We start from the raw sequence: 72,089 nt of genomic DNA on the forward strand, positions 1-72,089 counted from the left end.
AAAACAACTTGTTCGTCCTGGAAAGCAACCTCTCGGTCATGAGCACCGATCTCTCTGATCAGCATCAAACGCAAACCGATCTCCGTCACAACTTCAGTCACCTCGAACTGAAGTGTAGAACTCTCAACGAAACCAAGGCTAAAATCTGCCAGCTGCTGAGCAGCAGAAAAGGTGAGAGAACATCCGCCATTCTCCCGCTCGTATACTCTGTGGCCGATCTCGGGAATGTGCAACGATTGGAGAGTCACTCCAGTGTGACTCCGGGTGTGTGTGATGAGACGGCGTGGGTGGAACGACACCCATTGTGCGACTCCAGGAGTGTATGGGCAGTGTGGAGGGCGTGCCACCTAGTGGCTTTACCCGGGAGTGCATGATACAGCGCCACAGCGGTAGCTTCTCTCAGCGTCTGGAATTGCGGCATAGGGAGTGTTTGACACCGGGAGTTTCTGTTAGAACCTGCGCTCTCTGTCTGACCACGAGTATGTGTGACTGGACAGTGTCGATAGAAATTCGGTCTGTGGCCGACCCGACAGTCTATAATGGAACCGTGTGGAGGGAGCTTCAGTCTGTGTGACCACGGGACTCTCAGATGGGACGGTGTGCAGAGAGCTTTACTCTGTGTGTCCGCGGGAGGGCGTGATGAGACGGTGACGAGGCAGTTTCACTCTGTCTAACCACGGGAGTGTGAGATGGGACGGTGACAGGGGTGTTGCGCTCTGTGGCTGAAACCGGTGTGTGTGTGATAGGAAGGTATGCAGTAAATGCCTGACCACTTGAGTGTGTCAGGGATAGTATGGTGGGAGATTCACTCTGTTTCGGACCCCAGCGTTGTCTGATAGGACGGTGTGGAGTGATCCTCTTTCTGTATCTGACTCTCAGCCGATTTAATGGACTATACGGAGTGAGATTCACTGTTCCTTGTTCCTGATTTCCAGAGAAAACGTGTTCCAAGTACTGGATCGGAATTGAAAGTCTGTGTTATTTCATTTCCACGTTTGAAAGTTCTTACGAGGGGGCGAAGAAACTCTGTTCTATCGCTGAGTCAAAGCTTCTTGAAATAAATACAAACGAGGAAGAGGTATGTGTCAGTTGGAAGGAAGATTTATCCACATCAGAGTGAAGCTCATTCCACACCGTCCAATCATAAATTCCCGGGGTCAGACATAGAATGAAACTCTCTCCACAACGTCCCATCACACATTTCAACTGTAGACAATGCTAAGTTCCCTCCACATCGCTCAATTACATACTCCGTGGGTCAGGCACAGAGTGAATATCCATCCACACCGTCCCATCACACACTAGCGGGGTCAGACAATGAGGGAATCTCCCTCCACACCGTCCCATCACGCAGTCCCGGGGTCAGGCAGAGGCACTCTCCCTCCACACCGTCCCATTACAGAATCCCGGGGTCAGACACAGAGTGAATCTCCCTCCACACCGTCCCAACACTCTTTACCGTCGTCAGACAAAGAGTGACGGTCCTTAAATTGTGCTCGATTCCAGTCATTAATGATAGCAATTTGATTTCACAGAAGTTTGTTAACAACGCTGTCCTCGGTGAAGAAAGTTCATACTGGATTGGAACATGCAAAGCGGGGTGAGATTTGGGGTCATGTCGGTGTTCCTAGTGAGATTGTGCTGTGGAATTAATTTTGGGGACAGACCCATGTCTGTGGGAGAGGTAGATAACGGAGAGCTTTTGGGGACTATTACAATTCAATGGTGGGTGTTGGGTCTTTGGGGATATTTCGGGGATAGAAACAGGCCTGACGGCAGAGAGGAAGGCAGTGGGAGTATTCTCTGGCCTAGCATCCCCGGAGGAAGAGACTGGGCAGTGCGATTGATTTGTTGATCGACGCTGTCGGTGGGAAGAATGTGGAAAGGGGGAGTATTTCAGGGACTGATGTAGGTCTGTGGGGGGAACATGCGTCGTTGAGAGTATTTGAGGACGGTCGCTGTGGAGAGAGAGTGGGGTAGAGCGTTTAATTTGGGACTAACACGGGTCTGTGGGGTGCAATTAGACAATACGGCTACTTTGGGAATCGTCACGGGCTTCCTGTGAGAAGGCGGACAGTTGGTTTATTCTGTGGGCTGACTTTGACTGTTGGAAGGGAGTGGGAAGTGAGAGTGTTTTGGTGATTGACACAGGTCTTGTCGGGAGAAGGTTTGACAGTGGGATCATATTAGGGACAGGTACGGGTCTGGTGGGTGAAAGTAGGAAGTGTAAGTATTTTCGGGGCAGACACACGTCCATTGGAAAGGGAGTGCGTCACTGGGAGTATTTTTGGAAATGAGTCAGGGCTGTATGCAGAGTGGAGCAGTAGGATTAGTTTGGGGACTGACACGGTTCAGTGGGTAGAGAGTGGGGCTATGGGAGTATCTTCGGGGCGGACCCGGGGTCGTGGGGAGAGGCTGAGTCTCTGGGAGTAATTTGAGGACTGACAGGGTGCGCTGGGGAGAAGTTGTTTTTGTGGGTTTGTTTTGGGGGACTTGCACAGCTCTGTGTGTAGTGCGTTGTACAAGGGATTAATCGGGGACTGACACAGGGTTGCGGAGAATGAGTCAGTTGGAGTATTTTGGAAACTGAAACAGGTGTTTGGGGAGAGACTGGGCCAGTGGGGATCTTTTGTGGACAGACAGCGGTCGGTGAGGCGAAATTGAGTCAGTAGGTGTATTTTCGGGACTATCACAGGACAGCCTGCTAGAGTTGTGTTCTCCCTTTTGAAACTCTTTACCCTTCCTTAATAGGAAAGTGGCCTCTAACGTCGTGTACAAGGTGACCTCTGGAAAGTTCGAATGCAGTGAATGTAAATCCAGTTGGCTTGGCAGTTGCACAAATGATCAGCACCGTTTCATCTGTGAGAAGTCTGCACCTTTGCGTCCGGATATTCCTGAAAAGATCCGGGATCTCTGTCGAAATGCCATGGAGGGGACTTAAATCTAGTGACATCATTCTCTTACCCTATTTCTATCTCTCTCCCAGACTTTGACAAACCCATCCTCTCTTCCCGTCGGCCCTGCCCTGTTACTCTCTCTCTCTCTCCCTGTGGCACTGTTACTCGGCATCTCGCTCTCTCTTTCCACTCTTACATCCAAACTCGCTGTCTCTCATAACTCCACCCCTGCCATCTCCTTCTATTTCATCCCCATTTTGTCTTCCCACACATTCTTGCCTCCCGCTCCCAGTATCAGACTAAAAAGGATGTTTTCCACCTGACTCATTATCTGTGTCGTTTCCGCCCTGAGCTTTGTATCTTTGCATGATCAGTACGTCGCAATAATGCGAAATTAATGTAAGATGCAAAAAGATAATAAATACTGCAAAAATGTCGAGGCGGTGCTCATACATTCAAAAAATATGATACCAGATGGGCAGAAGGTGTTCCTGAATCTTTGAGCTTTATTTTTCCGGTGCCTCTGCCCCAATGGTAGAAATGAACAGGGAGCTTTTCCCTGGGTGAGCGGCCTCAGTGATGGATGCCGCCTTGTCGAGGCATCGCATCTTGACGATGTGCTCGATGCTGCGGAAGGCTGTGACCGTCATGGAGCTGGTTGAGTCACCGCCCCTCTGACGCCTCTGGGGAACTTGTTGCGTTGCAGCCTCGATACCAGGCGGCGGTGTAATAATTCCCAGCGATCACTTGCTGGTCTACAATGAAAGACAGAATCCTCTCAAACTGCTCACGTTGTAGTTCCTTCTGCAACGAGAGATCTATGGTGGTGATGGGAAGTGTAGAGTGTGGTCTGGAATACACTGTAACTCAGACTCGAAATAAACAGGACGACAGTAAAGGCATCTAAAGTTTCTGTTACAAAGAATAGTTCTTGAAATGGATCTCCTACCTTTGAGCACTGAGTGCTCAGCACGCGGACGATAATGACAGACTTTTCATGAAGCAATGTTGAGGGGCAATAATTGTCAGTCTGAGCCTTAAAGGGAAAGTGACATCTCATCTCATTTTGGGGAATGGGCATTCCGGCATTTTGATGCTTGGCGCTGTCCAGTCTTGTACATGACATCTTCTCCGTGTTTGCATGAATATGTTGGTCCCAGGACAGATCCACTGAGACGCTGACACCCGGAAACACTGGAATCTAAAATCAGAACATGAGATATAGGAGCACCGAGTCCGCTGCGACATTTCATCATGTCTGATCCAGGTCCCCCTCAGCCCCAATCTCCTGCCTTTTCACCGTATTCCTTCATGCCCTGTGTAATCAAGAATCTATCAAACTCTCACTTCAATACACCTACTGTCGGCTTCCACAACCGGCTGTGTAATCCATTCCACAGATTTACCAGACATTTCTCCCGTTCTCCGTTCTAAAAGGACGGATCTCCATTGCGATGTGGGTCCACCGGTCTCGCCACGGGGAACCTTCTCTCCACATCTACTCTGTCGAAGCCTTTGATTATTCGATCGATTTTAACAACAACCCTCTCCCCGCCGCCCCCTCATTCTTCTGATTTTCAGCCATCAAACGCTCCAGATCTGATAAGCGTTTCGATCCCGGAATCATTCCCGTGATCTTCCTTTCAACCCTTTGCAATGCAAGCTCATCTGGCCTGTGTAGATAAGGGATCCGGAACCGCTTATAGTATTGCCAAGTCAGACCTCACCAGTGCTTTATAATGTCTCAACGCTACATCTTAATTTTCATAATCTAATCATCTCGACAAGAATGCGAATATTGCATTTGTTTTCCTCGCCAGCGACTCCACCTGGAAATGATCCTTTAGGGAATTCTGGACGATGTCTATCAGATACCTTTGCACATCAGATGTTTGAATTTTTTCACCATTTATTAAACAATCTGTGCCTTTATTCCTTCCACCAAAAGGCATGGTCGTACACATCCCGACACTGTGATCCACCCGCCGCTTCTTTGCCCATTCGCTCAATCTCTTTGAACCCTTCTGTAGCCTCTCTGGTTCCTCGACCCGACCTGTCGATCGGTGACGTCACTGCCGATCTGCGCTGACTGAGGTTTCCCGATGAGGATGTCCATCACCCAGTTACAGAGGGAGGTTCACTGGCCCAGGATCTGAGGGGTTGATGATGCTGCACGCCGAGCTTTTGTCAGTCAACAGCATCCTGACGTTGATGTTGTATTGTGCAGGTGGTCCATTGTCCAGGGGAGAGCAAATGAGATTGTATCCGCAGTAGACCGATAGTGGAGTTCGTCAAAATATAGCGGCCTTGTCCTTGCTGGAGAACGGGTTGACTTTCGGTATGGCCAGCCTCTCTAAACATTCAATCACAGTATCTGTGAGTGTCACTGGGCAATTGTTGTTGAGGCAGATCTCCCTACTCTTCCCGGGCACTGGTGTGATTGTCCCCTTTTGAAGCAGGTGGGAAATTCCTACTGAAGCATAGGGAGATTGACGATTGTCTCGGACTCTCCACCCTCCTCTACAGTCCTCCCTCACCTTGTCCCTTAAATTCACGCCTCCCTGACTCCGCCAGGCCCTGTGTCACCTACAGCCCTGTATTTCTCTGTCACCCACTGCCTTCTAGATCCTCATTCCCCGAAACGCGCCTCTTCCCCTACTGCACCACGGCTTAGTCATGCCGGCTCAAACGCCTCTCTGTCTGTTTTCACAGGGAACTGCAGGTATAATGGCGGAGTGTTAACGTCTGGTGTTATCATGCTCCCCGTCCACCAGGTATCGATCTCTCGGATTTGAGCCTCTCTACCTCTCCGTGAGGGCAGGCCGGACGTATGGTTCCTCATCACTCCCGACCAGTGACTGAAAACTCAACATTCCTTCACTGCCCTCCCCTCTCCTCCTCTACACTCCCTGTCCCTCTGCCCTACAGTTGGTGACACACACACATTATCTCAGAGACAGAGACAGAATTCAAGACCACAGGAAGGCCGAAGCGCTGTTAATTGCTGAGAGGGGAGTGCGAGCAGAGAGGAAGCTTCTCTCTGTTTCTGACCCAACAGTGCGTAATGGGACGGTGTGTAGGGAGACTCACTCTGTGTGTGATCCCGGGAGTGTGTGATGGGTCGGTGCGGAGGGATATTCACTCGGTATGTGACCGCGGGAGTGTGTGTTAGGGCGCTGGGGTGGGAACTTCACTCTGTGTCTGACCCCGGGTATGTTTGATGGGACGGTGTGTAGGGAGATTCACTCTGTGTCTGACCTCGGGAGTGTGTGATGTGACGGTGTATAGGGAGATTCACTCTGTGTCTGACCCCCGGAATGTGTGTATGGGCATTGATGAGGTTCTCCGTGTCACTCTTTCTGTCTCCCTCTCTCTCTCTCTCTGCGCCGGTCCGGACAATCCCCATCTGCTCCCTCTCTACAAGTCCATCATTTCCAAAGATACGTTCTCCTATCCCCGCGCACCTGACTTACAATGGAGAGTGTGACCGATCCCGATTGCGGTGAGAAAAATGGTGACGAGGACGTACCTGTACAGCGGGGGCGCCTTTCCAGAAAACGGAACAGTGGTCCGCTTTGTTATCGGATATCCGACAGTGGCGTGTTCAGTGCGGGCGAAACAGATTTGGGAAGACAGAAAGTATGAGAGCGAGGATGCTGGAGAAAGGGAGAATGGAGAGTGAAAGAGAGGGCTGAGTGAAGAGCACAGTGAGAAAGATAGGGATGGGGAGAGAGTGGGTAGAGTGCGGGAGCGATCTGGACAGAAGAGCGAAATTGAAGCAGATTTGGGATATTCATGGAGGATAAAGAGGGGGTTAGTGACGGGGATGCAGAGACGGAATCGCATAATATGTTTAGACCGAGAGAAACTGTCTCCGATTGAGAGGGAAGGCAGGGAACTTGAGAAAGAGAGTGGGAGAGGGAGGAGAGGGGTGAAAGGAAGGAGGTTGGGGGGAGGAAGAGTGTGGGAAAGAGACAGGGAGTGGGGAAGGGCACGGGCAGTGTTAAGAGCGGGGTAGCGGCGTATAAGAGAGTCGGGAGAGAGTAAGGAACGTGGGGAGCGAGATGACGAAGGGTGTAACATGGAGGGGTAAGAGAAAGTTAGAGACGGTTGTAGAGGGAGGGTGTGTGACAGATGCAGATGTACCTGTGGGGGAGAGAGAGGTTGAAAAGGATAGAGAATCCTTCCATTCCTTTAGTCTCTCCCCATTCGACTACTCTCTCCCTCATCGTCCACATTCCTTCTCCCTCATCCCTCCCTATCCCGCTCTCCTCTTTCTTCTCTGTACCTCGCTCTCTTCTTTCTATTCTACTCACCGCTCCTATCATTCTGTCTTTCTCTCTTTTCGTCACTTTAAACGCGCCGACATTTCTCCCTCTCTCTGCCAATCTCCTCCCCCTCAATTTATCTACACATCTTCCTCATCACCTCCCGTTTTCGCCATCTCCGTCACTCTTACCTTCCTTTCACTCCTACCTCTCACCCATCACCTCTCTATTCCACTATTCACTCAGTCCACTATCCATACTTCTCTCTCAGCCCACACTCTATATCCCCCTCTCTCACTCCTCCTCTTTCTCCTCACTATCACTACTCTTCCCTGCTCCACTCTTACCTCTGTGGGTCACCCTATCGCAGACTCTCAATCCTTCTACACGGCACCTTCCCCAGCCCCTCCTCTCGGTTCCTCTTTATGAGCTGCTGATCTCGTGTTTGTTGATGTCGGTCTGAACACTTGTCAAAACAGGCTTCCTCTGACAACGGTTACTTCTCCTTTCTGAGCTCAGAGACGCAGAGGATCCTCGACGGAATGGACGACAGCGAGACTTACATGAATAAGAAACCCACAGAAACTGACATACAGGCTCCTTCCCGAGGTGAGAGGGGCAGAAAGACGGGAGGGAGGGAAGGGGATTCAATCTGAGTCAGACTCCGAGAGCGTGTGGTGGACAGTCTGCATGGAAACTAGCTCTGCGTTTGACCCCGGTGGTTTGTAATTGCACAGCAGGGAGGGAGCTTCATTCTGTGTCTGAGCACAGGCCTGTGAGACGCTGCAGTGGGAGATTAACTCTGTGTTGGATCCCGGCAGATTGTGATGGGACGGTGTGGAAGGAGATTCACTCTGTGTCTGACCCCGGGAGTGAATAAACGGACGGTGTGGAAGGAGATTCACTCTGTGTGACCACGTGAGTGTGTAATGGGACGGTGTGGAGGGAGATTCACTCTGTGTCTGACCCCGGGAGTGTGTGATGGGACGGTGTGGAGGGAGATTCAGTCTGTGTCTGACCCCGGGAGTGTGTGATGGGACGGTGTGGAGGGAGATTCAGTCTGTGTCTGACCCCGGGAGTGTGTGATGGGACGGTGTGGAGGGAGATTCAGTCTGTGTCTGACCCCGGGAGTGTGTGATGGGACGGGGTGGAGGGAGATTCAGTCTGTGTCTGACACCGGGATTGTGTGATGGGACGGGGTGGAGGGAGATTCAGTCTGTGTTTGACCCCGGGATTGTGTGATGGGACGGGGTGGAGGGAGATTCAGTCTGTGTTTGACCCCGGGAGTGTGTAATGGGACGGGGTGGAGGGAGATTCAGTCTGTGTCTGACACCGGGATTGTGTGATGGAACGGTGTGGAGGGAGATTCAGTCTGTGTTTGACCACGGGAGTGTGTAATGGGACGGGGTGGAGGGAGATTCAGTCTGTGTCTGACACCGGGATTGTGTGATGGAACGGTGTGGAGGGAGATTCAGTCTGTGTCTCTCCCCGGGAGTGTGTGATGGGACGGTGTGGAGGGAGATTCACTCTGTGTCTGACCCCGGGAGTGTGTGATGGGACAGTGTGGAGGGAGATTCAGTCTGTGTCTGACCCCAGGAGTGTGTGATGGGACGGTGTGGAGGGAGATTCAGTCTGTGTCTGACCCCGGGAGTGTGTGATGGGACGGAGTGGAGGGAGATTCACTCTGTGTTTGATTTCGTGTGTGGGTGCTGGGTCGATGATGAGGTTCCCTCAGCCCATTTCCGAACCTCCCTGTATCGCTCCCAGCTAAACCTGATGTCCAGTACGTGGAGCCCCAGGTCCGTAGAGGTGAAAGTCTGTTTAATCTTTTTTGCCTTGACCGTGGTCATGTAATATGTCCATTCCTGTCGTGAAACCTCAGGGCAAACTGACAGCTGACCCTAATGATTCGCTGTTTGACTATGTCGGAGGGAGCGCACAGGAGAGGCGACGAGGAGAAAGCAACGACACGGTGTGGGGGCGTGACCATGGCACACTTTAGGAAGGGAGGCGTGGAGCGACCGGCATAGGAGGGCGGTATAGAAGCAGCATCGTGGAACGGTGGGGAGAGAGCGGTGTGGGAGGACGGAATGTCATGGGAGGTGCATTGTTGTGGGAGTGTCGTGGTCGGGGCGGTCGGTTGGAAGGGTGACTGAGGGGGGAGCGCTGACAGGGCGAAAGGAGGGAGCGCTGTGGGATGGCAGCTGAATAAGGCAGCTGTAGGGTTGTGTTTAGAGAGGGCAGGAAGAGATGCGGTGATGAGGGCGGACTATAAAATTTATTTTAATGCCCTCTTTCCCCTTCGCTCTCCTCTCCCTTCTCTCTCTCTGCACAAGCCTTATCCCTCCCCCCTTCTCTCTCCCTTTCCCTCACGCTCATTCTGCTGTTTCCCCTCCCTACTCCCCACAATCCCTCTTTACCCACCTCATCCACTCTCCCCTCTCTTGTTCTCACTCTGCTTCCTTTTCCCTCTTCACACCTTCATTCTGCTCGCTCTCTAACTATCTCCCAGCATTTCTCTACTCCTTCTTCCCCATTAACTCTTCCCCTCTCTTTGCTCACTTTCTTAATCCTCTTCCCTCTGTCAACGTCTCCCGGTCTCCCACTCTCTCTCCCTTCTGTACTCTTTCCCTCACTCGCTCACTCCGTTTATCTCTTCCACCCTCTCTCTCCCACCTTTCACCCCTTTGTCTCACCTCTCAATCCTACTCTCCGCGCTCACTATCTCACTACCTTCACCTCACTTTATCCCCTATTTTATACATATAACCATATAACAATTTTAACACGGAAACAGGCCATCTCGACCCTTCTAGCCCGTGCCGAACGCTTACTGTCACCTAGTCCCACTGACCTGCACTCAGCTCATAATGCTCCCCTCCTGTTACCTTAAACATTTGCCCCTTATCTCTCAACTCATGTCCTCTTGTTTGAATCTCCCTACTCTCAATGGAAAAACCTATCCACATCATCTCTATCTGTACCCATCATAACGCTAAGTACCTCTATCAAGTCCCCACTTCAACCTTCTACGCTGCAAGGTATAAAGACCTAACTTGTTCACCTGTAACTTAGGTGCTGAAACCCAGGTAACATTCTAACATTCCCTGTCTCTCCTTATTCTGTGTCCCCCATTCTCTTCCATTTTCCCGCCCATCGCCCCTCTTCGATCACCCCTTTCTCAACCACTCCATCCATTCATTTCACCCTCTCTGTTTTTGCAATCCCTGTCTCGCTTCCCCCTCTTGCCTCCCTCCCGACAGCCCTCTCTCCTCCTCTCTCGATATCTCATCCCTTCCCTCTGCACCTCACTGCCCCCAATTTTCTATCGCTCTCACGCTTCCTTGTCTATCTCTCTCTCGCAGACTATCTGAACTCCACCTACACCGAGCTGAACATTCGGAAAGTCGAACACCTCCCCAATACACAAACAGGTCAGTGATGCAACAAAGACGTCATTCTGGAGGGCTCACATGTCATACTCCCAAATGCTCAAGTGTGTAATGCAGTCGTCTCCACCAATTCCCTGGCAGCTCGTTCCGCAGACTGACCACCATCAGGGTAACAAAGGCTTGTCAATCGGCTCACCAGTTAAATCTGTTTCCCCTCTGTCCTTATACCTGTGCGCTCTGGTCCTCCATTGTCCAGGTTCAGGGGAACTAATACCGCCCATTCTCTCTGTCTGTGCTCCTCGTGGCTTTATATACCCCTGAAAGGTCAGCCCTGCGCTACAAGGAAGAACTTCGCAATCAACCCAACCTCTTTCCTTAACTCAGTCCCTGCAGTCCCGGCAACATACTCGTAAATCTCTTCGTGCACTCATTTCCAGTTTGATGGCGTCTTTTCCAGAACGGATCCGCAAAGCAAATAGCATTATGAAGAACCCCATTCACCCCTCATGCAATCTCTTCTCCCTCCTGCCGTCAGGGAAAAGGCCCCGAAGCATTTCCGGCTTTCACGAATGGATTATGTAGCAGTTTCTTCCCCCAATCTATCAGGCTCCTCAATACCCGAAGCCTGGATTGACACCTTACTGCCCTGTTGTCCTGTTTATTACTTATTGTGAAGCCTGCAATGTTTTTGTGCACTGTATGCAGTCCTGCGTAGTTCTGTAATCTAGTATAGCTATCCCTGTGTTGTTTTTTTTTAAGTAGTTCAGTTCAGTTTTTGTACTGTGTCATGCAACACCACGATCCTGAAAAACGTTCTCTCATTTTTACTATGCACTGTGCCAGCAGTAATGGTCGAAATGGCAATATAAATGACTTGACCTGACATGACATGAGAGGACACCGTACTCCACGTGTGACCTCACCGACGTACTGTACAACTGCAACATGTTCACCTGATTCCTGTACTCAGTGACATTCTGATGAAGGTCTGCGTTCATTCGCATTCATCACCCTGCCTATCTGTGACTTCACATTCTGGGAACCGTGTTCCTGGACCGCGGGTCCTTCTGTTCTCCAATACACCTCAGTGTTCCTCCGGAACGCTGTGAGTGTCCAACTCAGGGCTATCTGACAGACATACGATAGCGCACACTTATCCGATTTAAATTGCATTTGCTTCTGCTACTGATGGGTCTGCTCGTGACTGCTCGGAAATGCAACATTAAACGTTTGCTTCTGGCACTGAGACAATCCCTCTCTCTACTGCTCTGTCTCCACGACTTTCTCTACTCACTTCCTAACCTCCCTCATATTTTCTCCCTGTCTCTCACCCCCCTCCCATTCTCTACCTGTCCCTTGCCCTTTTATTTATCCCTCTCTCACATTCTCTTCCATTCGCTCCCTGATGGACTGGACCCCACCTACTCTCAGCTGAACCTTCTTCACAATGATCTTCTCATCGCGAAGGAAGAAGATCCTCCTATTGCTTCGAGACCAGGAGAAATGCCAATGACTGCTCAGGCAGGTCAGAGTTCACGTTTGGAAGGGGTCACGTGATATAAGCACAAGTGTACAAGTGCTAATGTATCTGCATCGACCTTTTCCCTGGCAGTTCCTTCCAAAGACGGAGCACCGTCCGCTTAAAAAAATTGTCACTCTGGTCCGCTGTTAAATCTCTTTCTGCTGTCACTTCAGAGTTGTGCACACTGATCCTCGATTCTCCAAGTCTATAGAAAATGACTCTGCGTGTTCACCTTGTTTGTGCCCCACGTGGTTTTATAAACCTCTGTAAGGTCACCCATAAACTCCAAGGTATAAAATCCTAACCTGCCTGAATTATCTGAATAACTCAGCCCCTCGAGTATGCCCGTAAAGCTCCCTCTGCAATATTTGCTGCCCAGTGGCATTTCACCTGCAGCAGGTGGACAAAAAATGAACGCTATACTCCAACGTCGGCGTACCCTACATCCTGTACAACTGCAAAGTGACCTCTCGACTCTTGTACTGATTCATAAAGATGCAATCTTTTCTGCCCTATCTATCCTTGACCTCAATTTCTGGGAACCGTTTTCCCGTAGCCCTGGGTCCGTCTGTATTATAACACTTCCCAGGGCTCCTACATTGACTGTCACACCCTGGCTTGTCTTCCTGAAATTCGACAGCTGCAGCTACCCGAAATAAATTGAATTTGCTTCTGCTCGGCCTTATTTCCCTACTAATCGAGATCCCACTGGAAGCGGAAACTGTCTTCACTGTTTATCATATCAAGAACATAGAATAGTACAGCACATTACAGGCCCCTCGGTCCTCAATGTTGCGCCGAACCTCAAACCCTGCCTCACATATAGCTCCCACCACCACCTTAAATTCCTCCATATACCTGTCTAGTAGTCTCTTAAGCATCAGTAGTGATTCTGCCTCCACCATTGACTCGGGCAGTGCGTTCCACGCAACAACCACTCTCTGAGTCAAAAAACTTCCTCTAATAACCCCCTTGAGCTTCACTCCCCTTACCTCTTTAAACCCCTGGGTCGCCTCAGGCTCGCTCAGCTCGTTCTCCTCTAGGGGGAGCAGCATTCGGCCCCGCCAATCTGGGTAATCAGCTGGTGTGGATGCTGTGTGATGTCCCCGACTCGCCCAAAAAGAAAACAAACAGTACACAATATGCGATTAAATGAGTACAATTTATAAAGGTTACTATAACTAAGTGATTAATAACGATACGGTACTTCTGAAGGAAAAAAAAATAAAGAAAAGGTGTCAAACTTATCAAAGCCCAAACCACTTCGTGCACAACCGTTGGAGCTCAATTACTGAAGTCTTCTGGCCACCATTCGATCCCCTCCGAACTCCTCGACTCACAGATCAGGATCACCCGGAGTGGTCAATCAAGCACATCTATCTTCGTCTTGGTGTCTGTTCCTCGTCCAGTTTACAGCATCGCGTCCTATCTCTCTCACCCCCTCGCGCCAATCACCCCAACAATAGCTTACAGACTCAGAAGAAAGAACAACATTAATCCCAATTGCTTTACAAAGGAATACAATTCTACTTATCAGTAAATTTTAACCCAAACATGCTTGCTGCACTCTCTCGCAACAAAGCAGCATTCCTACTTTTAACAAACAAAACCATTTTGATGAACATACTCAGTAACAAAGATAATGAAGAAACCCCCTTTACACCTTAAAGCCATGTCCTCTTGTACTGAGCAGTGATGCCCTGGGGACGAGACAATGGCTATCCACTCTATCGCTCTTAATATCTTGTACTCCCCTATCATATCTCCTCTCATCCTCCTTCTCTCTAAAGAGTAAAGCCCTAACTCCCTTAATCTCTTATCGTAATCCATAGTATCCACACCAGGCAGCACCCTGATAAGTCTCCTCTGTACCCTTCCCAATGCTTCCACATCCTTCCTATACAGAGGCAACCAGAAATGGACACAGTGCTCCAAGTGTGGCCTGTTTAGAGTTTTATTGAGCTGCATCAATACATCGCGTCTTTTAAACTCTATCCCTCGACTTTTGAAAGCTAACACCCAATAAGCTTTCTTAACTACCCTATCTACATGTGAGGCAACTTTCAGGGATCTGTGGACTAACACTGAGATCCCTCTGCTCCTCCACACCACCACGTATCCGGCCATTAACTTTGTACTCTGCCTTGGAGTTTGAACTTCCAAAGTGTACCACCTCACACTTCTCCGGGTTGAAATCCATCTTCCACTTCTCAGCCCACTTCTGCATCCTATCAATGTCTCTCTGCAATCTTCGACAATCCTCTACACTATCAACCACACCACCAATCTTTGTGCCCATTGAAAACTTGCCAAACCACTCTTCTACCACCACATACAGGTCATTAATAAAAATCACGAAAATTAGAGGTCCCAGAACAGATCCTTGTGGAACACCACTAGTCGAACCCTCCAATCTGAATGTACTCCCTCCACCACGACTCTCTGCCTTCTACAGGCAAGCGGATTCTGAATCTACATGGCCAACATTCCCTTCATCCCATGCCTTCTGACTTTCTGAATAAGCCTATCGTGCGGAACCTTCTCAAATGCCTTACTGAAATCCATGTCGATCACATCCACTGCACTACCCCCATCTATATACCTCCTCAAAGTACTATATCAGGCTAGTTAGAGATGATCTGCCCTCACAAAGCCATACCGTCTGTCCCTGATCAGACCATAAATCTCTAAATGCCCATAGATCTTATCTCTAAGAATCTTTTCCAACAGCTTTCCCACCACAGACGTAAGACTCACTTGTCTATAATTACCCGGGCTATCCCTACTACCTTTTTTGTACAAGGGGACAACATTCGCCTCCCTCCAAAATCTCCAGTACCATTCCTTCGGACAAAGAGGACACAATGAACCTAGCCAGAGTCTCAGCAATCTCTTCCCTCGCCTTGTGGAGCAGCCTGGGGAATATTCCGTCAGGTCCTGAGGACCTATCCGTACTAATGTATTTTAACAACTCCAACACCTCTTCTCCCTTAATAGCAACGTGCTCCAGGACATCAGCCTCACTCATATTGTCCTCTCCGTCATCAAGTTACCTCTCTTTGGTGAATACCAAAAGGAAGTATTCATTGAGGACCTCGTTCACTTCCACAGCCTCCAGCCACCTCTTCCCACTTTTATCTCTAATGGGTCCTACCTTCACTCCTGTCATCCTTTTGTTCTTCACATATTGAAAAATGCCTGGAGGTTTCCTTTACCCTACTCGCCAGGGCCTTCTCATGCCCCCTTCTTGCTCTTCTCAGCCCTTTCTTAAACTGCTATCTTGCTACCCTATATTCATCAATAGACCCATCTCAACCTTGCTTCCTAAGCCTCATGACTAGATTTTCTACCTCACTTGCCACCCATGGTTTCTTCACCCTACCATTCTTTATCTTCCTCACCTGGACAAATTTATCCCTAACATCCTGGACGAGATCCTTTAGCAAAGACCACATGTCCATAGTATATTTTCCTGCGAAAACATCATGACAATTCACACCCACAAGTTCTAGCCTTATAGCCTCATTATTTGTCCTTTCCCAATTAAATATTTCCCTGTTCTCTTTGATTCTTTCCTTTTCCATGATAATGCTAAAGGTCAGGGAGCAGTGATCACTGTCCCCCAGATGCTCACCCACTGACAGATCTATGACTTGAACCAGTTTGTTACCTAATACTAAATCTAGTATGGCATTCCTCCTAGTTGGCCTGTCAACACACAGTGACAGGAATCCTTCCTGGACACACTTAACAAACTCTGCCCCATCTAAACCCTTGGAACTAATCAATTGCCAATCAATATTAGGGAAATTAAAGTCAACCATGACAATAACCATGTTATTTTTGCACCTTTCCAAAATCTGCCTCCCAATCTGCTCCTCGGTATCTCTGCTGCCACCAGGGTGCCTATAGAATACCCCCAGTAGAGTAACTGCTCCCTTCCTGTTCCTGACATCCACCCATACTGACTCAAAAGAGGATCCTGCTATACTACACACCCTTTTCTGTAGCAGTAATAGTATCCCTGACCAGTAATACCACGCCTCCTCCTCATCCCCCATCCTTTTTAAGGAAATGAAATCTCGGAATATGGAGAATGCATTCCTGCCCTGGTGCCAGCCAGGTCTCCGGAATGGCCACTACATCAAAATTCCATGTATGTATCCCAGCTATCAGGTCATCATCTTTGTTCCTGATGCTTCTTGCATTCTTACACACACTATAACCCTTCTACCTTACTACCCTTACACCCTTTATTCTGCTCCTCGTTCCTCAAAGCATCTCTATATGTTGAATCCGGCTTTACCCCATGCACTTCTTTCACTGCTCTATCGCTCTGGGTTCCATCCCCCTTGCAAATTAGTTCAAACCATCCTGAACCATTCTAGCAATCTGCAAGCTTGTCAACTGCTTATTGTGTAATCTATTGCAAATGGTCTATATAATTGACTAAGATCCTTGGTCCCACTAGCGACATTCTGGCAAACATGTCTAGTGACCAGCTTCCAGTCTGAGAAACTAAGTTCAACACTCAAAACTTTGCTACGACCGCCTAGCCAATGTTATATCCTGTCAGCCATCCCTCCGTTTGTGGTACACCAACTTTCATCTGGGACCTTGTTAAATCTGTGAATATTACGTCTACCAAGCTGACTGGAGCAGTCCTCCGCAGTCAAATTAATGAGACCAATCTCCTTTGGTTCCACATCATCCTCAAGAGCAGTCTACTGTCTGAATACTTGTCGATCGCCCTTTTCAACTCTACGTACGATATACCTACTACCCGTGCTTGTTCTGTCCTCCCTGTCAAATTATCCGACAACTCTCACTAGGTCTCACGCAATCTAATATCTCCATTCCCCCACTATCTTCCACACTCCATATCTTCCCCTCGCCCTCCCTGTCTAACTGCTCCATTGCTTCTCCGTCCCTACCGATGTCCCTTCCTTCCACCATCCAGTGGGATAAACAATCTGGGGACTTGTCAGCCAGCGTACATTATGTCTGCCAATGCGCACAAATCAGTCAGACAAATTTCGCTGTGCCTCCCACCATTTTACAGAGTAGCCCACCGACTAGAAATGTTAAATCCGTTATAGAGTTCCCTATTCATCAAGTCTACTTCCCTGTTCTCATGAACCGCCCTGGTTCCTCACTAAAAATATAAAAACAGTTTCACTCGTGACCGAAAGAAAATGCTGAGCGTTGTGGAAAGAGCTGAGCCTTTCTCGGAAACCAGCGTCCCTTCCATGAACTCTTTCCACAGATGCCGACGCCTCGATGAAGCAGCCAGCAGCATTACAGAATCACCTCCAGTCACGCCGGTCATTCTGTCTTCTGCACCTTACTGTCGGTAGGAAGATGCGAAGGCCTGCCTCATTGGGCTCAAGGACAGCTTCCACCCCAGAGTTATCTGACTATTGAACCGTCCTCTACCATGCAAAGTGTACTCTTGACCTCGCAATCTGCTTCCCTTTTGCCGTTTCAGCTTATTCTCTGCCTGCACCGCACGTTCTCTGTAACTGTGACGCTTTATTCTGCATTCTGTGATTGATTTACGTTGCTCCACAACATGAAGTGATCGGTATCTCTGGATGTAACTGGCACCTCTCCTCTCTGTGATGTGTGGCAATGACCCGGATGACATTTTAGATGAGTGGTTTGGTACGTTTGCAGATGATACGGTGGTGTTGTGGATCGTGTTGAGGACCAGAAGAGAATCTGTATAACCGTATAACCATGCAGCAATTACAGCACGGAAACAAGCCATCTCGGCCCTTACGTCCGCGCAGACCGCTTACTCTCACCTATTGTCACCGACCTGCACTCAGCCCGTGGCGCTCCATTCCTTTCCTGTCCATATGCCTATCCAATTTTACTTCAAATGACAATACCGAACCTGCCTCTACCACTTCAACTGGAAGCTCGTTACACACGATCTGGCACCTGTGAGGCAAGCTCCCATCCGCGTTTCTTTCCAGCGTCCACAGAGTCGCCTGTCTGAACCCCCTCACTATAGAGTCCCCTATTACTGCTGTCGTCCTCTTCCCTTCCCTACCCTTCTGAACCACAGGGCCAGACGCTATGCCAGAGAAGCGGCCATAGTTGTATCCCATAGGAATACCGTCACCCAACACTCCCTCCCTAACAGTACTCAAACAGGAGTACTTATTCTTAAGAGGGACAGCCACTGGGGTACTCTCTAGTGTGTGACTCCTGCTCTTCCCTCTCCTGACTGTTGCCCATTTATCTGGCTCCCAAGCCCTGGTGTGTCTACTTGCCTATAGCTCCTCTCTATTACCTCCGCACATTCCATGACCATTAGAAGGTCATCGAGCTTCATCTCCAGTTCCTTACCCGGTCCCCAAGGAGCTGCAGCCAAAGCCCGACCGCTCTGTGTCAGATGACTCCATTGAAAACCGCTCCTTTATGACCGCTCCGCTAGGCAGTGTCTCCCTTTTATGCCTGAACCTTCCTTGCTGTCCAACTCACAACTGGTGCTCCGGTTAGAGCCACAGACAGACCACGTACAATGGACTAACACTCTCAGAGCTCCCTTTGGAAATAACTGCCGCCGATAGACAACGTATATTCTCTGCCGGCCTCTCCTCCTTCTATTTCTCTCTCTCAATCTCTCAGACGGTCTGAACTCCATCTACTCAGTGGTGAAACGACCGGAAGACGAACTTCACATCGATGATTATGACGTTCCTCCCATTGCCTCCGGACCCGCCGAAATGTCACAGACAGGTCAGAGTTTACAATAATGACATCACTGCGAAGGGGTCACGTGCTTTATGCACACCTGTTCAAGTTATAATGCATCTGCTTCAACCATTTCTTCTGGCAGCCCGACCCGTAGACGGACCACTGTCTGAGTAAAAAAAAAACGTGGTTACTCTTCTCCCCAGTTGCATCATCTACTGCTATCACCTTATCCATGAGCGCTTTGGTCCTCGATTCTCAATGCATAGAGAAAAAATGACTCTGTGCATTCACCTAGTCTATTCCCCATGTGGTTTTATACAGCTCTGTAAGGTCACCTCTGCGCTCCCAGGTATATAGGCTCAATCTGCCTGACTTATTTCCATAACTCTTTCTTTTTACTATATTTTTATTCAGAAGGAAAAAAAAGAAAAAAACATTTACAGAGTGCAACACAGATTCATCTCAACATAAGTTGTGTACATTCATATACTGTAATAAAATTTATCAAAATGTTATAGCATAACACATAAAGGTATGCCACTCTGTAATCAAAAATGTAAAGATATGTCACACATCATCAAATAATTTTTTTATATAAAAAATTCGACTCCCTACTAACTACCAAAGAAAAAAACTAATGGATGATAATAGATAATTAGATAAAAAAAACATATTCGCTTAAGAAGGGAAGATAGAAATATACATAAAAGTCTGTGCACTGTTAAACTTTGTAAGTTGGAAAAGTAATTTAGGCAAGCTCCCCAGATCTCATAAAAAGATTGTTTCGAATTTTGTCTGAGCAGCGGATCTTCTCTAAATTTAAATAAGGCATAATATCACGTAGCCATTGAAGATGTGTAGGAGGGGTAGACTCCTTCCATTTAAGCAAGATTGCTCTCCTTGCTAAAAGAGAGGTAAAAACTAAAACCTGTAGGTTCGGAGTATTTAAAGTCATATCTTCTTTTGCAATAATACCAAACAAGGCAGTAAAGGGATTTGGGTCAAATTGGACCCTAAAAATTTGTGAGAAGGTATAGAATACTGCCCACCAAAACTTTTCAATTTTAGGGCAAAAGCAAAACATATGAATTAAAGAGGCATCAGCAGAGTTTAATTCATCATAAAGTGGAGAAACCTTTGGATAAAAACTGGACAGATTTTGTTCAGAAATGTAAGTTCTATGATCCACTTAAAATTCTAGAAGAAAATGACGGGCACAGAAAGATGATTTATTAACCCGCTTAGAATTTTAATCCATCTTTCATCAGAAATCTGACAATTTAGGTCATCCTCCCAAGCTTTTTTTTTATTTCTCTCTATTGTCTCGTTTCTTGGATAATAGTCTTCTTTTTCAGCAAATAAAGCAACAGATAACATAATTGTTAAGCAAAGTTTAAAGATCTCGTCTCAATTTGGATTTTTTTTTTCGTTTAGCGAATATTTCATTATCTTCTCCCATTCTCCTTAATTATTTTTTTATCCCTTCCATGACTGACAAAGTCGTTAAGGGTTGGGATGAGCAAGGCAATAAATGTTTTTGGGACCTGTTTAACGCAGGATCTCTTGCTTCATTTGACCAATTGTCGACTAACATGGCACTGCCAAAAACACATTTTTACAGATACCTTCAAATTAGAGATTTCTTACGTTCCCAATTTCTTACTTTTCCAACAGGTCCTGAAAAAAAAAATTGGATGATCTTTTAAATTTAAAACCTTTTTGTTAATGGCTCTATTACCGGTATCTATAACTTGTTGATTGATTCTAGACAATACTTTTAGATAAAATAATAAAGCTTGAGAGGATGAGCTAAATTATTTCCATAACTCAATCACTCGAGTACCTGAATGTCGTCGTACATCTCCTCTGCACTGTCTGCAGCTCAGTGCCATCTTATCCAGAGGAGGACGAGGGAAACGGAACACTCTCCTCAAAGTGTGACTTCACTGACGTCTTGTACAATTCCAACTTGACCACCCTATTCCTGGACTCATTGCCCTGACGGATGAAGGGCGGCGAGACGGGCGCTTTCTTCACCACCGTCCACCTGTGACTCCACTTTCTGAGAACCGTATATTCGATAACATTTGCATATACCTCCTGTCTATCACTTCCTTACTTTCCATAACGAGATGAAGGTCATCGGGCTGCATCTCCAGTTCCCTAACCCGGTCCCCAAGTAGCTCCAGCCAAAGCCCGACTGCTCTGTCTTAGATCACTCCTTTGATGACCGCTCCTCTAGGCAGTGTCTCCCTTTTATGCCTGAACCTTCCCCGCTGTCCAGCTCACGACTGGTGCTCCGGTTACAGCCACTGACAGGCCATGCACAATGGACTAACACTCTCAGAGCTCCCTTTGGAAATAACTGCCGCCGATCGGCAAAGTACATTCTCTACCGGACTCTCCTCCTTCTATTGCTCTTTCTCTCTCTCATTCTCTCTCAGACGGTCTGAACTCCACCTACTCAGTGCTAAAACTACCGGAAGACGAACTTCACATCGATGATAACCAAGAACATCCCATTGCCTCGGGACATGCCGAAGTGTCAGTGGCTGCAGAGACAGGTCAGAGTTCACAATAATGACATCACTCTGAAGGGATCACGTGCTTTAGACAAAAGTGTTCAAGTTCTGATGCATTTGCATCGACGACTTCCTCTGGCAGCTCTTCCCACAGAGGGACCACTGTCTGGGTAAAAAAAAAAATGTTGTCTTTCTTCTCCCCAGTTACATCACCTACAGCTATCACCATATCCCGGAGCGTTTTGGTCCTTGAGTCTCCAAGCCAAGAGAAAAATGACTCTGCGTTCACCTTGTCTATGCCCCGTGTGGTTTTATACAACCCTGTCCGGTCACCTCTGCGCTCCGAGGCATATGATCACAAACTGCCTGAATTATTTCCTTAACTCAGTCTCTGAAGTCCCTGAATGTTCGTAAATCTCCTCTGTACTATATAACCATATAACAATCACAGCACGGAAACAGGCCATCCCGGCCCTCCTCGTCCGTACCGTACTCTTAATCTCACTGTCACTGTCTCCAGCTCAGTGGCATCTTATCCAGGGGAGAACGAGGGAAACGGAACACTCTACCCCAAGTGTGGCTTCGCTGAAGTCTGTCCATTTCCAACGTGACCTCCCATCCCCTGTACTCATTGTCCTGACGGATGAAGGGCGGCGCGACAGAAGCTTTCTTCAACTGGGTACCTGAAGCGCCCTCGGTCCCTCTGTTCTCCAACACTCCCCACGGTCCAGGTCTGCCCGTGACTCCATCTTCAGAGAACCGTGTCCCTGTAACCTTTGGTCCCTCTGTTCTACAACACTCCTCAGGGTCCCTGTCTACCCGTGACTCCATCTTCAGGGTATCGTGTCCCTGCACTCCTGGGTCCCACTGTTCTACAACATTTCCCAGGGTTCCTGACTAGCCGTGATCCCAATTGCAGGAAACAATGTCCCTTTGCCTCTGGGACACTCTGTTCTACAACACTCTCCACGGCCCTGCCTACCGGCGACGTCAGTTTCACGTAACCATGCATTTGTAGCCCTCCGTTCTTTAACATCTCCCAAGTTTCCTCCCGTTAATCGTGGAAGTCCCACCCTGTTGTTTGTCTACCTGAAATGAAATAGCTCAAAATAAAATGTATGTGCTCCTGCTCGGCCAACTTCTCCGGCTGATCGAGGTCCCACTGTAAGAGATAAATGTCTCCACTGCCTAAAACGCCGTCGGCGTTAATGTAATCTGCAAGCTCACCTACCGCGTATTGTGTAATCTGCCGTAGTTGACAAACCACCACCGACCCCCCAGTTGACGTCGCTACTGACAGGCTTCCTGCCTGAGAAATGAACTGCAACCCTTAAGCGTGTCCGCTATCGCCGAGCTAATTGTATACCTAATCAGCCATTCCTCCCTGCGTCGCACACCGTCTCCCAGAGCGGTATGCGGTTTTGGGACTTTTTAAAATCTGTGTACATTACATCCAGCACCTCGACCTGATCAGTCCTCCGCAATCAAATTGGTCAGACAGATCTTTCACCCCATCTCCAGACCAGTCTGAGCTCTTGTTAATAGCCTTGTTCAAGCCACAATATGGTACATCTGCTATCAATTCCTGTTCTGTCCTTCACAGTCAGATCCGCCCGGCAATTCCCCCTGGGTTTCTCGCCACCTGTCATCTCCTTCATCCTTCTCTCCTATACTCTCCTTATCTTTCCCTCTCCCGCCCATTCTCACGGCTCCATTCCTTCTCGGTCTCCCGGTACATTCCTGTTTCCCATCTCCCAGAGTGATCTACCATCTGGGGTCTTGATACGGGACTTGTCAAGCGGCCGTTATAGCGACCAGTTTGGACGTATCAGCGAGTCAAATTCTCCTGGGTGTCACGGTCCGTTCCGAGGTCCGCATTCCAGTTCATGGTCCGGTCTGCAGCCTCCGGACTCGGGTCCTCGGACTGTCCCTTATTTCGATTGAAATTAATCATAGCACTTGATCCTCATCTTGTAGCTGGGAATATAAGTGGCCCTGGGATTGAGTGTGGTTGGGGGGTGGTCATCTTGTCAATCTTCCCTGGGATCTTGTCCTCGCCTCCGTGGGCTAAATCAGGCCGTTCTGCTGATGCCTTGCGGGGAAATCTGTCTTGTATTGTCTTTGCCTCCGTCGGGTAATTCAGTCCGTTCTGCCATTACCCGATGGATGGTCTTGCCAAACCTTGATGTGGAGTAACAGTTGAGTCCCGGCTTGTTGAAGGATAACTCCCGGCTGCATGTCTACGTGCTGTCCATGTGAGTGTCTTGTTAAAGAGGAGTCCCGACTTGTCGAAGGATAAGTCCCGGCTCTGTGTTGAGGTACAGTTCCTAGTCTACATCCAAGCTCCCGCCTCCGAGTTATTCAAGCGCCAAGCTCTTCAAGAACCAAAGCCCAAAGCTCGATCTCCAAGAACCGCAGCCTCAAGCCTCGAGAACCAAGAACCCCAACCTCAAGCCTCGAGAACCAAGAACCCCAGCCTCAATCTTCGATCTCCAAGAACTCCAGCCTGAAGCCTCGATAAACAAGAATCCCAGCCTCAAGCCTCGAGCTCCAAGAACTCCAGCCTCAAGCCTCGAGCTCCAAGAACCCCAGCCTCAAGCCTCGAGAACCAAGAATCCCGATCTCAAGCCTCGAGAACCAAGAATCCCAATCTCAAGCCTCGAGAACCAAGAATCCCAATCTCAAGCCCCGAGAAACAAGAACTCCAGCCTCAAGCCTCGAGCTCCAAGAATCCCAGCCTCAAGCCTCGAGCTCCAAGAACTCCAGCCTCAAGCCTCGAGCTCTAAGAACCCCATCCTCAAACCTCGAGAACCAAGAATCCCAATCTCAAGCCTCGAGAACCAAGAATCCCAATCTCAAGCCTCGAGAACCAAGAATCCCAATCTCAAGCCTCGAGAACCAAGAATCCCAATCTCAAGCCTCGAGAACCAAGAATCCCAATCTCAAGCCATGAACTCCACGAATCCCAATCTCAAGCTCCAAGAACCCAGGCCTCGTCACGTCTACGCCTGGTTTGGGGTCCGAACCCAAGTCAAGACTCGGTCCTTGTCCAGTCACGGGCTCGGGGTCCATGCCCAGGCTCCTTGCCCACAGTCCCTCGTCCTGGTCCTGCTCTCCTAGCCTAGTCTGCGACCTGTCCCGTCCGTTAGTTCTGTCCCGTCTTGTTCTTAGTGCTTTAGTGTCCGTGTCCTGCATCAACGCCCACCCAACCTTATGACACTGAGATCCACAAAATTCTGCAGAGTCGTCTACAAAGTGAAAAACAAAATATTGTCTTCCCTGTTCACCATGTCTACTACACTGTTCTCATGAAACGTCCTGGTTCCTCACTAAAAATATAATCACTGCTCCGCCCATGACCGCAAGAAACTGCAGAGCGTTGTGGAAAGAGCTGAGCCCAGCTCCGCAACCAGCTTCCCCTCCATGAACTCTGACTGCACTTCCTGCTGCCTCGGGAATACAGTCAGCATCATCAAATAAATGGTTCCACCCACCCCGAACAGTCTCTCCTCTGCACCCTCCCATCGGAGTGAAAATGGGAAATCATGTATAAGGTGGTTCAAGGACAGTTTGTACACGACAGTAATCAGACTACTGAACGGACACCTAATGCGATAAGATGTACTCTTGACCTCAAATCCTCCTCTTCGTGGCTCTTCAACCTTATAGACTGCCTGGACTGCAATTTCTCAGTAACGTTGATACTTTATTCTGCATTCTGAGATCGAGTAACCTTGTTCTCCTCCAATGAGGTGACCTGTAACTATGGACGTGGGTGGGATCTCCCCTGTCTGTGATGTATATAAACGATCTGAATGAAAGTATAGGTGGGTGGTTTGTTCTGTTTCTAGATGATAGGCTGATGGTTCTTGTGGATCGCTTAGAGGACCTGTAAAGAATTCCGGAGGACATGGACCAGTTTCTGATTTGTGATGGAGAAATGTTAAATGCTGTTTGTCCCGGACAAACTTAAAATGTTGCACCTTGGTAGGTCAAATATTCAGAGATAACACACTATTAAATCCAAACCTTTCAAGTGTGTTGTTTAGCAGCGGGGTCCTGTAGACCTATGCATTGGTTCATCCATTCTGATAGGGTGGCGAAGAAGGCTTATATCACTCTTGCCGTTATCGCTTATATCAGTTGGGGCACTGAGTTTAAAACTTCGGCTGTTATAATGCAACTTCATAAAAACAAAAATCACTGGTTAGGCTGAATCAGGCGTATTGTATACAGTTCTGGTCACCCCATTATCGGAAGGATGTCAGGGCGTTGGGGAGCTTCCGGAGAGGTTTAACAGGACTCTGTCGGGATTCGGTGCCACGTGTTACAACGAGAGGTCGGACACCTGGGTCGCTTCCTCTGGAGCCGAGGAGGCTCAGGGGAGATCTGACTGATCTCTGGAATCCGTCAGACACCTGTCAGCCTTTGCCAAGTTAAGTAATTTGGACTGTCGGGGATGACGGCTGAAAGTAGATGGGATTGTGAGAGGGAGGGATGATCGTGATGGTGGGATAGGGCGCGGATGGTGGGTGGAAGGGAGACCCAGTGGGGGATAAGGCTGATTTCACACACACTCTGAATGGGCTCTCTACAGGTGCGCAGAAACAGGAGCCGAAGCAGAACATCGGAAATCGATCCGTCCGTAAGATCTCCCTACTCTGTCTCGTTACGATCGGCCTGGTCGCGATGGTGGCCGGGCTTTCGATCTATGGTGAGTGGAACGGGCTCCGGGTGTAGTCATACCGTAAACAAACAGAGTCAAATGAAATGTTAGCGCAAAAAGCTCACTCTGACACCGACACGTTCCTCACCGTGACAGCGGCAAGACCCCCGCCGTGACACAGACGTTACCCTCAACATAGCATAGAGAAGACCCTTACCATTATTACGATAGTACCCTCACACCGTGCACGACAGTACACTTGCCGTGACACCGACACATCTCTCACCGCTACACTGCCACAGCCTTCACCGTGAGATCTGCACACCCTTCTCTGTGACATCGACACTCCCCTATCCATGTCACGCCCCTTACCATGTCATGGACAGTCCCCCTCACTGTTACATGGACACTCCCTCTCACTATGACACTCCCAGCACAGTGATCCGGACACTCTCCACACCGTGACACCTTTCAGACCCCACTTCGGGACACCGTCACGCCCCTTACCATGTCATGGACTACCCCCTCACTGTGACAAGGACACTCCCTCTCACTATGACACTCCGAGCACAGTGATCCGGACACTCTCCACACCGTGACACCGGCTCTCCCTTTAATGTGACACCGCTACTCCCCTGAACGTGACACCGAGACGGAGAACAGTGACACCGAGACTGCGAACTGTGACACCCTTACACCGACACTCCCTCTCACCGTGACACTTACACTCCCCACACCGCAACATTGACACCCCCCTCACAGTGACACCACCACTCCGCTCACCGTGACACCAACACTCTCCTCACTGTGACACCGGCACAAACTTCTCCGGAACAATGATGCAACCTTCTGCGTGAAAGCAACACACACCACACCGTGACATAGACAGGCTCCTCTCTGTGACACCAACATTCCCCACATTGTGTCACAGAGAGGTCAATCACTGTGACACTCACTGTGACATCGTCACACACCTCACTGTGACACAGACACACTGCTCAGTGTGACACCGACACATCTCTCATTGTGACACCGACAGGCCCCTCACTATGACAGTCACACATCCCTCACTGTGACATAGACACACTGCTCAGTGTGACAACGACACATTTCTCATTGTGACACAGACAGGCCCCTCACTATGACAGTCACACATCCCACACTGTGACATAGACACGCACCTCAGTGCGACACCGTCACTCCCCACACAGTGACATCGACACTCCTCAGACCTCGTCACATAGAGACTTCTCACTGTGACACAGACACTCCCCTCATCTGACACCGACACAACTCACACCTCACACTGACACCCTTTACTATCGCTGTCAGTATCACAGACTCGACAGTCTCTGATCACCTCCGACCGAAACTACCGGAGACTTTGGGAACAACATCAGGAGATGAACAGGACCCAGCATCAATATCAACAGCAAGTCCATGCATTGAACTCAACGCTTGAATCGAGGACATCCGAGAACTCTCTCCTGGTTCTCTCTCAGAGAACCTGTCTGAATAGTCTTTCCGCTAAGAACAACAACCTGACTATCCTCGAAAACAACATTTCCGTCCTCAACTCGGATCTCTCGGAGCTGAATCGAACGCACTACGATCTCCGTTATCAGTTCAATCAGCTCGAAATGAAGTACAGAAACATCACCGAAAACAAAGCTCAGATTTGCCAATACCTTATCAGGAGAACAGGTGAGACGACATCCTCCGTTTCAACTGCTCCATATAGCAGGGGGTGAGAATGGAAGATGTGGAGAGTTTCACTGCATCACTTACCCCGGGAGTATGCGATGGGACAGTGTGGAGGGAGATTCACTCTGTGTCTGACACCGGGAGTATGCGATGGGACAGTGTGGAGGGAGATTCACTCTGTGTCTGACACCGGGAGTGTGTGAAGGAACGGTGTGGAGGGAGTTTCACTCTGTGTCTGACCCCGGGAGTGTGTGATCGGACGTTGTGGAGGAAGATTCACTCTGTCTCTGACCCGGAGTGTGCGATGGGACAGTGTGGAGGGAGATTCACTCTGAATCTGACACCGGGAGTGTGTGAAGGAACGGTGTGGAGGAAGATTCACTATGTCTCTGACCCGGAGAGTGTGTGATTGGACGGTGTGGGGGGAGATTCAATCTGTGTCTGACCCCGAGAGTGCGTTATGGAACGGTGTGGAGGGGGTTTCACTGTGTGTCTGACCCTGGGAGTGTGTGATGGGATGGTGTGGAGGGGGTTTCTCTGTATGTCTGATACCGGGAGTGTGTGATGGGACTGTGTGGAGGGAGATTCACTCTGTGCCTGACCACGGGATGTGTGATGTGACTTTGAGGACCGAGATTTACTCTGCGTCTGACCCCGGGAGTGTGTGATGGGACGGTGTGGAGGGAGATTCACTCTGTCTGATCTCGTGAGTTTGTGACGGGACGGTGTGGAGGCAGATACATCTAGTATCTGAGCCCGGGAGTGTGTGATGGGGCGGTGTGGAGGGAGATTCACTCTGTGTCTGATCTCGTGAGTTTGTGACGGGACGGTGTGGAGGCAGATACATCTAGTATCTGACTCCGGGAGTGTGTGATGGGGCGGTGTGGAGGGAGAGTCACTCTGTATCTGAGCCCGGGAGTGTGTGACGGGACGGTGTGGAGGCAGATACATCTAGTATCTGAGCCCGGGAGTGTGTGATGGGGCGGTGTGGAGGGAGATTCACTCTGTGTCTGATCTCGTGAGTTTGTGACGGGACGGTGTGGAGGCAGATACATCTAGTATCTGAGCCCGGGAGTGTGTGATGGGACGGTGTGGAGGCAGATACATCTAGTATCTGACCCCGGGAGTGTGTGATGGGATGGTGTGGAGGGAGATTCACTCTGTGTCTGATCTCGTGAGTTTGTGACGGGACGGTGTGGAGGCAGATACATCTAGTATCTGAGCCCGGGAGTGTGTGATGGGGCGGTGTGTAAGAAGCTTAAACACAAAGTACTCTGCAGATGTTGCGGTCAAAGCAACACACACAGCACGATTGATGAATTTAACAGGTCGGGCAGCTTCCGTGGAAAGGAACAGTCAACGTGTTATAGCTGTGACCCTTCATCAGGACTGAGGGGTGGGCCAGGGACTCTATAGAGAACGTGGGGGAAGTTTGGGAAGGTTAAAGATGGTCGGTGCTTGGTGAAAAACAAGTGAGGGTTGAGATCAAGATGAGTGTAATGGGAAGCAGCGAGGGGATAGGCAGGAAAGGTAAAGAAGCTTCCCCTATGGATGTTGCCTGATGTGGAGATCAAGTCGTATGAATCAAGGTTAGCAGAGCTGGGACTTTTCTATTTGGAACGTAGAAGAATGAGAGGGGACGATATGGTCTACAAGATTATGAGAGGCATTGATAGGGTGGATAGTCAGTACCTGTTTTGCAGGGCACCAATAGCAAACACCAGACGGCATATGTAAAACGTCAGGTAGGGAAGTTTAGGAGAGGTATCAGGGGTAAGGTTTTTACACAGACGGTTGTGAGCGCCTGGAATGACTTGCCAAGGATGGTGGTGGAGGCTAAAACTTTAGGGACATTTACGAGCCTCTTGGACAGACACGGGGTTGAAAGAAACATGGAGGGTAATGGAGAAGTGTGGGTTTAGTAATTTTTTTAAAGGATTATATGGGTCGGTAAAACACGGAGGGCTGAAGTGCCTGCATTGTGCACTTGTGTTCTGTTGTTCGAAGGAATGTAAGGGAGAAGCATTATGTGTAGTAGAAGAAGGAAAAACCATGAGGGAGGTGAGAGTGAGCTGGAGGCGGAGGAAGAGTGAAAGTGCGAAGAGGAAGGGAGCTGGAGGGAATTACTGGAAGTTGGAGAATTCAAGGCAGCTTCCATCTGTGTCTGACCCTGGAAAGTGTGTAGGGACGGTGTGCAACCAGCGACACCTACTGTCTAATGCCGGGAATGCGTGATTCGGCAGGACGGGAACTGTATTGCATCACTTTGCGTCTGACCCTGACTGTGTGAAGAGATGATGCATCAGGGCCTTCTCCCTGCGATTGACGGCTCTGTGATAGCTCGGGAGAAGCGGGTTTTGCACTATGTTTGACTGCTAGAATGAGTGACGTGACTGGCGGAGTGAGCTTCGCTCCACGTCTGATCCCAAAGGAATGTGACAGGACGTTGTGGAGGGTGTTTCACATCGACCCCGGGTGTGGGTGATGGGACGGTGTGCAGGAAGTTTCACTCTATGTCTGACCCCGGGAGTGTGTGATGGGACGGTGTGGAGGGAGTTTCACTCTTTGCCTGACCCCGGGAGTTTGTGATGGGACTGTGTGAAGGGAGATTCACTCTGTGTCTGACGTCTGGTGTGTGTGATGGGACGGTGTGGAGGGAGATTCACTCTGTGTCTGACCCGGGGAGTGTGTGATGGGACGGTGTGGGGGGAGATTCACTCTGTGTCTGACCCCGGGAGTCTGTGATGGGACGGTACGGAGGGATATTCACTCTGCGTCTGACCCCGGGAGTGTGTGATGGGACGGAGTGGAGGGAGATTCACTGTGTGTCTGACCCCGGGAGAGTGTGATGGGACGGTGTGGAGGGAGGCTCACACTGTCACTGACCCCGGGAGTGTGTGATGGGATGGTGTGGAGGGAGATTCACTCTGTCACTGACCCCGGGAGTGTGTGATGGGACAGTGTGGAGGGAGATTAACTCTGTGTCTGACCAGGGGAGAGTGTGATGGGACGATGTGGAGGGAGATTCACTCTGTGCCTGACCCCGGGAGTGTGTGAAGGGACGGTGTGGAGGGAGATTAACTCTGTGTCTGACCCCGGGAGTGTGTGATGGGACGGTGTGTAGGGAGATTCACTCTGTGTCTGAACCAAGGAGTGTGCGACGGGACAGTGTGGAGGGAATTTCACTCTGTTTGATCCTGGAGAATGTGATGGGACCATGTGGAATGACCGACATCTGGTTTCCGAGCCCGGGAGTGTGTTATAGGACGAAGTGGAGGGAGCTTAAACACAACATATTCTGCACATGCTGCGGGCAAAGCAACACGCACATCACGATTGATGCACTCAGCAGGTCGGGAGGATTCCGTGGAAAGGAACAGTCAACGTTTTATGGCTGCGACCCTTCGTCAGGACTGAGGGGTGGGAGCAGGGGCTCTATAGAGAACATGGGAGAAAGGTGGGAAGGATAAGTATGGTAGGTGCTGGATGAGAAACCGGTAAGAGGGAAGATCCTGGGTAGCAGGGAATGTATAGGCCGGACGGTAAAGAAACCTCCCCTATGGATGCTGCCGGGTTTGGAGATCAAGTCATATGAAGCAAGGTTAGCAGAGCTGGGACTTTTTTCTTTGGAGCGTAGAAGACTGAGAGGGGACTTGATAGAGCTCTACAAGATTAAGAGAGGCATAGATAGGCTGGAGAGTCAGTACCTGTTTCCCAGACCGCCAATAGGCTAAAAAAATTCAGGGTATTTTAGAGCCTCTTTGACAAGCACATGTATGAAAGAAGAATGGAAGGTTATAGGGTAGTGTGGGTTTAGTACATTTTGCAAAGATTACATTGGTTGGCACAACATGGAGGGCTGAGGTGCCTGCATTGTGCTGTGGTGTTCAATGGTTCTAAGGAATGTAATAGAAAAGCACGATAGATAGTCGAAGGAAGCGGTAACATGAGGGAACTGATAGGGAGCTGGAGGAGGAGGGAACAAAGAAACACAGAAAATAGGTGAAGGAGTAGGCTATTCGGCCCTTCGAGCCTGCACCGCCATTCAGTATGGTCATGGCTGATCAACCAACTCAGATCGCTGAACCTGCTTTCTCTCCATACCCACTGATCCCTTTAGCCAAAAGGGTCATATCTAACTTCCTCATAAATATAGCCAATGAACCGGCCTCAACTGTTTCCTGTGGCAGAGAATTCCACAGATTCACCACTCTCTGTCTGAAGAAGTTTTTCCTCATATCGTTTTTCCTCATATAAGTGTTTCCTTTTCCTAAAAGGCTTCCCCTTTAGACTAGAACTGTGACACCTTGTTCCGGACTTCCCCAACGTCGGACACAACCTTCCAGCATTTAGCCTGTCCAATTCCTTTCGAATTTTATATGTTTCAATATCCCCCCTTATCTTCTAAATTCCAGTGATTAAAACTGGGATGTGGGAAGGTAGGGGGAAGGAATTACTGGAAGCTGGAAAGTTCAAGGGAGCTTCGTTCTGTGTCTGACACTGGAAAGTGAGAAGCGACGATGTGCAAAACAGCGACACCTACTGTCTGATGCCGGGACTGTGTAATGCGGCATGTCGGGTACTGTATTACATTACTTTGCGTCTGACCCTGACTGTGTGAAGAGATGATGGATCAGGACCTACTCTCTGCGTTTGACATCTCTGTGATAGCTCGGAAGAAGCGGCTTTTGCTCTCCGTTTGACTACCTGAATGAGTGACGTCACTGACGGAGTGGGCTTCACTCCACGTCTGATCTCAAAAGAATGTGACAGAGCGATGTGGAGGGAGTTTCACAGCGTCCCCGGCTGTGTGTGAGATGGGACGGTGTAGAGGGTGTTTCACTCTGTGACTGACCCCGGGAGTGTGTGATGGCACGGTGTGGAGGGAGAATTCCACTGTGTCTGAACCAGGGAGTGAGTGATAGGACTTTGTGGAGGGAGAATCACTCTGTGTCTGACCACGGGAGTGTGTGATCGGGCGGTGTGGAGGGAGATTCACTGTGTCTGACCCCGGTAGTGTGTGATGGGACAGTGCGGAGAGATTTTCACTCTGTGTTTGACCCTGGAAAATGTGATTGGCCGTGTGGAATGAGCGACATCTAGTGTCTGAGCCCGGGAGTGTGTTATAGAATGGTGTGGAGGGAACTTAAACACAAAGTACTCTGCACATGATGCGGTCAAGGCAACACAAACAACATGCTTGATGAACTTAGCAGGTCGGGCAGCTTCCGTGGAAAGGAACAGTCAATGTTTTATGATCGTCACCCTTCCTCAGGACTGAGGGGTAGGGCAGGGGCACTATAGAGAACGTGGGGGAAGGGTGGGAAGGTTAAGGATGGTAGGTGCTAGGTGAAAAGTCAGTGAAGGGAAAAATGAAGCTGTGGGTTATGGGTAGCAGCTAGTGCATAGGCAGGAAAGGTAAAGAAGCCTCCCCTATGGATGTTGCCTGATGTGGAGATCAAGTCGTATGAAGCAAGGTTAACAGAACTGGGAATTTTCTGTTTGGAGTGTAGAAGAATGAGACGGGACTTGATAGAGGTGTTCAGAATTATGAGAGGCATAGATAGGGAGGATAGACAGTACCTGTTTTGCAGGGCACCAATAGCAAACAACAGAGGGCATATGTAAACAGTAAGGGAGGGAAGTTTATTGGACAGAGGGTTTGTGAGCGGCTGGAATGACTTGCCAGCGATGGTGGTGGAGGCTAAAACATTAGGGGCATTTAAAAGTCTTTTGGACAGGCACATATTTGAAAGAATAATGGAGTGTTACTGGGTAGTGTGGGTTTAGTACATGTTTTTAAGAATTATATGGGACGGCACAGCATGGAGGGCTGAAGGGCCTGCATTGTGCTGTTGTGGTCTGTGGTTCTAACGAAGGTAAGAGGAAAGCTCCATGGGTAATTGTAGGAGGTGGAAGCATGGTGGAGGTGACAGGGTGCTGGAGGAGGAGGAAGAGTGAAACTGGGATGCTAGTACGGAAGGGGAGGGAATTACTGGAAGGTGGAGAATCCATGGGAGCATCGTTCTGTATCTGACCCCGGAAAGTGTGAAGGGACGTTGTGCAAACAGCGACACCTAGTGTCTGATGCCGGGATTGTGAGATTCGGCTGGTCGGTACTCTATTACATCACTTCGAGTCTGACCCTGACTTTGTGAAGAGATGATGCATCAGGACATTCTCTCTGCGATTGACATTCTGTGATAGCTCGGAAGAAGCAGGTTTTGCTCTATGTTTGACTGCTAGAATGAGTGACGTGACTGGGCGGAGTGAGCTTCGCTCCGCGTCTGATCCAAACAATAATGTGATAGAACGATGTGGAGGGAGATTCACATCGACCCCGGGGGTGTGTGATGAAACGGTGTGGCGGGAGATTCATTCTGTGTCTGACCCAGAGTATGTCTGATAGGACGGTGTGGAGGGAGGTTCACTCTATGCCTGATCCCGTGAGAGTGTGATGGACAGTGTGAAGGGAGCCTGTTTCTGTGTCTGACCCAAGGTTTGTATGATGGGACGGTGTGGAGGGAGATTCATTCTGTGTCTGACCTCGGGAGTGTGTGATGGGACGGTGTGGAGAGAGCTTGACTCTGTGTCTGACCTCGGGAGTGTGTGATGGGTCCGTGTAGAGGGAGATTCTCTCTGTGTCTGACCCAGGGAATTTGTGATCGGACGGTGTGGAGGGAGATTCACACTGTGTCTGACCCAGGGTATGTCTGATAGGACGGTGTGGAGGGAGATTCACTCTGTGTTTGACCCCGGGAGTGTGTGATGGGACGGTGTCGTGGGAGCTTCACTCTGTGACTGAACACGGGAGTGTGTGATGGGACGGTGTGGAGGGAGATCCACTCTGTGTTTGACCCCGGGAGTGTGTGATGGGACGGTGTGGAGGGAGTGAGAGATGGGACGGTGTGGAGGGAGATCCACTCTGTGTTTGACCCCGGGAGTGTGTGATGGGACGGTGTCGTGGGAGCTTCACTCTGTGACTGAACACGGGAGTGTGTGATGGGACGGTGTGGAGGGAGATCCACTCTGTGTTTGACCCCGGGAGTGTGTGATGGGACGGTGTGGAGAGAGCTTGACTCTGTGTCTGACCTCGGGAGTGTGTGATGGGTCCGTGTAGAGGGAGATTCTCTCTGTGTCTGACCCAGGGAATTTGTGATCGGACGGTGTGGAGGGAGATTCACACTGTGTCTGACCCAGGGTATGTCTGATAGGACGGTGTGGAGGGAGATTCACTGTGTGCCTGAACACGGGGTTGTGTGACGGGACGGTGTGGAGGGAGCGTCACACTGTGTCTGAGCCCGTTGGAGTGTGATGGGACGGTGTGGAGGGAGATCCACTCTGTGTTTGACCCCGGGAGTGTGTGATGGGACGGTGTGGAGGGAGATCCACTCTGTGTTTGACCCCGGGAGTGTGTGATGGGACGGTGTCGTGGGAGCTTCACTCTGTGACTGAACACGGGAGTGTGTGATGGGACGGTGTGGAGGGAGTGAGAGATGGGACGGTGTGGAGGGAGATCCACTCTGTGTTTGACCCCGGGAGTGTGTGATGGGACGGTGTCGTGGGAGCTTCACTCTGTGACTGAACACGGGAGTGTGTGATGGGACGGTGTGGAGGGAGATCCACTCTGTGTTTGACCCCGGGAGTGTGTGATGGGACTGTGTCGTGGGAGCTTCACTCTGTGACTGAACACAGGAGTGTGTGATGGGACGGTGTCGTGGGAGCTTCACTCTGTGACTGAACACGGGAGTGTGTGATGGGACGGTGTGGAGGGAGTGAGAGATGGGACGGTGTGGAGGGAGATCCACTCTGTGTTTGACCCCGGGAGTGTGTGATGGGACTGAGTCGTGGGAGCTTCACTCTGTGACTGAACACGGGAGTGTGTGATGGGACGGTGTCGTGGGAGCTTCACTCTGTGACTGAACACGGGAGTGTGTGATGGGACGGTGTGGAGGGAGTGAGAGATGGGACGGTGTGGAGGGAGATCCACTCTGTGTTTGACGCCGGGAGTGTGTGATGGGACGGTGTCGTGGGAGCTTCACTCTGTGACTGAACACGGGAGTGTGTGAAGGGACGGTGTGGAGGGAGATCCACTCTGTGTTTGACCCCGGGAGTGTGTGATGGGACTGTGTCGTGGGAGCTTCACTCTGTGACTGAACACGGGAGTGTGTGATGGGACGGTGTCGTGGGAGCTTCACTCTGTGACTGAACACGGGAGTGTGTGATGGGACGGTGTGGAGGGAGTGAGAGATGGGACGGTGTGGAGGGAGATCCACTCTGTGTTTGACCCCGGGAGTGTGTGATGGGACGGTGTCGTGGGAGCTTCACTCTGTGACTGAACACGGGAGTGTGTGATGGGACGGTGTCGTGGGAGCTTCACTCTGTGACTGAACACGGGAGTGTGTGATGGGACGGTGTGGAGGGAGTGAGAGATGGGACGGTGTGGAGGGAGCGTCACACTGTGTCTGAGCCCGTTGGTGTGTGATGGGACGGTGTGGAGGGAGATCCACTCTGTGTTTGACCCCGGGAGTGTGTGATGGGACTGTGTCGTGGGAGCTTCACTCTTTGACTGAACACGGGAGTGTGTGATGGGACGGTGTCGTGGGAGCTTCACTCTGTGACTGAACACGGGAGTGTGTGATGGGACGGTGTGGAGGGAGTGAGAGATGGGACGGTGTGGAGGGAGATCCACTCTGTGTTTGACCCCGGGAGTGTGTGATGGGACGGTGTCGTGGGAGCTTCACTCTGTGACTGAACACGGGAGTGTGTGATGGGACGGTGTGGAGGGAGATCCAATCTGTGTTTGACCCCGGGAGTGTGTGATGGGACTGTGTCGTGGGAGCTTCACTCTGTGACTGAACACGGGAGTGTGTGATGGGACGGTGTGGAGGGAGTGAGAGATGGGACGGTGTGGAGGGAGATACACTCTGTGTTTGACCCCGGGAGTGTGTGATGGGACGGTGTCGTGGGAGCTTCACTCTGTGACTGAACACGGGAGTGTGTGATGGGACGGTGTCGTGGGAGCTTCACTCTGTGACTGAACACGGGAGTGTGTGATGGGACGGTGTGGAGGGAGTGAGAGATGGGACGGTATGGAGGGAGATCCACTCTGTGTTTGACCCCGGGAGTGTGTGATGGGACGGTGTCGTGGGAGCTTCACTCTGTGACTGAACACGGGAGTGTGTGATGGGACGGTGTGGAGGGAGTGAGAGATGGGACGGTGTCGTGGGAGCTTCACTCTGTGACTGAACACGGGAGTGTGTGATGGGACGGTGTCGTGGGAGCTTCACTCTGTGACTGAACACGGGAGTGTGTGATGGGACGGTGTGGAGGGAGATCCACTCTGTTTTTGACCCCGGGAGTGTGTGATGGGACGGTGTGGAGGGAGATCCACTCTGTGTTTGACCCCTGGAGTGTGTGATGGGACTGTGTCGTGGGAGCTTCACTCTGTGACTGAACACGGGAGTGTGTGATGGGACGGTGTCGTGGGAGCTTCACTCTGTGACTGAACACGGGAGTGTGTGATGGGACGGTGTGGAGGGAGATCCACTCTGTGTTTGACCCCGGGAGTGTGTGATGGGACTGTGTCGTGGGAGCTTCACTCTGTGACTGAACACGGGAGTGTGTGATGGGACGGTGTCGTGGGAGCTTCACTCTGTGACTGAACACGGGAGTGTGTGATGGGACGGTGTGGAGGGAGTGAGAGATGGGACGGTGTGGAGGGAGATCCACTCTGTGTTTGACCCCGGGAGTGTGTGATGGGACGGTGTCGTGGGAGCTTCACTCTGTGACTGAACACGGGAGTGTGTGATGGGACGGTGTGGAGGGAGATCCACTCTGTGTTTGACCCCGGGAGTGTGTGATGGGACTGTGTCGTGGGAGCTTCACTCTGTGACTGAACACGGGAGTGTGTGATGGGACGGTGTGGAGGGAGTGAGAGATGGGACGGTGTGGAGGGAGATCCACTCTGTGTTTGACCCCGGGAGTGTGTGATGGGACGGTGTCGTGGGAGCTTCACTCTGTGACTGAACACGGGAGTGTGTGATGGGACGGTGTCGTGGGAGCTTCACTCTGTGACTGAACACGGGAGTGTGTGATGGGACGGTGTGGAGGGAGTGAGAGATGGGACGGTATGGAGGGAGATCCACTCTGTGTTTGACCCCGGGAGTGTGTGATGGGACGGTGTCGTGGGAGCTTCACTCTGTGACTGAACACGGGAGTGTGTGATGGGACGGTGTGGAGGGAGTGAGAGATGGTACGGTGTGGAGGGAGATCCACTCTGTGTTTGACCCCGGGAGTGTGTGATGGGACGGTGTCGTGGGAGCTTCACTCTGTGACTGAACACGGGAGTGTGTGATGGGACGGTGTGGAGGGAGTGAGAGATGGGACGGTGTGGAGGGAGATCCACTCTGTGTTTGACCCCGGGAGTGTGTGATGGGACGGTGTCGTGGGAGCTTCACTCTGTGACTGAACACGGGAGTGTGTGATGGGACGGTGTCGTGGGAGCTTCACTCTGTGACTGAACACGGGAGTGTGTGATGGGACGGTGTGGAGGGAGTGAGAGATGGGACGGTATGGAGGGAGATCCACTCTGTGTTTGACCCCGGGAGTGTGTGATGGGACGGTGTCGTGGGAGCTTCACTCTGTGACTGAACACGGGAGTGTGTGATGGGACGGTGTGGAGGGAGATCCACTCTGTTTTTGACCCCGGGAGTGTGTGATGGGACGGTGTGGAGGGAGATCCACTCTGTGTTTGACCCCTGGAGTGTGTGATGGGACTGTGTCGTGGGAGCTTCACTCTGTGACTGAACACGGGAGTGTGTGATGGGACGGTGTCGTGGGAGCTTCACTCTGTGACTGAACACGGGAGTGTGTGATGGGACGGTGTGGAGGGAGTGAGAGATGGGACGGTGTGGAGGGAGATCCACTCTGTGTTTGACCCCGGGAGTGTGTGATGGGACTGTGTCGTGGGAGCTTCACTCTGTGACTGAACACGGGAGTGTGTGATGGGACGGTGTCGTGGGAGCTTCACTCTGTGACTGAACACGGGAGTGTGTGATGGGACGGTGTGTAGGGAGTGAGAGATGGGACGGTGTGGAGGGAGATACACTCTGTGTTTGACCCCGGGAGTGTGTGATGGGACGGTGTCGTGGGAGATTCACTCTGTGACTGAACACGGGAGTGTGTGATGGGACGGTGTCGTGGGAGCTTCACTCTGTGACTGAACACGGGAGTGTGTGATGGGACGGTGTGGAGGGAGTGAGAGATGGGACGGTGTGGAGGGAGATCCACTCTGTGTTTGACCCCGGGAGTGTGTGATGGGACGGTGTCGTGGGAGCTTCACTCTGTGACTGAACACGGGAGTGTGTGATGGGACGGTGTCGTGGGAGCTTCACTCTGTGACTGAACACGGGAGTGTGTGATGGGACGGTGTGGAGGGAGTGAGAGATGGGACGGTGTGGAGGGAGATCCACTCTGTGTTTGACCCCTGGAGTGTGTGATGGGACGGTGTCGTGGGAGCTTCACTCTGTGACTGAACACGGGAGTGTGTGATGGGACGGTGTCGTGGGAGCTTCACTCTGTGACTGAACACGGGAGTGTGTGATGGGACGGTGTGGAGGGAGTGAGAGATGGGACGGTGTGGGGGGAGATCCACTCTGTGTTTGACCCCGGGAGTGTGTGATGGGACGGTGTCGTGGGAGCATCACTCTGTGACTGAACACGGGAGTGTGTGATGGGACGGTGTGGAGGGAGATCCACTCTGTGTTTGACCCCGGGAGTGTGTGATGGGACTGTGTCGTGGGAGCTTCACTCTGTGACTGAACACGTGAGTGTGTGATGGGACGGTGTGGAGGGAGCATGACTCTGTGTCTGACCCCGGGAGTGTGTGATGTGACGGTGTGGAGGGAGCTTGACTCTGTGACTGAACACGGGAGTGTGTGATGGGTCGGTGTGGAGGGAGTGAGAGATGGGACGGTGTGGAGGGTGATCCACTCTGTGTTTGACCCCGGGAGTGTGTGATGGGACGGTGTCGTGGGAGCTTCACTCTGTGACTGAACACGGGAGTGTGTGATGGGACGGTGTCGTGGGAGCTTCACTCTGTGACTGAACACGGGAGTGTGTGATGGGTCGGTGTGGAGGGAGTGAGAGATGGGACGGTGTGGAGGGAGATCCACTCTGTGTTTGACCCCGGGAGTGTGTGATGGGACGGTGTCGTGGGAGCTTCACTCTGTGACTGAACACGGGAGTGTGTGATGGGACGGTGTGGAGGGAGATCCACTCTGTGTTTGACCCCGGGAGTGTGTGATGGGACGGTGTGGAGGGAGATCCACTCTGTGTTTGACCCCTGGAGTGTGTGATGGGACGGTGTCGTGGGAGCTTCACTCTGTGACTGAACACGGGCGTGTGTGATGGGACGGTGTCGTGGGAGCTTCACTCTGTGACTGAACACGGGAGTGTGTGATGGGACGGTGTGGAGGGAGTGAGAGATGGGACGGTGTGGAGGGAGATCCACTCTGTGTTTGACCCCGGGAGTGTGTGATGGGACGGTGTCGTGGGAGCTTCACTCTGTGACTGAACACGGGAGTGTGTGATGGGACGGTGTCGTGGGAGCTTCACTCTGTGACTGAACACGGGAGTGTGTGATGGGACGGTGTGGAGGGAGTGAGAGATGGGACGGTGTGGGGGGAGATCCACTCTGTGTTTGACCCCGGGAGTGTGTGATGGGACGGTGTCGTGGGAGCATCACTCTGTGACTGAACACGGGAGTGTGTGATGGGACGGTGTGGAGGGAGATCCACTCTGTGTTTGACCCCGGGAGTGTGTGATGGGACTGTGTCGTGGGAGCTTCACTCTGTGACTGAACACGGGAGTGTGTGATGGGACGGTGTGGAGGGAGCATGACTCTGTGTCTGACCCCGGGAGTGTGTGATGGGACGGTGTGGAGGGAGCTTGACTCTGTGACTGAACACGGGAGTGTGTGATGGGACGGTGTGGAGGGAGTGAGAGATGGGACGGTGTGGAGGGTGATCCACTCTGTGTTTGACCCCGGGAGTGTGTGATGGGACGGTGTCGTGGGAGCTTCACTCTGTGACTGAACACGGGAGTGTGTGATGGGACGGTGTCGTGGGAGCTTCACTCTGTGACTGAACACGGGAGTGTGTGATGGGTCGGTGTGGAGGGAGTGAGAGATGGGACGGTGTGGAGGGAGATCCACTCTGTGTTTGACCCCGGGAGTGTGTGATGGGACGGTGTCGTGGGAGCTTCACTCTGTGACTGAACACGGGAGTGTGTGATGGGACGGTGTGGAGGGAGATCCACTCTGTGTTTGACCCCGGGAGTGTGTGATGGGACGGTGTGGAGGGAGATCCATTCTGTGTTTGACCCCTGGAGTGTGTGATGGGACGGTGTCGTGGGAGCTTCACTCTGTGACTGAACACGGGAGTGTGTGATGGGACGGTGTCGTGGGAGCTTCACTCTGTGACTGAACACGGGAGTGTGTGATGGGACGGTGTGGAGGGAGTGAGAGATGGGACGGTGTGGAGGGAGATCCACTCTGTGTTTGACCCCGGGAGTGTGTGATGGGACGGTGTCGTGGGAGCTTCACTCTGTGACTGAACACGGGAGTGTGTGATGGGACGGTGTCGTGGGAGCTTCACTCTGTGACTGAACACGGGAGTGTGTGATGGGACGGTGTGGAGGGAGTGAGAGATGGGACGGTGTGGAGGGAGATCCACTCTGTGTTTGACCCCGGGAGTGTGTGATGGGACGGTGTCGTGGGAGCTTCACTCTGTGACTGAACACGGGAGTGTGTGATGGGACGGTGTGGAGGGAGTGAGAGATGGGACGGTGTGGAGGGAGATCCACTCTGTGTTTGACCCCGGGAGTGTGTGATGGGACGGTGTCGTGGGAGCTTCACTCTGTGACTGAACACGGGAGTGTGTGATGGGACGGTGTCGTGGGAGCTTCACTCTGTGACTGAACACGGGAGTGTGTGATGGGACGGTGTGGAGGGAGTGAGAGATGGGACGGTATGGAGGGAGATCCACTCTGTGTTTGACCCCGGGAGTGTGTGATGGGACGGTGTCGTGGGAGCTTCACTCTGTGACTGAACACGGGAGTGTGTGATGGGACGGTGTGGAGGGAGATCCACTCTGTTTTTGACCCCGGGAGTGTGTGATGGGACGGTGTGGAGGGAGATCCACTCTGTGTTTGACCCCTGGAGTGTGTGATGGGACTGTGTCGTGGGAGCTTCACTCTGTGACTGAACACGGGAGTGTGTGATGGGACGGTGTCGTGGGAGCTTCACTCTGTGACTGAACACGGGAGTGTGTGATGGGACGGTGTGGAGGGAGTGAGAGATGGGACGGTGTGGAGGGAGATCCACTCTGTGTTTGACCCCGGGAGTGTGTGATGGGACGGTGTCGTGGGAGCTTCACTCTGTGACTGAACACGGGAGTGTGTGATGGGACGGTGTCGTGGGAGCTTCACTCTGTGACTGAACACGGGAGTGTGTGATGGGACGGTGTGGAGGGAGTGAGAGATGGGACGGTGTGGAGGGAGATCCACTCTGTGTTTGACCCCGGGAGTGTGTGATGGGACGGTGTCGTGGGAGCTTCACTCTGTGACTGAACACGGGAGTGTGTGATGGGACGGTGTGGAGGGAGATCCACTCTGTGTTTGACCCCGGGAGTGTGTGATGGGACGGTGTCGTGGGAGCTTCACTCTGTGACTGAACACGGGAGTGTGTGATGGGACGGTGTGGAGGGAGCTTGACTCTGTGTCTGACCCCGGGATTGTGTGATGGGACGGTGTGGAGGGAGCTTGACTCTGTGTCTGACCCCGGGAGTGTGTGATGGGACTGTGTCGTGGGAGATTCATCTGTGACTGAACACGGGATTGTGTGATGGGACGGTGTGGAGGGAGGCTAACTTTTTACTGATCCCAGTTGATGCGACGGGAATTATGGAGGGAGATATATGGTTCCTTTATTCTTAGTTGCAGAGCAAACGTGTCCGCAAATCTGGATCAAAAATGAAGACCGGTGTTATTTCATATCCAAGATCGCAAATACTTATGATGGAGCGAGACAACATTGTTCAGAACTTGATTCAGGGCTCCTCGAAATAAATTCAAACAAGGAAAAGGTATGCCTTGCCCTGAGAAGAGATATCAGTAATCAGGAGATCACGGGATGAGACAAACAGTGATTCTCCCGCCCCCCCCCCCCCCCACACAATCCTAATCCGGCCACCGCCCCACCCCCCACACTCCTGGGAAGATCCTTCCACAATGTCCCGGCGCACACTCCCGGGGTCAGACACAGAGTGAATCTCCCTCCACAGCGTCTCATCACACACTCCCGGGGTCAGATACAGAGTGAATCTCCGTCCACCCCGTCCCATCAAACACTCCCCGGTGTCAGACATAGAGTGAATCTCCCTCCACACCGTCCAATCACACACTCCCGGGGTCAGACACAGAGTGAAACTCCCTCCACACCGTCCCATCACACACTCCCGGGGTCGGACACAGAGTGAATCCCCCTCCACACCGTCCCATCACGCACTCCCGGGGGCAGACACAGAATGAATTTCCCTCCACACCGTCCCATCACACACCACCGGGGTCAGACAGAGTGAATCTCCCTCCGGACCGTCCCATGAAACACTCCCTGGGTCAGACACAGAATGAATGTCCCTCCAGACCGTCCCATCACACACTCCCGAGGTCAGACACAGAGTGAATCTCCCTCCACACGGTCCCATCACACACTCCCGGGGTCAGACACAGAATGAATGTCCCTCCAGACCGTCCCATCACACACTCCCGAGGTCAGACACAGAGTGAATCTCCCTCCACACGGTCCCATCACACACTCCCGGGGTCAGACAGAGAGTGAATCCCCCTCCACACCGTCCCATCACACACTCCCGGGGTCAGACAGAAAGTGAATCTCCCTCCACACCGTCCCATCACACACTCCCGGGTTCAGACAGAAAGTGAATCTCCCTCCACACCGTCCAATCACACACTCCCGGGGTCCGACACAGAGTGAAACTCCCTCCACACCGTCCCATCACACACTCCCGGGTTCAGACACAGAGTGACGCTGACTCCACCCCGTCCCATCACACACTCCCGGGGTCAGACACAGAGTGAATCTCACTCCACACCGTCCGATCACACAATCCCGGGTTCAGACACAGAGTGACGCTGACTCCACCCCGTCCTATCACACACTCCCGTGGTCTGACACAGAGTGAATCTCCCTCCACCCCATCCCATCACACACTCCCGGGGTCAAACACAGAGTGAATCTCCCTCCACACTCCCGAGCTCAATCAATGGGTGTTTCCCTCTCTGTTCCGTCCCTTCAAATGGATATGCAATGAGAGAGTCTTTTTCTAAACATTATCTGAAATGATTTAATTTCACAGAATTTTGTTTCTAATGCTGTCTATCAATCTGTATCATACTGGATCGGAAAATGCGCAGACAGGTGAGGTTTGGACTGTTGCCGGTCTGTGGTGTTGGATTGGGACAGTGGGTTAGTTTGGAGAATGAAACGAGGTCGTGTGGATAGAGTCGGGCAGTGGGATCAGTTTGAGTTCTGACTCAGATCTATGGGAAGAGAGGGTGTCAGTGAGATCAGTTTGGACAAAGGCTCGGTGTTGTTTTGTGAGTGGAACCGCGGGATTAGTTTGTTGACTGACAGAGTGTTGTCCCGAGAGGGTGAGGAAGTGGGATTAATTTGGGAGATTATTCGGGATTTTAGCGGAGCGCGGTATAATGAGATTCGTTCGGCCATGGACCTGGAGCTGTGGGGAGAGCGCGGTATCATGGGATTAGTTCCGAGGCTGACTGTGGGCTGTGGGGAGAGCGCGGTATCATGGGATTAGTTCCGAGGCTGACAGGAGGCTGTGGGGAGAGCGCGGTATCATGGGATTAGTTCGAGGCTGACAGGGGACTGTGGGCAGAGCGCGGTATCAAGGGATTAGTTCCGAGGCTGACAGGGGGCTGTGGGGAGAGCGCGGTATCATGGGATTAGTTCCGAGGCTGACAGGGGGCTGTGGGGAGAATGCAGATCAGAGCTATTAGTTTGGCGACGTCTCCGGTTGTCTACTGTTGTGTCTTTATTGAAATTGTCTAACCCTCTTTGATAGAAATGTGGCCTCTGATCTTCTGTACAAGATATCCTATGGGTCGACCAGCTGCAGTAACTGCGGCTCGTACGGGAGTTATAATTGCAAATGGAAACACAGATTCATCTGCGAGAAGTCGGCACATTTAGACACGGATATTCCTGAAGAGATCCAAGGTTTCTGTCAACAGCCCGTGGGGCCGAGTTCAATCAACTGACTGCACCTCACTTCTCGCCATTCAATCTGCCCCACTCTCAAACCATTTCTACATCTCCCCCTTTCTACTGTTTTTCTCTTTTTACCCTTCATCTCTCTAAATCATTCCCTTTCCACCCCTCCTCTCCCGATCGAACCCCAGTCTCTGCCTCTCCTCTCTCCGTTCTCTATACACACTCTCAACCAAGGGGGAAAAAGACTGCACATTCACCCTATCTGTGCCCCTCCTGGCTTCATACCCACGCTCCAACGAATATAGACACATCCTTCTTGTCTTCTCTCCATATCTCAGACGCTCGAGTCCCGGGAACATCCTCGGAATGCTCCCTCAGACACTCTTTCCAGCTCAGTGACATCTTTCCTCCATGAGGGCGACCGGAACTGAACACTGCTCTCCAAACGCGGCCTCAGTGACGCCTTGTACAACTTCAACGTGAGCTCAGCACGGTGAAAAGTTGTAAAATTAACATAAATTGGGGAAATTAATAAATACTGCATACAGTTGAATACCGATGGAGTGTTTAAGTGTTCAGGGAGCGTTCGCAATCTGATGGCGGAGGGGAAGCAACTGCTCGTAAATGGTTGAGTTTTAAGACGCCTGTAACCTTCCCCGATGGTTTCGATGAACACAGGGTATTTCCCGGCGGGAGTCCGGGGAATTTCACCGGCACTTCCTCGGTGATGAATGTGGTCTTCCCGAGGCATTTCTTCTTGAACATGTTCTCGGTGGAGGGGACGATTGCTGACAGGCAATAATTAGCAGTCTGAACCTTCAAGGGAAAGTGACAGCGAACCACACTCCGGGGAAAGCTGGATGTTCAGTCGGGAACATGGAACCTTCTCCGTGTTTGAATGACTGAGCTATGTGTAACCAGATGGATTCAGCATTCTGCTCTTTGGGTCTTACCATATATTGTCTCTCAGTGTCGGTCTAATCTCGTCCTTAATTACGAACGCCAATCCACCTCCTTGACATTCCTGCTTATCTTTCAATATTGCCTGATATCCTTGGATATTAAATTCCCAATCCTCTCCACCCTGCAACCACGTCTCTATAATGGCCACTATATCATTCCCTTTTGTACTGATTTGTGCCACACCTTCACCGACCTTATTTGGAAAAATACGGGCATTCAGACAAAGTGACTTAACACTCATTGTGCTTTTAAAATCATGTTATCTTTCTCTCGATACACTTGAATTTTCTTCGCTTCACTTCACTCCACTCTTACTTTTTATTTTTACGCTTTTTTATTTTTCTCGCGCAATGGAATGAAGGGAATGACAGACGCATGAGAGAGGAGCTTGTCCAGGGGGATTGGAGGAGGTTACTGGGGGCGACCACGGCATAGCAGAGTTGGGTAGAGTTTCGAGGAACAGTTCACAAGGCGCAGGATAGATATACCCCAGAGATAGAGAAGTTCTCATATGGCATCCGCGGCTGACGAGAGATAATAAGGACTACATTAAAGTCAACGGACTTTAATGTAAGTTAGCAATAGTGAGCAATAGTGAGTGTGAAGTCGGATGATGAAGTAGTTTTAAAAAAAAAAAACAGCCTCAACTGGCTGCCGAAGAATCAGTCTCTGTTCCTCAGGAGAAGGTTGTGGTCCTTTAAGAGGAATCAGAAAATAAGTGAACGTCAGCATGGCGTCTGTGAGTGCGGATCTTCCCGGACAAGCCTGTTAGAGTTCTCAGAGGGAGTAACAAACCGAGTGGACACAGGAGAGACAGTGGATGTAACTGTGAGTGTCTGAGAGTGTGAATCCTGCCGTACAAGCCTGTCAGGGTTCTCAGAGGGAGTAACAAACCGAGTGGACACAGGAGAGACAGTGGATGTAACTGTGAGTGTCTGAGAGTGTGCATCTTCCCGGACAAGCCTGTTAGAGTTCAGAGAGGGAGTAACAAACCGAGTGGGCACAGGAGAGACAGTGGATGTCACTGTGAATGTCTGTGAGTGCGAATCCTGCCGGACAAGCCTGTTAGAGTTCACAGAGGAAGTAACAAACCGAGTGGACACAGGGAGACAGTGGATGTCACTGTGAGTGTCTGTGAGTGCGAATCCTGCCGGACAAGCCTGTTAGAGTTCTCAGAGGGAGTAACAAACCGGGTGGACACAGGGGAGACAGTGGATGTCACTGTGAGTGGCTGTGAGTGTGAATCTTCCCGGACAAGCCTATTAGAGTTCTCAGAGGGAGTAACAAACCGAGTGGACACAGGAGAGACAGTGGATGTCACTGTGAGTGTCTGTGAGTGCGAATCTTGCCGGACAAGTTGTTAGAGTTCTCAGAGGGAGTAACAAACCGAGTGGACGCAGGACAGGCAGTTGTTGTCACTCTCGTGGTTTTTCAGAGGGCATTTGACAAGGCGCTACACTTTAGCCAACTGAACAAGGGAAAATCCTATGGCGTTACAGGAGAGCTTCTGGCATGGATCGCGGAATGGCTGACAGGCAGAAGGAAGAGCGTGGTAATAAAAGGCTGCTTTTCTGATTGGCCGTTGGTGTCTATTGGGGATCCTCAGTGGTCTGAATTCCGACAGTTAATTTTACCATGTTTGTCAAAGATTTGGGAGATTGAATTGATAAATTCATGGCCAAGTGTGAAGATGATGAAAAGGTCGGTGAAGGGGTAGGTCGAGCTGAGGAAGCAATGCGATTACAGCAGGTTAGAGATAAATTGGAAGAATGGGCAAAATGGCAGAGCGAATGTAATGTTGCGAAACGTATGAAAATGAATTTTGGAATAAGGCACAACAGGGCGGACAATTATCAGTTGGGAGGAAGTTTCAAATATCAGAGGTGCAGAGTGAGTTAGGAGTCCTCGTGTAAGGTTCCCAGACAGTTTATTTGCAGTTTGGGTCTGTTGTAAAGAAGGCAAGTGAATGTTACCATTTATGTGAAAGGGAATGAAACGGGAAAACAGGGCAATAATGCTGAGCCTTCTTTACGCTCTAACCAGGCAGAAACGAGTATTTGCAACGGTTCTGGGCCCCATATCCCAGATATGAGATATATCTACGGATAATATATGGCTAATGGAATGTTGGCCTTGATTACAAAGGGAATTGAGTACAAGAGCAAGGGAATCCTTCTGCATTTGTACAGAGCCCTGGTGAGACCTCACCTGGAGTATTGGGTACAGTTTTGGTCTCCAGGGTTAAGGAAGGTCATCCTGGCTGTAGAGGAAGTGCAGCGTAGATTCATGAGGTTAATTCCTGGGATGTCTGGACTGTCTTACGCAGAGAGTTTAGAGAGACTGGGCTTGTACACACTGGAATTAAGGAGATTGAGAGGGGATCTGATTGAAACATGATTATTATGGGATTGGACAAGATAGAGGCAGGAAATATGTTCCAGATGCTGGGAGAGTCCAGTACCAGAAGGCATGGTTTGAGAATAAGGGGTAGGTCATGTTGGACAGAGTTAAGGAAAAACTTCTTCTCCCAGGCTGTTGTGGGGGTCTGGAATGCACTGCCTCGGAAGGTCGTGGAGGACAATTCTCTGTATGCTTTCAAGTAGGAGTTAGATAGGTATCTTATGGATAGGGGAATCAAAGGATGAAAGGACAAGGCAGGAACCTGGTATTGATAGCAGATGATCAGCCATGATCTCAGAATAGCTGTGCAGGCTCGAAGGGACAAATGGTCTACTTCTGCACCTATTGTCTATTATCTATTGCATATTGTAAATAAAGGATGGGTTCTGATTGAAGAGAGTTCAGAGGAGGTTATCAAGGGTAATTAAGGAAATGAAGGGGTAAACTCTAAATAACATTTAGCTGCTTGGGGACTGCACTCACTGGAATTTAGAAGAATGCGGAAGAGCGGGAGTGGGAGTGGGCTAAGTCTGATTGAAACCTAACCAATGCTGAAAGAAGAGACAGGGTGGATAGGGAAGGTCTCTTCCTTTGGGGTTGGTGTATAGAACTAAACTACACAGCCTCAGAATTGAGGAGCACCCTGTCAGAACAGGGGTAGGGAGGAATTATTTCTTTAACCAGCGAGTCGTGAATCTGTGGAATGCTCTACCACAGACCGAAGGAGACCAGGTTTCAGTGTGTATTTAAGTCGGTTTTTGATCGTTGATTTTTCTTCTCCTCATCTGGAAATGAATGCTGACGTTTATTTTCCTTCCTCACCAACTACTGCTCCTGTAACTTAATTTTGAGGGAATCCTGCACGTGGATGCCCAAACCCTTTTGTCCGTAGACTGCTGAATTTTCTCTACATTTAGAAAATAGTCTACACCTTTGTTTCTGATACCAAATTGCATGATCATGTACCTGCAAACACGTTATCCCATCAGACACTAGCTTGCCCGTTTTTCCTAATCTGTATGAACCCCTCTGTAGCCTGCCTGCTACTTAAACACTGTTTGTTGATCGGAAATATTTTGGCCGATCTACACTGACTGTGGTTTCCCGATGAGGAAGTAAAACATTCGGTTGCAGAGGGAGATGCACTGCCCGGGATTTGGAGCTTGTTGATTAGAAATGAGGAAATGACTGTGCTGAACTCTGAGCTGTCGTCAGTAAACCGCAGGCTGCTGTAGGTATTGTAATTGTCCAGATGGTCCGAGGCCCAGCAGGGGAGCTTCTCTGATCGTGTTCCATTTGGCTACCAATGGCATGGGAAGGTTAAGTGAGGAGAAGACACAGGGTGTTAGGTTAAAGGGCAGGATCTCCAATATTGCTACCAGTGCCATGTGCTAGCAAGTCTAGAACCAGATTATACAATCTCCACACAGAGGTTTCTGATAGCCACTGAAAAGTAGGCGACAGAGTTCCAAAACAGTTATTGCTGAGGTTGTGGAGGCGGATGGTGATAGGAACTCACGTAAAATTGGTAATCAGCTGGTAGAGATCAGTGCAGATATTTTCCTGGGCTGTATACATTTCAATGCAGAATAAACTGCTTTGGCTGAAAATAGTGCTAAAGATGACGCAACTGGCTTACAAACAGAGTGAATGTGTACAGAGGAGAGGCTATTGAGGAGGCAACATCGCAGTAAATTGGTTGAGTTGCAGCGTAAAATGTAGACGCCATCGAGCTGGATGAATAGAGGTGATGAATTCTAATGTCCAGAGTATAATGGACAAAGCGGTGTTTCAGTGACAGGAGGCAAAGGGTGGGAATGAGCGGAGACTTTTTGTTTGGCTGCCGGTGGCTCATCACTTTCCACAGGGGCCTGTGTTGGGAGCAATACTTTCTACCTTGTATGACAATCATTTGGATGATGGAGCTGATTGCGTAGTTGCGACGTTTGCAGAGGATTTGAAGATGGGTGGAGGGGCAGGCTGTTTTCAGGAAGCCGAGGGCGCAGAGCCTCTTCTTTAAATGGAGAGAAAATTCGGAAAAATATCGAAGGATGAATGGGATCCTCTAAACTTTATTTTGCGGGTTGAAGAAAGTAAATGCAAAATCGGAATTCATTTCAAGAGGGCTGGAACATAAAAGCAATGATGTAATACTGAGAATTTACAAAGCATTGGTGAGGCCTCTCGTGGAGTACTGTGAACGGTTGTGGGCCTTTTATTTAGTAAAGGATGTACTGAAACTGAAGAGGGTTCTAAAGAGAGTCAAGAGGTTGATTCCATAAAAAATCGTTTGATGACTCTGGGCCTACACCAGGATTAAGTCAATAAGTTGTGACCTCATCGAAACCTCTCAAATGGAGAAAGGCTTTGCTCGAGTGGATGTGGAGATGATTTCCCCGCAGTGAAAGACCAGAGGATACATCTAAGAATAGAGAGGCGCCCTCTGTGCACCCCTTATCCTTTGATTTCCAGTGTATTCCGGCCCAGAGCCGTGAAAGCTTCCCGTATACCAAGGCTTTCAATCACAGAATAAGTATTGTGTACCTGTTGCGAACCCTGTCCAAAGTATGGACATCCTTTCCTCCATCAGGAGCCCCAAGATACTCACAACACTTAAACTGAGCCGCACCTGTGCCTTATAAAGTCACAAAATTCCATCCTTGCTTATATATTTCAGTCCTCCACAATAAAAAAAAGTAACATCATATTTTCCTTCCTCAGTTCCGACTGAACCTGCAAATAAATCTTAAAGGAATCCTGCACGAGATCCCTTTGTACCGTAAATATTTCTGCATTTAGAAAATGGTCAACTATCATATTTTTCTATCAGTGTCTGGCCATACACTCTCCCATACTGTACTCTATCTGCTGCACATTTGTCCATTTTCCTAATGTGTTTAAGTCCTTCTGCAGCCTCTCTTCTACCTCAAAATTGCCTCTTGATCGGTAATGTTATTATTGGACTGCACTCACTGTGGTTCCCTGATGAGAAATTAAACATCCTGTTGCAGACGGTGATAACACTTTAACCGTCCGTTGGGTTAGACGGGGCAAAGTGTCTTTAGTGTGTCCAGGACGGTTTCCTGTCACAGTATGTTGACAGGCCGAATAGGGGGAATGCTACTAAATCTAGTAATAGACAAGGAACCGGGTCAGATCACAGATCTCTCAGTGGGTGAGCATCTGAGAGACTGTGACCTCCTCTGTTGGCCTTTGGAATTATCATGGAAAAGAATAGAATCAGAGAGAATAGGAGAATTTTTAATTGGGGAAATTGAAATTATGAAGATATAAGACTAGAACTTGCAGGTGTTAATTGGGGTGAAATATACTATGGACATGTGGTCGAAATTTAGGGATCAGGATGTTGGGGATAATTCGACCCAATGAGGAAGATAAAGACTGGTAGGGTGATGGAACCAGGGTTGACAAGTGAGGTGGACATCTAGTCAGGTGGTAGAGGGCAGCATACATGGGGTTTAGGAAGCAAGGATCAGATGGAGCTATTAAGGAATATAGGGTAGCAAGCAAGAAGGTTCAGAAGGGGCTGAGGAGAGCAAGTAGGGGGCATGAGAAAGCCTTGGCGAGAAGGGTAAAGGAAAACCCCAAGGCCTCTTTCAATGATGTGAAGAGCAAAAGGATGATAGGGGTGAAGGTAGGACCGATTACAGATAAAGGTGGGAATGTGTACCTGCAGGCTGTGGAAGTGTGTGAGATCCTTAATGAATACTTCTCTTCGGCATTTACCAATGAGAGGGAACTTGATGACAGTGAGGACAATATGAGTGAGGTTGATATTCTGGAGCATGTTGGTCCTGGGCTCCCTGCTTTTCGCGATTTTTATTAACGGCTTGGATGTGTGGGTAGAAGGATTGGAAAGTTTGCATGAGACACAAAGTTTGTGTTGTTTTGGGTAGTGTTGAGGATTATCGAAGATTGCAGAAGTGGGCTCAGAAGTGGCAGATGGAGTTCAAACCTGAGAGGGGTCAGGTGTGCACTTTGACAGGACAAACTCCAAGGAGGAGTACTAAGTAAATGGCAGGATACTTGGTACCATGGAGAAGCTGATATATCTGGGGGTAGATGTCCACAGATCCCAGAAATTTGTCTCACAGGTAGATAGGGCAGTTACGAAAGTTCACGGGGTGTTAGCTTCATTATACGAAGGATAGAATTTAAGGTTCAAGTTGTAATGATGCGGCCATATCAAACTCTGGTTCAGCCACACTTGGAATACCGTGTCCAGTTCTGGTCGCCTCACTATTGGAAGGATGCGAAAGCATTGGGAAGGGTACAGAGGAGATTTACCAGGATGCTGCCTGGTTTAGAGAGTATGGATTATGGTCAGAGATTAAGGGAGCTCGGGCCTTACTCACTGGAGAGAAGGAGGATGACAGGAGATATGATAGAGGTGTACAAGATATTAAGAGGAATAGATAAAGTGGACAGGCAGCACCTCTTCCTCAGGGCACAGTACAAGAGGACATGTCTTTAAGCTAAGGGGAGGGAAGTTTAAGGGGGATGAGAGGACGTTTATTTTTACTCAGAGACTTGTTGGTGCGTGGAATGCACTACCTGAGTCAGTGGTGGAGGCAGTTGCACTAGTGGAATTTAATAGAGTACTAGACAGGTATATTGAGGAATTTTAGTTGGGGGTGGTGATATAGAATGCAGGGATTAAATGTCGACACAACATTGTGGGCCTACGGGCTTGTACTGTGCATTCTACGTTCTACGTTATATACCTGGCCCAGAATTTGGAGCTTGTTTTTAAGAACTGAGGAAATGATTGTGCTGAACGCTGAGCTACGGACAATAAACCGCAGCCTGGCGTAACCATTACTGTTGTGCAATGGTCCAAGGCCCAGTGGAGAGCAAATGAGGTTGCACCCGCTGTGGACGTATCGTGGAGAGTGACAAAGTACAGCTGGTCCACGTTCTGGGCCCTGTGTAGATCCTGTGAGACGCTAACATCCGAGATATTCAAATAATACGAGAGCCTTGTCGGGTGACAGATGTGACAAAGGCAGGCAGTTACACCAAAGGAAGAGGACACAGGAAACTGGGTGACAGCGAGACAGGGGAAAGCAGTTAATGAACCAGTGCAGAGTAGCCCTGTGGTCATCATCATTAGTAGAATGTAGAACACTTTAGATACAGTCGTGCAAACAAACTAATAGAGGGGTCCCATTGGTCGGCTGTTTTGCAGTGAGTCTGCCTCTTGAGAAGGGAAGAAGGAAGAAGAAATACGCTGTGGTGATAGGGGATTCGTTAGATAGGCTAACAGACTGGAGGCTTGTTGTGACAGAATGAGATTCCCGGATGGCATGATGCCTTCGGCGTGCCAGGGTCCGGGATATCTCAAACCGAATCCTTCGTATTTGGTAGTGCGAGGGTCAAAAGCCTGAAGTCTGTATACTGAAGAGGTATAATTAAATTAATTCTGCAATTTGTGAGGGAGAAGCATAAGTCACATGTATCAGTATCTCAATGGAATAATGGGATGTGTAGAGGCATAAGATTGGACCACTTGTTCAAGTCTCCCAAAAGTTAGAGGATGATGAGTAGATCCCTGGAGCAAGAATCCCAGAAGTTTAATTTGCAGGCTGAGTCTGGGTTAAGAAGGCAAATGCGATGGTGGCATTTATTTTAAGGGGAAAATAATAATAATAATAATAATAATAATAATAATAATAATAATAATAATAATAATAATAATAATAATAATAATAATAATAATAATAATAATAATAATAATAATAATAATAATAATAATAATACTGAACAACAAGTATATAATGCTGATGCTTTATAAGGAAACAACAAAGGCCGCACTTGGAGTATTGGCAACAGATCTGTTCCCCATATCGCATAAAGGATATGTTGTCGTTGGAGAGAGTGCAGGCGAGGTTCACAAGGATAATACTGGAAATGAAGGGGTTAACCTATGAGAAGCGTTCGGTAACTTTGGGCCTGTACGCATTGGAAGTTAGAAGAATGCGTGGTGATAGAACGATTGAACCATTGAACATTACAGCACTAAACAGGACCTCCGGCCCTTCTTGGCTGTGCTGAACCATTTTTCTGCCTAGTCCCGCTGACCTGCACCTGAATCTTATCTTTCCATACATCTCTCATCCATGTATCTGTCCAAGTTTTTCTTAACTTTTATAAGTGAGCCTGAATTTACGTCATCCCACAGCTCATTCCACACTCCCACCATTCACTGTGTGAAGAAACCACACCTCTTCCCAAATTTCCTTTAAACTGTTCCTACTTCATCCTTAACCTATGTCCTTTGTGCTTTTTCTATCCCCTCGTCTCAGTGAAAAGAAGGCTGCTTGCATTCACTCTATCTATACCCATCATAATTTTATATCGCTCTTCAATTCTCGCCTCATTCTTTTACGCTCCAGGGAATAAATTCTTAACCCATTCAAGCTTTCTCTGTAACTCAGTTTCTCAAGTCCCGGCAACATCCTTGTAAACCTTCTCTACACTCTTTTTACTATCCTTCCTTTAATTGGGTGTCCAAAACTCCAAATTCGCCTTCACCATTGTCTAATATATCCTTCCTATAACATTCCAACTCTTATACTCAATACTTTGATTTATAAAGGCCAATGTACCAATAGCTCTCTTTACTACCCTATCTATCTTTGACGCCAGTTTTTTGGAAATTCAGTATCTGTATTACCATATCCCTCTGTTCTACTGCACTCCTCAGTACCCTACCATTTACCTTGTATGTTCTAGCTTCGATTTTCCATCCAAAGTGCAATACCTCACACATGTCTGTATTAATATCCATCTTGCATTTTCAGCCCCTTTTTCCATCTGATCCACATCCATCTCTAAGCTTAGAAAACCTTCCTCACTGTCCACTTCATCTCCAAAATTTGTATCATCAGCAAATCTGCTGATCCAGTTTACCGCATTATCTCCATATCATTGATATAGATGACAAATAACAATGGCACAGCACTGATCCCTGTGGCGCACCACTTGTCACAGGCCTTCACTCAGGGAAGCAATCCTCCACTACCACACTCTGGCTTCTTCCAATAAGCCAATTCCTAATCTAATTTTCTACCTTACCATGTATACCTAGCCCTTGTATCTTCCTAACTAAACCCCCATGCAGGACCTTGTCAAAGGCCTATCTGAGGTCCATGTAGACAGAATCCACTGCCTTCTCTTCATCTACTTTCCTGGCAACCTCCGCGAAAAACTCTAATAGATTGTTTGAACAATCTTGTGATATTGTTGAACCTACCGAATGTTGAAAGGGCTGAGGACGGTGGATGTGGAGGGGATGTTTCCTGTGGTGGGGATACCCAGAACATGAGGCAACCTACTCAAAATTAGGGGGCGTCCTTTCAGAATGGAAGCAAAGAGGAGAACCTGTTGTCAGAGGAAAGCGAATATGCGGAACGCTCTGCCACAAACCATGCTGGAGTCCAAGCCCGTGAATTGAGTTAGGCGGAATATGACAGTTTTCTGATTGGTTAGGGCATCAAAAATACGGCGACAAGGTCGGTTCAGTGTGATCCGTGATTAGCCATGAATGACAAATCAGATTTGATGGGCTGAATAGCCTTATGATTTGCAATGTCATCTGGTTGTATCATCTCCAACGTCAGCAAATCCATTATTTTGTAAGGGGACCAACATTGCTCTTAATACAGCAAATGTGACCTCTCCAGTGCCTTGTAAAGCATAGAAAATAAACCCTTTCTCTTATATTCTGGTCATCTGGAAATAAATGCAAACACTTCATTTGTCTTCCTCACCACCGACTCCAAGTAAGTTAACTTCGAGGGAATCCTCCACCAGGACTCCCAAATTCTTTTGCGTGGTAGTTTTGTTTTTTTTTTTAAGAAAATAGTTCACACTTTTATTTCTTCTGGAAAATTGCATGACCGTACACTTCGAGGCACTGTATTCCATCTGCCAGTACATTTCGCATTTTCCCTATCTATATAAGGCCTGCAGCCTCTCTGCTACTTCAACACTACCTGTAGATCGGAAATGTTATGACCGATCTGCACGGACTGTGGTTTCACTATGCGGAAGTCAAACATTATTTTGCAGAGGGAGATGCAAAGGCCCAGGTTTTGGAGCTTGTTGATGAGAACTGAGGAAATGACTGTGCTGAACGCTGAGCTGTTGCCAATACACCGCAGCGTGACGTAAGCATTTCTATTGTCCTGAAGGTCCAAGGCCCAGGGCAGAGCAAGTGATGCCCTGATCCTCGTGGGTACCATTGTCATGGGTTGGAAGTATAACGAGGGAATACAGGAAGTTAGGTTCAAAATAACCTCTCCCTCAATGTCAGCAAGACGAACGAATTGGTTGTTGATTTCAGAAGGAGTAGCGGACCACACAACGCCATCTAAATCGGTAGTGCGCGGGTGGAACCGGTCAAAAGCTTTAAGTTCTTCGGGGTGAATATCACAAATGGACTGACTTGTTCTAACCAAGCAGAATCGACTGCCAAGAATGCCCACCAGCGCCTTTACTTCCTGAGAAAGCTGAAGAAATTTGACCAGTCCCCTAAAACTATCACTAACTTTTTATAGGTGTACTGGAGAAAGTATTCTTCTAGGGTGCATCCCAACCTGGTATGGATGTTGTCCTGTCCAAGACCGGAAAAAGCTGCAAAAGATCGTGAACAGAGCCCAGCACATCACACAAAACAATCTTCCATCTTTGGCCTCAAACATTACACCACACGCTGTCGGAGGTTGATGTTCCGCAGCCTGCTGGTTCTGGGACCCCTACTTCTCGTGATTTTTATTAACGTGGGGGTGGAAGGGTGGATTGACAAGGTTGCAGATGACACAAAGGTTGGTGGTGTTGTGGATAGTGTAGAGAATTGTCTAAGATTGCAGAGAAACCTTGATTGGATGCGGACGTGGGCTGAGAAGTGGCAGATTGCGTTAAACTCGGAGAAGTGTGAGGTGGTATACTTTAGAAAGACAAACTCCAAGACAAAGTAAATGGCAGGATACATGGGAGTGGGGCGGAACGAAAAGATCTGGGGTACATGTCCATGATCCCTGAAAGTTGCCTCATAGGTTGATAGGGTAGTTAAGAAAGTTTACAGGCTGTTAGCTTTCATAAGACGAAGGGTATAGTTTAAGGTTAGCGAGGTAATGATGCAGCCTTATAAAACACTGATTAAGCCATCTTATTAAGCCTTATAGGAAGGATTTGGAAGCATTGGAATGGGTAGAGAGGAGATTCACCAGGATGGTACCTGGTTTAGAGAGTATGTATTATGATCAGAGATCAAGGGGGCTAGGACTTTGCTCTTTGGATAGAAAGAGGATGAGATGATACATGATAGATTGATACAAGTTATGAAGAGGAATAGACAGAGTGGACAGCCAGCGCCTCTTCCTCAGGACACCACTGCTCATTACAAGAGGACATGACTTTAAGGTAAGTGGAGGGAAGTTCAAGGGGGATATTAGAGGAATGTTCTTTTTCCTCAGAGTATGGTTGGTGCGGGGAATGCACTGCCGGAGTCAGTGGTGGAGGCAGATACACTGGTGAAATTTAAGAGACTACTGGTCAGGTATATGGAGAAATTTAAGGGGTCAGTAGTAATAAGGGAGGCATGGCTTAAGGGACGACTGAACATTGTGGATCGAAGGGACTGCACTGGACTGTAATATTCTATGTTCTATGTTATGTAACCTGGCCCAGGATTTGGAGGTTGTTTATAAGAACTGAGGAAATGATTGTGCTGAACGGTGAGCTGTGGCCAACAAACTGCAGCCTGACGTAACTATTGCTTTTGTGCAATGGTCCAAGGCCCAGTGGAGAGCAAATGAGATTGCACCCTTTGTGGATCTATCGTGGAGAGAGACAATGTGCAGCTGGTCCACGTTCTGGGCCCTCTATAGATCCTGTGAGATGCTAACATCCGGGATATTGAAATAATTCTTGAGGCTTACCGGGTGACAGATAAGATTTATAGAGAGGCAGTTACACCCAAGGCGGAGGACACAGTAGACTGGGTGAACGCAAGGCAGGGGAAAGCGATTAATGAGTCAGTGTATAGCACCCCAGTGGTCATCCTCTTCAGTAGCATGTATAACACTTCAGATACAGTCGGAAATACGAACTAATATCTCAAACCGAATCCTCAGCATTCGTAAATACAAGGGTCAAAAGCCAGAAGTATTTTACTGAAGAGCTATGATTAAATTCGTTCTGTTGTTTGTGATGGAGAAGCATAAGTCACATGTATCAGTATCGCAATGGAATAATGCGATTTACATCGGCATCGGAGTGGATTCGTTGTGCAAGTATCCCAAAAGATTAATTTACAGTTTGAGTGTGGGGTAAGAAGGCAAATGCAATGGGGGCATATGACATTTACAATTTCCCAGCTGATCCAAATCCCTCTCTAGGCTTTGACAAACTTCTTCACTGTCCAGTACATCTCCAGTCTTCGTAAGTTTGCAAATGCAATTTACCACATTAACATCCATATCATTGATACAGATGACGAATAACAATAGACCCGGAACTGAGACCTGTCGCACAGACACAGTCCTACACTCAGGGAAGAAATCCTCCACTACCTCTCTCTCGTTTCTCTCAATGAGCTAATGTCAAATCCAATTTTCTACCTCACCATGTATATCCAGCGCCTATAACTTCCGAACTGACCTCCCATGCGGGACCTTGCCAAAGGCCTTACTGAAGTCCATGTAGGCGACATCACCTGTCTTCCCTTCATCTACCTTCCTGGTAACATCCTCGAAAACCTCTGATAGATTGTTTAAACAATCTTGTTTTTCAATCTTGTGATCTTCTTGAACCTATCGAATGTTGAAAGGCCTAGGTACAGTGGATGTGGAGAGGAACTTTCTTGCGGTGGGGATATCCAGAACGTGAGGGCACATCCTCAAAATTACGGGGCGGCCTTTCAGAATGGAAGCAAAGAGGAGTGAATGTTGCCAGAGAAAATCGAATATGCGGAACGCTCTGCCACAAACCACGCTGGAGGCCAAGCCCGTGAGTAGAATTAGGCGGAATATGACAGATTTCTGATTGGTTAGGGCATCAAAAATACGGCGAGAAGTGATCCAGGATGAGCCATGAATGGAACGGCAAATCAAATCTGATGGGCTGAGCAGCCTTATGCTTCGCAAAGTCTTCTGGTCGTAACATTTCCAAAGTCATCAAATCCATTATTTCTATGGGGACCAACATTGCTCATAATACAACAAATGTGTGACCTCTCCAGTGCCTTGTAAAGCATAGAAAATAAACTTTTACTTTTATATTCTGGTCAGCTGGAAATGAATGCGAATATTGCATTTGTCTTCCTCGCTACCGACTCCACCTGTAAATTAATCTCGAGGGAATCCTGCACCTGGACTCTCAAATCCCTTTGAACCGTAGTTTGTTGTGTTATTTTCAAGAACTTAGTCCACACATTTATTTCTTCTCCAGGCACTTTATTTAATCTGCCAGTAATTTGCCCATTGTTTCTAATCTGTGTAAGACCTGCAGCCTCTCTGTTAATTCAACACTACCTGTAGTTCGGAAATGATGCGTCCGATCTACACGGACTGTGGTTTCCCGATGAGGAAGTGAAACATTATTTTGCAGCGGGAGATGCAACGGTCCAGGATTTGGAGCTTGTCGATAAGGACTGAGGAAATGACTGTGCTGAACGCTGAGCTGTTGCCAATACACCGCAGCGTGCCGTAAGCATTGCTATTGTCCTGATGGTCCAAGGCACTGTACAGAACAAGTGCAATCGTGTTACTTGCGGATATCAGTGCCATTGGGAGGACGTATGAGGAGGGAGTACAGGGAGTTAGATTCTAAGTTAAAGGGCAGGATGTCCGGGGTATTGTTCTCAGGATTGTTGCTCGTGCCGCGCGCTGGTGAGCCCAGAACCAGGAAAACTGTACAGTTGACAATTATCGGTTCGAACCAGTTGCGGAGGGACGTGAGCCAGATTGCCAGAACAGATTATGGAGAATTTGTGGAGGCAGATGGTTGTGACACCTCAGACGCTGTTCGGAATCATATGGTTGAACTCAGGGCAACTCTTGTACTGAGCTGTATAGATTCCAATGTGAAAAAAAACATGTAGGGAATCCGATAATAGTGTTGGCGATGAGGGAGCTGGTTTACAAATAGAGGCAATGGGTGGTCAAGAGAGCCTTTTGATCTGTGAAAATTGAGGTCAATCGGATGAGCTGCAACGTATAAGGTGGACAATATCGCCAGTACTTTGTCTATTTTCCTAATCGCTAGATGACCTGCAGCCTCTCTGTTAATTCAACACTACCTGTCGATGGGAATGTTATTACGATTTGCACGGACTGTGGTTTCCCGATGAGGAAGTCAAACATTATTTTGCAGCGGGAGATGCAACGGTCCAGGATTTGAAGCTTGTTGCTCAGAACTGAGGAAGTGATTGCGCTGAACGCTGAGCTGTTGCCAATACACCGCAGCGTGACGTAAGCATTGCTATTGTCCAGAAGGTCCAAGGCCCAGTACAGAGCAAGTGAAATCGTGTTACTTGCGGATATCAGTGCCATTGGTAGGACGTATGAGGAGGGAGTACAGGGAGTTATGTTCTAAGTTAAAGGGCAGGATGTCCAGGGTGCTGATCTCAGGATTGCTGCTCGTGCCGCGTGATAGTGAGCCCAGAACCAGGAAAACTGTACAGCGGACAGTCATCGGTTCAGCAGGCCGGGAAGCATCAACGGAAAAGAATACTGACGACGTTTCGGGCCGAGTCCTTTCAGCAGTGACCTTGGGTCGCTAGGCGTTGAATCAGTGAGGTTAGGGATACAGAAATGCTCGGGCAAATACATCTGGTCAGAATTGTATAGAGACACCCAAACAGTGGTAAATATCTGGCCTGCAAAGTAGAACGGGACACGGAAAATACATGCCAAAATGGCAATGTTGCAATCTTCATGGGGGAACTACAATATACAGGTAGATTGGGAAAATCAGGTTGGTGTTGTATTCCAGGAGAGGTATTTCTATACTGCGTGCGATTTGGCTTTTTATAGTAGTTCGTGGTTGAACCCACGAGGTATTATGGATTGGATGCTGGTCTGTCAACCATATCTTATCAGACAGCTTGAGGTAGGAGAACCCTAGGTTTAAGTGATCATAATATGAAAGTTTCATCCTTCAGTCTGAGAGGAAGAAGCTCAAATCAGCTGTATCAGTGGGGTAAAAGAGGAAGTTCCAGAGGCATGAGCGTAATGCTGGCCAGAATTGAATGGAGATGGAGGGATGGCGGCAGAAAAGCAATGTCTGGAATTTCTGTAAGCAATTCGTAAAGAATAGTACATGTACATCCCAAAGTGGAAGATCTATTCCAAAGGCAGTCTGACACAATCTTCTGCCAACATTGAAATGCAAGTGTAGGCAATTTTGTAACTGGGGAGAAAATGGAAAACACAAACGGAGGCTGACACTGAGAGAGAGTTGGGAGAACTTGTGCAGGATTCTCTGAAGGTTGATTTCCATGTTGAGTCTGTGATCAGGAAGTCCAATGCCACGTGCGCATTTATTCCCAGGGATGACCTCATTAAAACCTCTCGAATGGTGAAAGGTCTTGCTAGAGTAGATGTGCAGAGGATTTGTCTTGAGCTGTTAGAGCCAAAGACCAGAGGATACTCCCTCAGAATAGAGGGACGTTCTTTATTTACATTTTATTCCTGTCAATTACAGTGAGTACTGGCCCAGAGCCATGAATTTTCCCCATATGACACGCCACTCAATCCTGGAATCATACTTGTGAACCGGCTTTGAACCATCACAATTTAAGCTTATCCTTGACTCGATAAGGGGCCAGAAACAGCCCACAACGCTCGGAATGAGGTCTCACCAGTTCCTGATATAGTCTCAACATTTCACACTTATTTATATATTCAGGACCACCTGGAATGCTATCATCACATTTGCCTTCTTCACAACCAATTCAACCTAAATGTTATCCTGAAAGATACCCTGCCCGATGTCTCTCAAATCCTTTTGTGTGCAAGATATTTTAGGTTTCTCTGCAATCCAGTCTGTTCGTGGGCACAGGTCTCAACCAGCTCGTCATAGGGGACTAACACCTTGAGAGTGTTCACCCACCTGAAGGATGTTCTGGCGTTGAGCCCGAAACAGAGATGACAAAAGACGAGGGGTCTAGTCACCCCAGCCCTCCCTGTCACCACTGACCAACTCCATGAGTTCTGTCGTCTCCGTCCCACTCTCCCACCCCTATAGTCCTCCCAATTCAGACAGCTCTTTGCCACACTGGACCCTTCTCCCTCAATCACAACTGACCCGACACGTCTCTGCGTGTACCGCTCCATCACCAACAGCCCTCCACAGCTCCGGCCCCAACTCAACCCCTCCTCTACAAATCTCCCTCTCTCTGTTCACGGGAATTTTGAGACGGATGGGAGAGAGCTGGCGCCTGGTTTTGCTCCCTTTATCTACCGGATCTCCGTCCCTCGGTTCCGAGTCACTCCTCAGTTCGGTGTGGATAAGCCTGTCATGTGACTCCTGTCGTATGTGCAATCTCACCACGCCGGTCCCGCCCACTTCTCGGCTTCCCATCCTTCCTCTTCCCTCTGCAGCACAACGGTTCTCAGACACACACACACACACAGACGCGCAGTCTCTGAGGCAGACTCACAAGTCAATACTTCCAGAACGGCCAGAGGTATGGAGGTGGTGGGGAAGGGAGGAATGGTGAATGGGAGAGAAGAATGGGTCAGTGGTGAGGGTGGGAATGATGCAGACGGAGGGAGTCGGGTTGGGGAACAGGGCAGGGAGGGACGAGTAGGAGAGAGGAAAAGAGGAAAGCTGTCGGGGAGGGAAGGGGAAACGACAGAGGGTTTGAAGGGGCAGAGATGTGAAGAAGGGAGACGGAGTGAACGAGAGAGAGGGCGGGGAATCGGGATGCGAGAAGATGAGGAAAGGCCGCGTGTTCCGAGCCGAAAAGCACCAACCCCTTCCCCATCCTCGAGAACTCGGAAAGGGAAAGTGTGATGAGAGATGTGGAAGGAGAGCGAGTGGCAATGGGAGAGAGTCAGGGAAGGAGGGAAAGACTGTGGGAAGAGGGAAAGGAGAGAGAGATAACAGATAAGAGAAGAAAAATTGGGAGATGAAGTACGAGAACGAGTGGGAGTGTGTGTGTGTGAGAGAGAGAGAGACAGAGAGAGAGTGGGAGAAAGGAGAGAGAGAGAGAGAGAGAGAGAGGGGGGGGGGGGAGAGAGAGAGAGAGAGAGAGAGAGAGAGAGAGAGAGAGAGAGAGAGAGAGAGAGAGAGAGAGAGAGAGAGAGAGAGAGGAGAGAGAGAGCGAAGGCGGGTGTGTGTTGGGAGTGTGTCCTGTGGCCGGTCACGCCCGAAATCTCTCTCCTCCCTCTATTTATCAACACCCCTGTCATTCTCATCTCTTCAACCACCCCCTCACATGCACTCAATCTTTCTCCTCCCCCATCTCTCGGTCCCTCTCTTTATCGGCTGGCTGTTCATCGGGTGTTTGTGGGCGACGGTCTCCCCATCCGCGTTTCCTCTCCCGAAGGTCCCGTCCCTTTCAGGAGCTCAGAGACTCGATTATATGGACGAGAGCGAGACCTACGCGAATATGCGGCTCCCAAGAACGGAAGAACAAGCTCTTTCGAGAGGTGAGTGGTGCGGAGAGAGAGAGAGAGCTTACCGCTGTGGCAGACTCCGAGAGTATGTAGTAGGACAGTGTGGACACAGCTATTCTCCATGGCTGACCCAGTGGAGGTGGGGTGGGGTGGGTGGTCGGCGGTGCTGAGGGCGCTTTGCTCGGTTTTTGACCCTATTAGCTTATGCGAGTCGCTGTGAAGTGAGCTTTGGTTAGTGACTATTTCGGGAGTCTGTGAAGGGACAGTGTGGCAAGAGCTTCACTGTGTTTCTGTCCAGGAAATGTGTGATAGGAATGCGTGGAGGGTGTTTCACTCTGTCCCTGACTCCGGCTGTGTGTGCTGTGACGGTGTGGGGGGAGATTCACTCTGTGCCTGACCCCGGGAGTGTGTGCTGTGACGGTGTGCAGGGAGCTTCACTCTGTGTCTGACCCAGGGATTGTGTGAGGTGACGGTCTGGAGGGAGATTCACTGTGTCTGACGCGGGAGTCTGTGACGTGACGATGCTGAGGTAGTCCCACCTCGATTATCACCCTCTGTGTTCTATTCCCAGAACCGGATGTATCGTACGTGGAACTTAATGTCACGGCCCTCTCGGCGCCCCGGGTCCGGAGAGATGGAGGTCTGTTTCATCATTGCTGTTTTGACTGTGTTTAGCAGACGTGCCCATTCGTGTCGAGAGATCTCAGAGCAACAGTACGGCTAACACTAATGATTCGTTGCTGTATAATAAGTCAGAGGAAACCCATGGTATAGGCCCTGATGAGGCAGATCTGTGGGAGAGTCGGTGTGGAGGGTGCGCTCTGGGACGTACGGTGAGGATTCAGCACCTTGAAGCGGGGGACCCTGTTTAGTGTGGATTGTGCCTTCGTGAGGGGATGTGTGGACAGAGCCCTGTGGGATGGGGTGAGGAGGGGGTGCTGTGGGAGACGTGCACTGTGGGTGTGCCGTGGTATTTGGTGAGGAGGGAATGCTTGGGAGTGTCGCTGAGGGAAACAGGGCCATTGAGGAGGGAGCACTGTGGGGAACATGGAGCAGAGGAAACGCCATGGGGGGTGGCGGAGTGGAGGAAGATCTGTGGGATGGTCGGTAGGAAGGGAACAACACTGGAGCCGTGGTGACGAGGAAGGCCATCGATAAGGCGAAAAGAAGACACAGCTGTGGATAAATTGAACGATACTCGAACCACTTTTCACAATCCTCTGTTCTCTCTGTCTCCCTCTCCTCCTCTCCCCACTCTCCCTCCCTTCTTCCCCTACCTTCTCCCCGCTCCTGTGCCCTACCACCCTCCGCCTCACAAACTCCTCTCTGAACCTCTCCATCTTTTCCACCACATTCTCCCATTCCCCTTCCCACCCTCTCTGCCCACTTTCTCTAAACCTTCTCGCCTATCAACATCCCGGTTTAACTCCCCATATCTCTCTCCCTCCCCGTGCCCTTTCCTCACTCCTCTCTCCGCTCTCCAAAGCTCACCCCTTTTCCTCTCTCAAGCACACTCCCCTTCCCTCACTTGTCCCACTCTCCCCTCTATTGCACACCCCCTTTCTCCCTTCCTCACTCTCGCTCTCCCTTTCGCACTTTACATTCTTCGCTCATTATCTCACCTCCCGCTATCTCCTCACCCCTCTCTTCCTGTTCTCTCCCCACACCATTTTCTGCTTCGATCCCGCTCCGAACCCTTTTCTCTCTATCGGTCCCTTCCCCTTGTCGCCCTTTCGCTCATGCTTTCCCCTCTCTCACAATCTCTTTCTCTCTCTTCCGCTGCTTCTTGCCCCCACATTTCTCCGACCCTCACTCTCCTATCTCCCTCCACTCTCTTTGCTCTCTCGTCCCTTTCCCTCTCCCCCACTCTTATCATCTCTCTTCTTCTGCCACTCTCTCCGTCTCCGCTAACCATTCACATTCCCAATTCTCTCTCTCCGATTTACCCACTCATTGCCTCTATCGCTCACCACTGTCTGCTCTTTTCCAGCCATCTCTCATTCTCTCCCCCCTGTCTTCCGCCGGTCCCTCACCTTCTTTCTCTCTGCCTCTCATCTTTTCTCCTCTTTACTTAACCCACACTTTCCCTACCCTACTTTCGCTATCTCTGCTCTCTCACTCCTCTTTCTATCACCTTCTCTCTCATTCTCCCTCGCTCTGCGTCCCAGGCTGTCTGAGCTCCACCTACGCAGAGGTGAACATTCCGAACGACGAGCACGTCATCGATGAGGATGAGGCTCCTCCCATTGCCGCGGAACCCCGCAATCTGCTATCCAATGTCCAAGCAGGTCAGAGTTAACAAATATGACGCCATTGTGGACACGTCACGTGTTATATGCAGAAGTGTTTGTATCTTTTATATACTTCAAATGTCTCTCCTTCAGCCACTTTTCTAGCATCTCGATCAACATACCGACAACCATTTGGGTACATAAACTTGTCACTTGGATACCCAATTAAATTTCTTTCCTCACTCACCTTCGCCTTGTGCGCTCTCGTCCGCGATTGCAGTTGATGCGCCCCTCATAGTTTTGTACAGCTCAGTAAGGTCACCCGTACACTCCAATGTACAAAGCCCCTCTGTGAGGTCACCCCTAGCCCCCAAGGAATAAAGTCCTGAACTACCCGACATCACTTCATAACTCAGTCCCTCGAGCTCGGGCAACTTCCTGGTAAGTCTCCCTCTGCACTCTTTCCAGTTGAGTGGCATCTTCCCTGCAGCCGGGTGAATCAAAACTGAAAACCAAAATCCGAGTGAGTCCTCGCAGACGTCTTGTACAACTGGTGCGTGACCTCCCGACTCCCGTACTCAGTGTGACCGATGAAGGCCAGCGAGCCAAACACATTCTCTACCGTTCTATTTAACTGTGGCTCTTGTGCTCCTACAGCCTCCTTCATTCCTCAAAACTACCTGTCCTCCCGTAATGTTCATGTCGTCATTTCAATCAGCCTATTAATTAAGTCTCCCAAGTCAGTGACATCATATAGAAATAATCGGTCACAACGCAGAACCCTGTGGAAAACCACAAGTCAACGGCTGCCAACAAGGAAATACCCTTTTATCCTTACACTTTGCCTCCTGCCAATCAGTCACGGATTTATCCATGCTAGAATCTGCCTTATAATGCTCGTAACCCGTTGGACAGCCGCATGTGTGGCGCCTTGTCAAAGACTTTCTGAAAATCCAAATACACAACATCAACCATTTCTCATTTTTATATCCTGTCCAATATTCCTTCAAATAATTCCAGCAGATTTGTCAGTCAATATTGACCCATGACCTCAAGCTCTCTGCCCCTGACGTTACATCCCGGAGAGCTGTAGACAAAGTTCGAAATGTCACAGAAATCAGATTACCCTCCATGGACTGTTTGTGCACTTCCCGCCTTCACCTACCCCGGGCACACACTCTTCTCCACCTCTCCCCCACCTTATCTTGCAGAAGGTACAATAGCATGTCGCATCAGCCACAGACCGCTGTTATCAGACTATTCAACGATAGGGTGGAGTCTTGACCTCACATTCTACCTCATCGGGGCCCTTTCCACCATTTTCCCTGCCTGCCGCGCACTTTCTCTGTAACTGTGTCACTTTATTCTGTATGCTGTTATTGTTTGAAGGGGTGGTTAACAAGGCGTACGGCATGCTTGCGTTTATTATTCTAGGATTTGAGTAGATATAAACATGGAAAACCTACGGCAAAATACAGTTTCTTCGGCCCGCAAAGTTGTGCGGAATATGTCCCTACCATAGAAATTATTAGGCTTACCTAGAGATCCCTATTTTACTAAGCTCCTTGTACCTATCTAAAAGTTTCTTAATAGACCCTCTAGTATCCACCTCCACCACCGTTGTCGGCAGCCATTTTCACGCACTCACCACTCTCTGAGTAAAAGGACATACCCTGACATCTCCACTCAACCTACTCCCCAGCACCCTAAACCTGTGTCCTCTTGTGGCAACCATTTCAGCCCCGGGGCAAAAGCCTCTGACCATCCATACGATCAATGCCTCTCATCGTCATACACTCATCTGTCAGTTCACCTCTCATCCTCCGACGCTCCAAGGAGCAAAGGGGGAGTTCACTCAAGCTATTCCCATAAGGAATGCTCCCCAATCCAGGCAACATCCTTGTTAATCTGCTCTGCACCCTTACTCTGGTTTCCACATCCTTCCTGTAGTGAGGTGACCAGAACGGAGCACAGTACTCAAGGTGGGGTCTGACCAGGGTCCTAGGTAGCTGCAACATTATCTCTTGGCTCCTTAATTCAATTCCGCATTTGATGAAGACCAATATACCATACGCCTTCTCAACTACAGAGTCAACCTGCGTAGCTGCTTTGAGCGTGCTACAGACTCGGACACCAAGATACCTCTGATCTTCCACACTGCCAAGAGACTTAGCATTAATACTATATTCTGTCATCATATTTGACCGTACAAACTGAAGCACTTCATACTTACCTGAGCTTAACTCCACCTACCACTTATCAGCCTCTTTCTTAATATCAGTCCGCTACAAATGGCAGGGTTTTGTAAAAAACTAGTTCGGCCGCCTCTGTACTTTTGCTTTCATTTCCTGTCGCCCCATTACAGAAGGGATGCCGAGGCTTTGGAGATGGTGCAGAAGTGGTTTAGCAGGATGCTGCCTGGATGAGAGAGCAGAGGCTGCTCCGAGAGGATGTACAAAATTGAAGGTCTTCTCTGGATCGGAGGATAACGGGACGAAATCTGATAGAGGATTGTTAGGTTACGAAGGGAATAGATAGATAGACAGAAAGGCAGTATCTCTTTCCTCAGTCTGAAATATCAAATCCTAGATTGCATGCAACCGAAGTGAAAGGGTGTAGTTTGACCCGAGATGCAAAGAGGATGTTTGAGTTTACACACAGAGAGTGGTGGGCACCTGGAATGCGTTTCCTGGGGTGGAGATAGAGACAGACACAATGGAGAATTTAAGGAGATTTTTAGGTAGGACAATGAATGTGATGGAAACAGAGGGATATGGCTATAGTGTAGGCAAAAGAGATGAGGGTAGTTATCCATTTGATTTTAAATTAATGTATCGGGGACAACTTTGTTGGTCGAAGGGCTGTGCTGGTCGGTCTGTGTTCTGTGCGTGAAAATAATTTACGATATCTACGAGGCAGGATGTCCTACACACACAAAGCCGTGTTGAACACGAGGCTTCCTTGTGAGTCTTTGCCACAGACAGCACCGATCGGTGCGGAACACAACCAGTCCAGTGCGGCCGACCTGTGTTCTGTGGGCAAATCAATGGGGAGTCTAAATGGTCCATTCACCGTGAATCCCATGATTCGGCATCTTTTGAATGAAGCTCCCACAAGAAGCTCTTTGTCAAAGGCCCGTCTGCAGTCAACTCATTAGCACTCCATTGATCTGCGCGGTCAATGCATGATGTCTTTAGAAGTCTACAGTTAATAGCCTTGCCATTACACATGCCCTGTCCATTTGCATTTGACTTACCAGAGCGCAAAACCTCACACAAACCCGGGCTAAACTCCGTCGGACATTTTTGACCCGTTTCTTTAACGGATCCAAACCCACTGAATCTATAGGCGATCTTACACCTGGTGGAAGGAGAGAGCGCAGATGGTGGGTGGAAGGGAGTCCCAGTGGGGGATACGGCTGAATTCACGCACACGCCGAATGGTCTCTCAACAGGTCCGCATCAGCAGGAGCCGGAAGAGAACAACGGAAACAGATCGTACCGTAAGATCTGCCTACTCTTCCTAGTTACATTCGGTCTCATCACGGTAGTTGTCGGGTTCTCGATGATTGGTGAGTCCAAAGGGCTCCGGGTGGATTCAGATCGTATACAAACAGAGTGGGATGACGAATTAACCTAAAACCTCATAGTGAAAGTGACACGTTCCTCGACGTGACACGGAAATCCCCCCCCCCCCAACCGTGACAATGACATAACCTTTACAGTTACACAACCAAGTTTCATTATCACACCAACAACCTTGTCACCAGAGACCGACAGACCCCTGTAGGTGACACAGATGTGCTCCTAACCGCGACACCGACATGACCCGCACTGTGACAGACATTACACTCATAGTGACAACAACGTATCTCTCAATGTGACATCGACATGCCCCTGGCCGTGTTACTGATACTCTCCACATGTCGACACCTTCAAATGTGACACCAGCAATCCACACAACATGACACAGACACTGCACGCTCCGTGACACCGAGATAACCTCACTATGCCTCCCATCGTCTCTCACCGCGAAGCAGAACCACCTATCACAGTGACACCGATACGTCTCTCACCACAACCGTGCCATGTCCCTCACTGTGACACGGATTCAATCATCACCGTGATACTGACGGAGCCCCGATCGTAACGCCAACAAAAAGCAGCCGGGATACTGATGCACCCGTCAGCGTGACACGGACACGCACGTCACGGTGGCAGTGTCGCCACTCACTTGTCAGTAACACTTGTCATCAACACACCGCTCAGCCCTGACACTGAAAAGCCGCTCAGCAGGCTAAATAAACGGTCTGCACGGAGACAAAATCACGCCTCTGACTGTAACTGTCGTCGCCGTGACAATTGCGAGCTCCTCAATGAGCACCGTCACACCTACACGCTCACCAACTTGAATCGCGCCGCACCGCAAGGTGACAATAACACCAATTACCGGGAACACCCTGCACCAGGACGCTTGCTCACACGTCAGTATAAACGCGTAACATTCTTCACCATCTCTCTCAGTATCACAGATCCGTCAGTCTCAGATCACCTACGAAATAAAATACCACCTACTTTGGGAACAGTATTTGGAGATGACTGTGACACAGACACAATGTCGACAGCAGGTCCAAGCGCTGAACCTCTCCAAAAACGACTATCTCAAGAATCTTTCTGTCCTGAACAACAGCTTCTCCATCTTTGCAACGAAGATCAGTACTTTCAAGAATGAAATGTGCCAATTTCTGACGAGCAGCAGAGGTGAAGCATTCCCCCACGTCTATCCCCGGAAGGGATCGCTAGGAAGGGAGGGTGCGGAGGAGCTTCACTGTGTGTGTGAGGTCGGCATTGTGTGATGAAACGAGAGGTTCAGTCGCTGTGACTCTGAGCCGGTGAATGTGTCTGATACGACGCTTCCGAGGGATCATCACTCTGTGTCTGATCCCGGGGGTGTGCAATGCCAGAGTGTGGAAGAAACTTCATTCTGGGTCTGATCCTGTGGCTGTGTGACGATAGGCAGTGGAGTGAGCTTCACTCCGTGTTTAATCTACGGGTCCGTGATGGGATTGAAGGGAGCATCTGTTTGTGTCTGACTCCGTGAGTGAATCAGTGGGTGGTGTGGGGGGGTGTCGAGTGGCCTCAATCTGTGCCTGACTGGAGAGTCTGTGATGGATAATGTGGAGGGAACTTCACACTGTGCCTGTTCCTGTAAATCTGTGATTGGTCGTTGTGGAGAGAACTTCATTCTGAGTCTCTCCCCGGGCGTGTGCGATGGGTATGAGATTCACAGTTTTCCCTGATGACCACACCTGCAAAAGGTGCATACAGCTGCAGCTCCTGACAAACCGAGTTGGGGAACTGAAGCGGGAGCTGGATGAAATTTGGATCTTTCGGGAGGCAGAGGTAGAAATAGAGAGGAGTTACAGGGAGATAGTCAACCCTAAGAGTCAGGAGACAGGTAGTTGGGTGACTGTCAGGAGAGGGAAGGGGTATAGACAGAAAGAGCAGAACACCTCTGTAGCTGTTCCCATCAACAATAAGTATACCGTTGTGAATACTGTTGGTGGGGACGACCTACCAGAGACAAGTTGCAGTGCTCCGAGACTGGACCCTCAGCTCAGACGAGAATGAGGGAAAAGAGGAGAGCAGGAGTTATAGGAGATTCAATAGGTAGGGGGCCAGAAAAGTTCAGTTTGTTTCTGAGCCCGGGGGTGTGTGATGGGACAGTGTGGAGGGAAATTCCCTCTGTATCTGACCCCGGGAGTGTGCGATGGGACGGTGTGGAGGGAGATTCACTTTGTGTCTGACCCGGGAGTGTGTGATGGGACGGCGTGGAGGGAGCTTAACTCTGTG

General features: G+C 49.6%; 2 protein-coding genes across 2 annotated transcripts; both read left to right on the forward strand.

The window, feature by feature from the left end:
- The first annotated feature begins 7,707 nt into the window (after positions 1-7,707).
- LOC132389448 (uncharacterized) lies at positions 7,708-27,506 on the forward strand. Its single transcript, XM_059961974.1, has 7 exons — positions 7,708-7,774; positions 10,531-10,599; positions 18,719-18,829; positions 21,232-21,351; positions 25,907-26,023; positions 27,308-27,417; positions 27,495-27,506. Exons 1-7 carry the CDS (start codon positions 7,708-7,710, stop codon positions 27,504-27,506), a joined length of 606 nt encoding a protein of 201 aa, XP_059817957.1.
- On the forward strand, positions 27,434-45,520 carry LOC132389446 (C-type lectin domain family 7 member A-like). Its single transcript, XM_059961972.1, has 4 exons — positions 27,434-27,679; positions 42,677-42,825; positions 44,119-44,180; positions 44,845-45,520. The coding sequence occupies exons 1-4, from the start codon at positions 27,616-27,618 to the stop codon at positions 45,038-45,040; spliced, it is 471 nt and encodes a 156-aa protein (XP_059817955.1). The 5' UTR covers positions 27,434-27,615; the 3' UTR covers positions 45,041-45,520.
- Positions 45,521-72,089: the final 26,569 nt, after the last annotated feature.

This window comes from Hypanus sabinus, unplaced genomic scaffold (assembly GCF_030144855.1).
Source record: "Hypanus sabinus isolate sHypSab1 unplaced genomic scaffold, sHypSab1.hap1 scaffold_573, whole genome shotgun sequence".
Classification (NCBI taxonomy): domain Eukaryota; kingdom Metazoa; phylum Chordata; class Chondrichthyes; order Myliobatiformes; family Dasyatidae; genus Hypanus; species Hypanus sabinus.

Excerpts from the sequence above, each read along its gene's own strand:
- LOC132389448 (XM_059961974.1), top strand. The coding sequence starts at position 7,708 with ATGGACGACAGCGAGACTTACATGAATAAGAAACCCACAGAAACTGAC. Across the intron at positions 18,830-21,231 it reads CGCCGAAATGTCACAGACAG|ACGGTCTGAACTCCACCTAC; the intron begins GTCAGAGTTTAC and ends ATTCTCTCTCAG. Across the intron at positions 21,352-25,906 it reads GTCAGTGGCTGCAGAGACAG|GTGCGCAGAAACAGGAGCCG; the intron begins GTCAGAGTTCAC and ends GGCTCTCTACAG.
- LOC132389446 (XM_059961972.1), top strand. The coding sequence starts at position 27,616 with ATGAAGTACAGAAACATCACCGAAAACAAAGCTCAGATTTGCCAATAC. Across the intron at positions 27,680-42,676 it reads ATACCTTATCAGGAGAACAG|TTGCAGAGCAAACGTGTCCG; the intron begins GTGAGACGACAT and ends CTTTATTCTTAG. Across the intron at positions 44,181-44,844 it reads ATCGGAAAATGCGCAGACAG|AAATGTGGCCTCTGATCTTC; the intron begins GTGAGGTTTGGA and ends CCTCTTTGATAG.